General features: G+C 39.8%; 1 long non-coding RNA gene across 1 annotated transcript; it reads left to right on the top strand.

Moving 5' to 3' along the window:
- The first annotated feature begins 13,533 nt into the window (after positions 1-13,533).
- LOC118501855 lies at positions 13,534-33,431 on the top strand. The gene is made up of 3 exons (XR_004904517.1): positions 13,534-13,605; positions 19,550-19,554; positions 33,420-33,431. It is a non-coding gene; the product is annotated as an uncharacterized LOC118501855 (long non-coding RNA).
- Positions 33,432-72,089: the final 38,658 nt, after the last annotated feature.

Here is a 72,089-nt window from a genome sequence, read left to right on the forward strand (position 1 = left end):
TCTCTCTCTCTCTCTCTCTCTCCCCCTTCCCTCTCTAAAAATAAATAAATAAAATCTTTTAAAAAAGAGTAAAAATTGCCAGAGAAGGTTCTAATTATTCGGGGAGGCCTTCTGTGGCGAGGTGGCATGATGAGGTGGTGCGGCGAGGTGTGGGAAGAGAAGGCTGCTGGAGGACCAGAGGAGGCAGTCCTTAGTGTTGCATGCTGGAGGATGCACCAGCTTCTAGATGGACTTGATCTTAAAGTTCAGAGGTTTCCAATCAGTGCACCACTAAAGGTTTTAGAATCCACTCTGTGAGTCTGTGAGCCATTGAGGAGGACATCATGTTACTGTCTGCCAATACCTCTTTCTCCATCACAGACCTGCTTCTCTGCTATACTATTCCCACCAGGTGATTCTGATGAGACTCTCAGTCACAAGACTTCACCTGCCCCTGGTCCCTAAATTTGGCACATGATCAGGTCTAGTCCTTTAGAACCTCACTAGATTTTCATCTGAGTTATTTTCCCCCCTCGAGATTATGAGCAATAAGTGTTAAGTAAACTTGGGGTTGCAGGTAGCCCATGTACAGCCACATGGAGAGAAACTGTGTGAGAATAAATCCAGGCAGTGACAAGTAGAACCAAAATATAAAGAATAATTAAAGCAGAACCCTTGTGACATTGTCTATACCCGAATCCAGCAAGATTGTCCTTTTGGAATAGTCCAGTTACATTAAACAATAAATCCCCTTTGTTCAATGCCCCAGGTTCTCACCTGTAAATGATGATAATAATACTACCCTACCTCATAGCATGTAGCAAAGATCATATTAAAAAAACGTATGTAATGTACTTAAAGCAGTGCCTGGAACATATCAGTTAACTTTTGCTACATAACAAACTGCTGTAAAGTTTGTGACTTAAAATAACCATCAATTAAGCTCACAGTTCGGTAGGTTGGCCATTTGGGCTGGGTTATGCTCGGTGGTTATATATCGATCTCAGCTCTGCTCACTCCCTCAATTGTGGTCAGTATCTGAGATAGCTCCATGCATTTCCATGTGGCCCCACATTCTCCAGCAGGCTTGCCCATACCTCTTTCCCCCATGGTGGCTGGGCAGAGTGCCAAGAGGAAGAGTGGAACTATGCAAGGCCCCTTGAGATGTAGGCTTGGAACCAGTCCACTGTCTCTCTTGTTGCATTCTATTGAGCAAAGCACGTGAGGCCAGCCCAGATCTATGAAGTGGAGAAGCTGACTCTACTTCGTCATGGGGAGAGCTGCAGTCACACTGCAGAGTCAGAATAGAAGGAGCACTGTAAATTATTATGGCCACATTTTCAATCTACTAGAACAAATGTTTAATAAATGTCACCATATGTTGCTCTATTTTTATTAGTATTGTTATGATAATGTGTACTAGATTCTTGTAAAGATTATTAATAATAATTTGGCCATCACCTAAATTTCTTTCTCACAGTTGTCATTGAAACATAGATGCAATTTACTTCTAGAAATATATAGTTTGCCATCGAGAAACATCCCAAATGACACTGCTTGTCATCAGCGGAGTGCTACGAAAGTGAAGGACTGTAATCCCTTGGGTTGTAATATTTTATCTGCTCAGCAAGACCTTGGAAATTACTAGGCTTTAATCACCTACTTTACACAATCCATTATTTGTTTGTGAGCTTCTCCTCAATGATTTTCATTTTGTAATTATTTATAATTCTTCTTGGGTGGTTCATCTTTAATTGCTTTAGAGTTGAGGGGGAAAATATTGAGATCATACAATTGTTCTTAGGAGGCCATAATATTTATCCTTTTCAGGAATAAATACATTGTAGATTTTCATATTTATTAATTTTTGATTGTAGGGAATATCATATTATGCAAGGTGTGCAGTGAATATATTTAAATTCATTACTTAAGCAAATTCCATCAAGAGCATTAGTACTGATTTGATGATTTTCATTATTATGTCTCTAAAGGTATTGCCAAATTTTAGTTTCTTCTGTTTCTAAATCTGGCTAAAGATCAGCATAAGATTTTGCCTCTATTATTATAAAGACAAGCAATGTAAAAAGGATGTGGATTTTTTTGGTATAGAGGTGGTGGTTTTATTCCAGTTATAGGGGTCTATATTATGCTTGTTATATCAATATATTGAGAGCAAATGTAAGCATTGCAATTGCCTTCTGTAACTAAACAGAAATCAACATCATTATCAGCTGTGGTAAAAATATAACACTGTGTGTTTATAAGGCATGACACTATTATCATTCACTCTAAGTAGAATTCCTCACCCCAACTTTTTTTTAAAAACCAGTCTACCTTTTGGTTATACTGGGTTGAATATCAATGTTAATAGTAACATTGCAGTTATAGTTGATAATTGAGTACCACCTCTGCATTTGGCCTATGTGTTAACTTGCTAAACACTGGATTACAAACTATTATAACATTCAGTGGCTTAAAAAATAATAATTTGTTATCTCTTACAACATATGTGAATCAGGTGTTTTGGGTGGCACATGTAAGACCTACATATATGTTAGCTATTATTAAAGAGCTATACGTATGTTAACTCTGATAAAAGTTACTAGAACATTGATTTTGAGAGCTGGAGAATTGGAGTAATTATTAAACAACCAATAATTATTCACTTCTGGCAACTTAACAATATATTTTCATATACTATTTGATTTCATTATGACTACTCTGTGAGGAAGACATCACCATCATTTCTTATACACTTTTTATTTTGAAGTAAGTATAGACTCACAGGAAGTTGCAAAAATAGTACCAGAGAGGCCCCATGTACCTTTCACTCAGCTTATAATGGCATCTTATTATAGTACAATATCAAAACCAGGGATGTGGCATTGATGCAATGCTGTCAACTAGACTTACAGGCATTATTCATGTCTGCTCATTAATAACTTGATTTTGCAGATGAGAGAACTGAGGCTTGTTTCTGTTGGGGACCACTTGGTGTGGTATCAGAGACTTTAGCCCCATGCAAGCTAGGCTTTGAAAGAGGCCTGTAAGACTTGACTAGAAAACTGGGGATGCAGGAGGCAGGCACCACCGAGGTAAGCACTGAGGGTTCCCAATGGGAAATCAGGCCTAAAAAGTGCATTATACCCCTTGAGGCTTGCTTTGCTTTGTACAGCCCTGCTAATATAAACCAGTTGTTTAAGTTCAAAGCATAAGGAGTACACTCATCTCATGAACCACGCTTTAACTACCATCTGGCGTCAGCATGTCTAACAGGCCATAACCTGAGGCAGATCTCTGTGTTTCTTCAATTGTTATCTATAGATAATGTCTGTTTTCTGTCACTGTGGCCTTTGGACATTGATTGATAAGCTATGCATGCATGCTGTATACCCCTACACATATTGATACCAATAAAAGCCCTTTTGGAGAAGGGATGGGGGCATTCTCCACCAGAGAGAATGGCCAGCCCCTTTCCACCCTCCCCAGACAGATTGTGTCCAGGCCAGCTCATTTCATCTGAGACCGGGAAGACTCCATGGGATGTGGTTCCCCTCATGTTTCAAGTGCTGCTTTCAAGCTCCCCTTGAAAGTTGTGGTCAAATTATATGGATTTATATTATGAATGATTTGTTTTTATTGCCTGTTTGTACCCAGTGGCAGAGTAGAAAAAATGTAGCATTTATTACATAATCATCCTAACCCATTAAAATTCAACTTTATGTTTAATTACGAAGTTTTATTTTTGATTAGAAACTTTTATTTTTCTACAGGAGAAGAAAGCTGACATTGCAGACTTGGACTGAAGGCCAGTTGACAAGTGTCAATGTGACCACAGCACTGCAGGCGTGGGCACAACTGTGCTATCCCCGCCACCCCCCCCCCCCAACCCCCATGGCTCTAAAGACCTGAGAAATAGTCCCAACTTTTCTTTCAGTTACCACCACAGGCCAAGGATCTCACATGAAAAAATGTCAAAGCAAACCTAGAAACCAGCAGCCCGAGGAAACTTAGGTAATTTGGCTTGGACCTTCACTGTTAAAGAGTGAAAGTTTTCAAGATTTTAGTGGATTATTCACAGGGAAAATTGCTTGCTCTTGTTTGCCTCCAGGGATTTCATTCCCACACTTTTTTTTGTGTGCTTCTTTGTGTAATTGGATACAAAACTTGGGTTCCATGAAAACTGTAGTAGCCTAATGTCTTTGCATAACTTTTATAGAAGGTTTTGGAGAGAGCAGGGAGGTTTACGTTCCACACCTGCACACGAAACAACGTTGATCTTGGATACTAGAGTTTCTCTTCCCTAAAATTCTCTGGAGCCCACTTTCTGCCAGGTGGCTCTCTTGGCACGCCTCTGTATGCTCCCACTCCCTATTTTCTCCCTAGTCTCACAGCTCCCACTCCCTATTTTCTCTTCTTCTCACTCATTTGTCTTGCCCTTTGGAGAAAAATTACTTCTTCCCTTTTCTTTTGCCCTTCTCAGACATCCTGCACCACCTACTCAAGTCCTTATAAATCATTCCTCCAACCATTTTAATTTTCTCCCCAAGGTGATGTCTGGTAACAGCTGTTTAGATGAAATGTCAGTTTGCTATTAATTACTACTTTATTATATATTAATTATTCATTTAACTTTCTAACACTTTTTGTTATTGTGAATTCTCTGAAGCTCCTGGATGTTCTTTATTACTTTTCCTTTTTTCTTAGTTTTTTTTCTTTTACCAGAATATTCTAGATCAGGGTTATTGCAGACCATGTACCTTCCATTAATGAATGAACCAATTCTTGATGCATTTTAAAGATCTCTGTATATAGCTAAGAGCTGCTTCTACTTTGCTCCTCAGGAAAGACAGAGTATAAATCTGGTACATCCTTTCACTAATGTTACAAGCCCATTTTGGAACCACAAAATTAAAGGGATCACCACTGAAAAAGTTGCTAAGGAAGGATTTATCTGAGAATTCATCAGCTTCAATTTTAGATGCCAATTTGCCCTCACAATCCTGTCTTCCCTTCTACCTGTTGATCATGCTATGCCTCCAATGCCTAACACAGTGTTTTTTACAGGGTGGGCACTCAACAAATACTGAGTTATACTGGTTAAATATATTCATGGAATAAAATGTGCATTGTAGCAACAGGCTGGATAGATAATGCTTTTGAGAAGCCATAAAATAGATATCTTTCTATCTACTATAGCTCCAGCATTGACTCCTATGTGATGATGTGAGTAACTGATCAGCTGGTCCCTTGGGAAGCAAGGCTGTAATGTGAACTGGGTATTTTTCCTAGTATTTGTTATTTCAGTGACTAAACAGTAGGGGTTCAGCTGACTGAAGAGAAACACTACCTCTCATAATACTGTGTGGATCACAGTGCTATCTAGAGAGCCACTTGCACCTGCCTTTTCATCCCAACCGCAAATTCTGGGAAACGACCTCTCTGTTCTCTTAACATGCTTTTTAGCTAAATCTCGTGTGTCACCAAGAGTGAGTGGTATGCGTATGCTAGTGTGTCTTGTGTCACTTCTTATCAGGACAACGTTGTCAGGTTTGATGGGGAGCTGAGGACCGGGTGGGCATAGCTTCACTGCTGCTGTTGACTGAAGTGACAAATAGTCGAATGTGATTAGCGTTTGAGCACTGGAGATTGTTCCATGTCTAAAGAGATAAAAAAAGAGATGTAACTTTAAGACCAAATCTGGAGAAAGAAACTGGATTGTACTCAGGCCCAGAAAGGCCAGCTTCCCCTGTGTGTGGTGGGAGGGTAAACTCAGTCTCAAGAGTTTACCACAGGTAGTCACTGGGCACTTCCATATTGGTGGTAGGACTAGCTGGAGTGGCTATTAGGTGGTCTGTAAGTGACGTTTTTCTTCCCTTTCCACCTTCCATATATGAGGAATTCATTCCTCACTCCTTGATTCATTCATCTAGTAACCATTTCTACCCTGCCCTGCACCATGCACAGCACTAGGCACTGAGTTGCAATGCTGACAGGCACAGGAGTGGTTTCTGTCCTCTTTTTACCTCTTGTCACATGTAGTCAAGACTGGAAGGCAGATTCAGTCTCTGGAGAGCCAGATTCAGAGATGGAGAGCCATAAAGCAGGATGTAAGTGCAAGGACAGAGACAATGTTTAGTACCTTATGGGGCTTCTGGGGAGAGCATGTAGCACAGCCTGTGGAGACTCCCTAGAGTTGCTGAGTTTTAAAAGCCAAGGAGTCAAGCAGGAGAATTGGAGGAGGTTGGTTGGAAGAAGGGAAGTTTGGAGAAAGGGTCTTCCAGGTGGAGGGCACAATGTGAGCAGAGTCTCAGGGAAAAGGGATATCATAGTGTGCTTAGAGTTTCCAGCAATGTGGAGTTGCTATAAGAGGCAGAGTGTAAGAGATGACATTCCAGCCAGTGGAGGACACAGGCCCAGGTGGGCTTTGTACGCAACTCTCCGAAGTGTGGAGTTTATCTCAAAGGCTGTGTGGAGTCACTAAAGTGGCTTCCAGTGCTCATTCCCTAACATGCCTCTCAGATCTTAACCCAGCTGGCTCACTCCAACCACCCTGGTGCAAGAAATGTTTCATTGGTTGAAGGCTGCTAACATCATCTGTTGCTCATGAATTTCAATCTTGCTGTATTAAATGCCTTGGAGAGCCAGGCCAGTGGGCTTGCTGCTGCTTCTCTTCTCATTTCAAAGCTGGACTTTGAGAGCCTGCTTTACTTAGCGTCACCTATAGAACTCTAGGGAGAGTTCTGCAGGGTATAAGTTCCAGTTATTATTCTAGGAAAACAACATACTTATCTTTTATATCTCTCAGGGATTTTGCCCCTAGGATAGCATCTGTACATTAAGACATGCCAAGGGTTCCAGTCCCTATACCAGGGGTGTCAAACTCATTTTCACTGGCCACATCAGCCTCACAGTTGCCCTCAAAGGGCCAGAATAATTTTAGGATTGTATAAATGTAACTACTCCTTACCTGTTAAGGAGCTGAAATTACAATTGGCCCTTTGAAGTCAATTGTGAGGCTGATGTAGCCTCCAGAGAAAATGAGTTTGACACCCCTGCCCTATACCCTAGCCTCTTAACTTTTGTTAAAAAATATAGGAACTTTTAACATCATTTTAGCAATGTATGATAACCCTTTAGTTTATACCAACTTTCTCTGCCAACATTTTTGGGAACAAAAGTCAATATATAGAAAAATGTTTTGCGTATATCCCTTTGTATTTTTATCATTGCTCTTAATCACATTTGTAAGTATGGAATATGTCATGGAGTCCATATTCCTTCTACAATAAATACAACATGATAGAGAAAGAAAATAAAATTAAAACTAGGAGTGAGTTCTCTTTGTCTCTGGGGATGTATTGATTCTTTCCATGCTGGAAAGTAAAAAAGAACCCATGTTCATTAAGGATGTACTATGTGCCAGGCATCATGCTGGGTGATTTCATATGTTATCTTATTTAATCCTCCCAATCACACTGTGAGGAAGTTCCATTTTTTCCCATTTTTATACATAATTCAACAGAGGATCAACAAGGTCAGGTGAGGTCTCCAAGGACCGATAGCCAGTGAGTGATGAAGATGGGGTGAACCCAGGTCAGCCTCACTTTTTGAGCAGATTACAGGGAGAGCCTGTGGGTGGGGTAGGAGATGGGAGCTGGTAGGGTATCCTCAAGGAGTTATTAGCAGAAAAATCAATACAGCATATAGTATGTGAATGACAAATTGTTTTGTCTTTATTATTAACCTTGGCTAACTAGTAGTGGCCATCTGGAGAACTTGGTTAAGAAACAGTGCTGAGATTGATTAGCTAGATGTGACATGATGAAGACAGAGTGTCTACTCAAATACCATCATGAATTTGGCATCTTAGTTTATTGACGGGAAGAGATAGGAGGGCATGATCACAGTTGTACTGGGGGGACGTGGTGAGAGCTAGGGACTGTTGTCAGAAGACCTGGCTGGATTCTCCCTGCAGAGTGAAGGGGCTAGGAGAGCTGCCTTTCAGGGTTGCACCTGCCAAGTCCTCAAAACCTATTGATGCATCAAGGGGCAAAATGCTTACAAATTACCCAGAAAGTATCTTCATATGGACGTTTTTGTAGAGAACATATTTTAAGAAAACATATGCCTTTTGATGTTCTGTGCTTGACGGAATTAGGTAATAAGCATTCAGCCAAATCAGGAATACTGTAGAAAGCATAATAGTAAATCTGAATGTATAACACCCCCCAATCCTATAAGCTGTCACCATTTGAGAGCTCCACTGTTATTATCTACTGAACACCTTTTTTTCTTCTTTCTAAAAGTGTGTTTGGGGAAGAGAATTATACAAACATTACAGGCTTGGAAAGCACAGTCAGAATGCTAATAGAGCCATCAAACCCAGCTACTGCCTTCTTGAAATCTGAGCAAGGTGAGCCATGCGGCTTACACCTTGTACCTCCTCCTACATGATTGCAATTAACATTTTATCTCCTATGTGTCTTGAGTCAAAGCTTTGGCACTGTTCCCTGGGGGGAGGGGTGAGGAAGGACCTTAATTACAGGACAGACACACTTACTGCCACCTGCTATATTCTGATGTCACCACCTCTGAGCTCCAGAGAGAGGTCAGATGAATCCTAGGATATCATGTGTCTCAAATCGAATATTTTAATTTGGAGACTCAGTAAGTTGTTCTATCAATTATTACTGGCTACATTTGCAGCTAACTTTCTGGGGCACAGCCAGGAGCTTTGATTCATTTCACTTCTTACTGACCTCATCACATGGTGAAGGGACAGCCAACATTTCAGTGGATGGTGGAGAGTGGCCAGAAGTAAAAGGAAGACTAATGATTGAGGAAGATTTTAAAGGGTAGGATTGGCATCTGAAATGACAGCATATATGTCATGCTGGCTAAATGATGGTGTCTACTAGGGGTCCTGGGTAAAAAAGGGGTTGGATATTTTATATGTTGTTAGCAACTAAACAATTCCCCATCTCAGCCAATTATCACAGGACAGGTTTGCTTTTTGCTCTCGTAAATTTCAGTACAAGTAAGTGAAAGTTCTTGTCCATTTTGTTTCTCAGGGGTGCAGGCTATTCCCACCTCGTATGACACTATTAGTTGACTGTGGTCTCCAGGATGAAGAGGGCAAAGAGGAAGGGGCTATCATCCAGAAGACAAGGTTTAGGCCCACTCTTTCCTCCTTTCATCCTCAGGGCAGAATTAATTCCAGAACCCAGGATGGGGTTGAGAGCCTGCCGGAGTACACATGTTGGGAGGAGGGCTGACAGAAGGAGATGGAAGGGATGATGTTGGTAAAAACATGGGCACAGATATGGACTGTGAGAGTCAGGCAGCATCCAAATCTCTCTCCCCCAAAGTCACAGGACCCTGCCCTTGACCAAGAAGCAATGAGGTTATAAACACTTCTTCCATGTTCCGAAGTGTAAAAACCTTGCATTTCAAAAGGTGCCCAGTCCATGGTGGCAGCTAATATGGGGGCTGTGGGGACAGTTTTTACTGGCAAGGTGAGCATCCTGAAGGCTTCAGACAGCAGTTCTGGGCTTTAACTACAGGTAGGTCTTTGGAATCAATATCACACAATCAGCTCTTTTCACAGGGGGCAGAGGCTAATGACTCATTCCCTGTGTTATTGGTGTCAGATGAAACATAATTTAGGATAAAGCATTGTTTTAGCAGTGACACCATAGCTACTTAAAATATGTAGTGGGCTCATTTACATTTGCCTCCAGGTTATTATCTTGCTTATTTACAAAGAAAGTGGCTGTCACCCTGGCTTTCTTCCATAGTAAACCATGAATAATTTCTGTTAAAGTATGTACCTTGAATTTAAACATAATTGAGCCATAATGGCTGGCTGTCCCCAGAAACACACATAAGATTTGCATGTTTAGATGAGCAAATCAGAGGCACAAACAATGGGCCACACGGCAGTCTGTTACTCTGCCTCCCCTCCACCTCGCAGGGACTGCCAGGGACATCGATTACAACGAAATGTCTAATGGGAGCTTAGGGGAGGATAATATACAGCTGCCAGACTGAAGTTTGATAATGGAATTTAAATCTTGTCTCTGGCTAGGGACCCTGCAGTTGGAAATGCAAATTGTTCTTTTTAACACTCACTTGCCAATGGAAGGAACAATTTGATTCCTGAGTTAATAGAAACAATGGGAATTTCCCCTTCCTGCTGGTCATTTGAGGAGCACAGTGACTCCTCTCTTTTCGCCGTCACCATCCCCAGCAAAGAAGCTATGTTTGGAATCCATCACGTTCTTAAACTTATACCCTGCGTTAACTTTGAATGGTTCTAGTAGAGCGTGTCACTGGCTATGACAGGATTATAAATGATCCTGACTCAATTAGAAGAGCACTGGGTCTTCTTGTCCTGGTGGGAGGAAACTGAATGGACAGCCTGGCCCCTCGGGGACACACGTTGTTTATTGTGCCTTTATCCTAGACACTTTCTTCAGGGATCTAACAACACACCCTGTAGGGAACTGTGGTTTGGCAGGGTCATCTGCTGTGGGCATTGGCTATGGGCATGTATGCATTTGTCAGCATTCACTCCCAAGTGGTCCATTTTGACACTGCCCTGGATACATGCTTAGGGTATCTACAAAGCAGGGCAGTGCCTCCAAAATCTTCACTGAAAAAGTTTTAATATGCAAAAGAAAGCATTTAATTGGCCATTTTAGGGGAACTAAGAACTGTCTTGGATGCTGACATGCCCTTTTCTGGTTCAGTATTTGGACTGTTTTTGGTCTAAAGTATGTATGATAACCTTGGCATTGCTGAAGCTCCAAATATCTTACTCAGATCTTGCCAATGGTCCTGTTCCATAGTGTGGACCAGTGGTGAGGGAAGGTAGGAGTGACCCACTGATGAAGAACTCTGAGCCAGAGCCCAGAAGCTGAGCTGTGTGGCTCCTGTGCCACACCCACCCCATCCTCGGCATGGTTGAGGGTAAAGGGCCTCAATCAAGGAGTTAGGGGTCTCATTTCTGTCTCTGTCTGACATAAGACCTCAGACTATTCATGATAGTCCTATTAAATACTGAGCCTTCCTTATTTGCAACTTGTCCCATTTCCCTTCTTGGGTGGTGGTGAGGATCTATTGAGGGGAAAACTGTAAAAGCACTTTGAAAAGTAAAGAATGTTTGACAGCATAGGTAATAAACCTTCTGAGAAGCACAAGCTAGGCCCTCTGAATCCAAATCCTTCATTGCAACAAGGCTTTCGTTCTTAGGCATTTATTGAAAAAAATATTTTAATTTCCCTGTAATATACAGATGAGTATGACATCAGAATTGCAATATGTCAAAGAAATTTCTTCTGAATTGATTTAAAGATGGGGATCAGATAGAGAGTAGACTATACCTTTTTTTTGTTGGATTTTTTTCTTTTTTGATAGTAGATTGTCTCAAAAGCTAATTGCAATAATTGGGAATTGATCTCTTCCCTATTTAACCTACTGATGTATATAATAGAACAAGTACAAACTTGGGCAGTAACATGGTCACTAAGAGAAATAAATGATTTCAAGCCAGCAGCATGACAAATGGTCAGAACAAGTCTGCACACTCTTGTTAGAACAACCCTTATTATGCTAAATCATTAAGCAATTCAGTGTTTCATATAATGCAGAAGTTGTTAATCCACCAGAAACAGGTGGAATGCTGGGTCTTCAACTCTAAAAATGAAAATGGGGATTAGTTAGGCAGCCTTTTGGTTATGACCTGAGTAACTTGTTTTCCTCCTTCTTGATATATATTGAAAACAAACTACAGGGTGGTCCCAGATATAGAGGTACCTTAGAGAAAACATTTTCTTCTCTTTACATAGGTAAGGATTCCATGGCTCTCTAAAATAAGGGAAGCTGGAAACCTGAAGAGATCTTGACCTGAACAGCTAAACAAGTATCTGCCACATAGTAGATGTTCAATAAATACTTAAATACTAAGTCACAGGGACAATGGACTTTCATAACAACATTATCTAATGGGAGAATAAGACTTGGCAACAACTTGTAGGAGGTCAAGAGTTCTCAGTTCTAGACCCAATTTTATCATAAATAGCTTATTCAAAGTGTGTCATTTGCTCCATGTTTCCTCTATTTCCATTGTAAATAATATTTCCTTTTTTAGCTACCCTAGATCAATACTTTAAAGTAAGTAAGAAAAAAAGTATAAATGCACTTTGGAAAATATCAACTAGTCTGTAGCTGGTAAGCTTTGTAGATGAACTAGCAAGATTAGACCAAACTATCTTTATGGTAAGACCTAGGAAGCAGCAGAAAACAGCAAAGTGAGACATTGCACTGATGGTTGAAGTGGATGATTGTTATTTATTTCCCCTCAAATTCCCTGCTATAAAGGTGAACTTACTAGTCTAGGTCAGAGCAGTGGAATGGAAATCTGCCTGAGGTATTGTGATCATTATGGCATATTTCTTATGAACCTTTTAAGATAGAATGCTAGGCTAAAGGACAGTTTTAATTTACTAGGAGTTCAGAATTTAAGACACTCAGAATATAACACTGCTTGGAGCAGAGGGCAACAATAATGAACCCAGCAAAGAGAGGAATAATATGTTGTATTCAAAGAGCTCTTAGTTTTTAAAAAAGTCCTTATGCATTTTTTTTGTCTCCTTTCCTTTCTGACTCTCTTCAGAAGTCAGAAAGTCAAGCTCTATTATATAGAAATCCAAATGACACAAAACTGGGGTTAATTGAGGGATGAATATTCATATTTTGCCATAAAATTCAGCCAAATAACCAACTATCCTAGAGTATTTAGGAATATGAACATGTGAATTAACGTGGTACTGACTTTTAATAATTTAACAGTGACATACCTCTCTGTCTCTGTTGTACGGGTGTGAAAGTCCCATACAATTAAATATGTTTTTTCTCTTGAAACAAGTCAGGTAGCCACAGGTTTCCTTAAAGCAATTAGAGTAGAAATAAAATAGTTACAATGTTAGACCATACTCTATGATTGATAATAGAGTGAAAATAGTATCTTCTTTTTCTTGCCTTATGATATTCTCCTTATTTCAGTTGGTCATATCATGATCATAACAAGATGCCCTAGTTTAGAATTCAGCCCCATCTCCACAGATAACTCCTTTACATAGAAAGGAAAACTGTCCACTTGGCCACTGTATGTGTGAATGCTTTCTACTGGGAATAGTTTTTTGAAGACCAATATGATTCCCAAAGTCCCATTCATTTCCATCACCATTTTATCAGACCAAGCATCTCATGGACACCCACCATAATTCATTGTAAACGATTCCCAGTTTTTCCTGATAAACCAGAGGTGACCCAAATGTCAGGACTGATAATTTAATCATTATTCTATATATTAACTTTATGTTTTTTAATGAAAGCAAATGTTTGTCTTTCTTCCTCCAAGTCTGGAAGAAGTAGATATTATCTGAACTTTCCAAGTATGCATTTTTCCAAGGAGGAAGAATAGATTCCTTAGGCCGGTGGTTGCCAGATTGAGGTTCAAGAATTCTCTGTAGGATGACAATTGTGGGCAGAGGTGAGAGGGTGGAAGGATCAAGCGAAAAGGAAAAAGGACTCATGGACATGGACAACAGTGTGGTGATTGTGGAGGTGATGGCACATAAGGGGATTAATTAGTAATGGAAGAAATACAATAAAATTTTTTAAAAAAATAATTCCCTCTAGTAAAAATGCAGATTCTTGGATTCTACCTCAGACATATGGAATTAGAATCATTGGGATTGAGGCTCAGGGGCTAAATGCATAACAGGCTTCCCAGTAATTTTTATGCATGTTGATGTTTGAAAGCCATGGCTATTGGCTTTGATAGAGTCCCATGTTTATAGAGCTCCATGTTGCAGAGAAAATTGATGTTGGGGAGGGAGAGAACATGCTCTGATGATCTAGAAGAGGATGCCAGGGGAGGTTGCTGTGCTTCTTCCCCTCTCTCTAGAAAGTTCTCTTTGGTTTCCTGGCCACCTGTAATTCTCCCATTTAGGCAGCCACCATCCTGATTAGATGGATTATCCCAATGCTGCAGGTGCCTAAGGGGTGTGTGTGAGTGTGTGTGTGTGAAGAAATGGGTACAAGAATACCAGCATTCACCTTCCCTCTGGTTTCAACAGAGCATCACATTTGCCAAGAATTATTCTTCTCTTAATCTCATTGAGGCTTTATAATGGAACATTTTCCTCTTGTTTGAAGACACAGCAAATGTGGGTGAGTGTGGGCTGCCTAATATGCTAAAATCCTCCATTAGCTTTGTTACACTACTTTTGACTCTCCCACCCAGCATAGATCCATCAAAACCTATTCTTTTCCATCATCCATCATCCCATAGAGAGCTAGGAAAGAATTTTCCCCACCTTAGTAATGTTTTGAAGCTTTCTTATTCCCAACCCAGAAAATGTGCTGCTTGAATACTCTGGTTGTCATGGCTACAGGTCTATTTCCCTCCAGATATGTCTTTTGATGTCACATGTCCCCTATGTGTTTGATCTGTAAAGGAGCTTGTCAGAAATTCATCTACTCAGTGTCATAAAGAAATAAGACATTAGGACATCAAAGTGGGCCATTCGTAAGCTTAGTTTCAGAGAATAATCACTGGAATTCCTGATGGTATATTTACAAAAAAAAACCCCTCAAAAAATCCATCTCCCTAAATTCTCCCCTTGGTTCTATACGTATACTTTTCTTCCTTCTCTGCCTGTATATTTTCAGGTTTTTCCTATAGCCTTTATGGTCAACTGCTATCTCATAGATATTAGTAACTTTCTTAAATATTTCCCAAAGCATCTCATTTCCACTGGCAGGTAAACTATCTTCATTTTGAATTTTCCTCTCTGCTGAGATTTTATTTTTAATGTGAGAATGCAGATTGTCTTTGCAGTAGTTAGTGATGTCCACTGCTGACAAATATTACCTATTGCTTAAATTTAGTCTCTACTCACTGGGGCCAAAGCTGTTTGGAAGATTCCCCAGAAATTCAGTTAGAAACAGTGATTGTTCTGTGTTCTCCTTTTATATTTTATGCAATATTGCCCTAATATGTTGCTTCAAAAACATCTCAAGGGCCTAAGAGGATTTTTGCCTTGCAGAGTTTCAACGTACTCAGCAAATCAAATTTCAGAACACAAAATGAGCTTCACACTGCACACACCAACCTTTCCACAAAGCAAAGAGTTCTCAGTGATTTAGCTCTTTATCTGTTTTGCAAAATTTCTGCCCTTATTTTTGTCCCTCTTTTGGTGGATCATTTTAAGGAAATCATCCACAGATTTGAAAAGACATGGCAAACTAAATGGCAAATTTATGGGTAATTTGAGTTTGGTGTATTCTGGAGAGAGGATGTGTTGCTATGCTAGCCAGAATGGACATGTGATTCTGGAGTTAAGAAAAAGATGTTTCAGCAAAAGTACAATTGGAATGATTAGTGCAGTCATTTAAAAACAGCTAAGACTTATTTTTTAGCCTTTTTGCTTATAGATTTACCTATTCATGCACGTGAGTAGAGCCAGGCCAACACTTGTCAAACTATAAAAGGCATGTGGTGTAAGGCTTATTAATGCTTGAGGAAACATGAATCCAAGTAGAACAGTATGAATAAATTCACTCTTGGGATGTGTAAATACATGCATTAAATTCCTTCAACATTAATTTATATGTCCCTAATAATATTTGTTGACATGGATTATAATAAAGCATAATGACTTTTAACCTCCTAGATGGGAATAATCCCTAGATGCTGTCATTAATATGGAAATTTTAGGAAAAGGTTGGGTTTCTGTGGCTAATAATAATAATAATAATAATATGTGATTCTGCTTGAATAGTGTTTGATGGATACTACAACCTTCTCTTGAAAAAAAACCAAACAAACAGTATTTGTATACTCCTCAAGTGCTGTGGTACTTTTTCACTTTGTGAAATATCTTTTGCCCATTGTATCATTTTGTCAATTTTTTAGCATCAGAATGTTAATTTAATTTTTATTTTTATATTTTTAAATCCTCACCAGAGGACATGTTTATTGATTTTAGAGAGCAAGGCAGGGGGAGAGAGAGAGACGGAGAGAAACATCAGTGTGAAAGAGATACATTAGTCGGTTGCCTCCCATCCGTGCCCCAGTGGGGATACAATTTACAGCCCACGCATGTGCCCTGAGCAGAAATCGAACCCCCAACCTTTTGGTGTATGGGGCAATGCTCCAACCAACTGAGCCACCTGGCCAGGGTAGAATGTTAATTTTAAAGGCAATCACAGACATGTAACAAAAGAACTGTATTTGAGAAAATATCTGAAAATTGCAACATACTAGAAAGCACCAAATGAGGCTCTGAATTAATTGATCCAACAACAAAGCAAATTGTCTTCCAAATCTGATTTCTTAGTTGATTTTGTAACAACTCTAAGAAATTTAGCAGTAGTAGAAGACCTTAGAACTGTCAACATAGAAAAGACATAACTGTGGTTGCAGAAACCAGTAACTGTGTTTTCCCTGTATCAACATAACTTTCTAGCTGAAAAGTGTGTTATATTTGAATTAAAACTGGGAGAGATGCAGATCCTCCATCGCTCTCAATGGCAGCATGAAGGCCCAGTGTAGTTCACTTCCCAAGGTTCCTGGGTACAGGGCTTTTGTAAAAACTTGGTCTCAGGGGGTAAACAAAACAAGGATAAAGGAAAAATTTGGCTTGTTGTATTTCTCCAAGATCCTCCCATGGCCTGAAGCACTCTGAATCACCAGAGAAAGTAAATTACCTTGAGCGTATTTCTTTGAAAATTGGACATTTGGATAGGGGATAAATCTCTAGTTAATCCAAACATTGGTTAATTAGAAGACCTGCCTTTAGACTGTGATGAATGCTTTTGTTGTTTTTCCCCAGTATTTGCTTCCAGCAGGGACTTCCTTGAATTTTTTCATTTACTAACATTTACAGTGTTTTTCAGTTGTTTTGCTGGAGGGCTTCTCTTTTTTTCTCTTTTCAATGTGAGGAATTGTTGACCTTTTGAGTACAGAGCATTTAATGAGGTTTCTCTGCTGCTAAATGAACTGAGATTCAAATGCTGGTCATTCAGGTGATTGGGAAGAGAGCAGTGCAGTGGGCTGTGTGACTTAGGCGCCAGAGAAATGTGTCCTCTGAAAGAACCAGAATGAGTTCTGTGTAACTTGCAATGTCCTTAAATCTGGGCCTCCATTCTGCATTGTGTTGAGGAATACTCTCTCTTAATAGTCCCTGAGATGATAGAGATGATTATATCTTACAGCAATTCTTTGTAGTTATTTGGGAAGGTACATCTAAATAGAGGCGGGGGAACCCTATTTACTTTGTGGTCTTTAAAATCCATACCCAGGAAACAGTCTTTGAAATCTATATTATTTTATTTCAGTATCAAAAGTTTAGCTGTGTCTCACATTACTCTGAAAGTTCAAACCTATTGTAATGTTATATGTTATCACAAGGGCTCAGATGTACTCTGGGTCAAATTACAGAAGCTAAAACTACCTCCACAGGAAATTCTTGGTTATTAACTTAGAAAGAATTTGTTCTTTTTCTTAGTTTCAGAATTAGAACTGGATTCCATTGTGCCTTATTGGGAAGAAAGAAGGCTCTGTTTTACAAACAGAACACTACTTACATTTTATAATTAAAAAAAAAACAGGTGGGTGTAGTGATTTCAGAGCTTCATACCTTTCCTGGAAGCATGAGACTAAATTGTGCCTGTCCCTTCTAGGCCATTTACTTTTCGTTGAATGTTCCAACCAGGCTGCCATTTTGGATATTAAATACACCAAAGACCCTCAGCTGATTAAAGGCAAACTACTCTTAATTCATTCAATAAACATTTACTGAGATCCAAGTGTCTGCCAATTTCTGAACCATAAAAGCAGAATCCAAGAAAGCATAGTTCCTTTCCTTAAAGAGCATAGAATGGAGATAAAATCAGCCAATGGTGACAGTAAAGTGTGATGCATGATGGTGGGAAGCACATGGGCCATAAAGAAGGGACATCATACTCTCTTGGTGAGTGGAGAAGAAAGATCAGCTAAGGTTTCCTGGAGGAAATGACACTTACGTTGGATAGCAAAGAGCATACAGTGAGTGGTTAACAGAAGAGTGGAGCATGGGGAGGTTTTATGCCAAGGACCACCTGCCAGAGAATATAGAGAAAAATACAGTGGTTCAGCAAAACTAGAGGGGGACTTGATTGAAGGGGAACAGGAAAAGTAAGCAGGGGTCACATCTTGATGACATTATTTCCTTTGCTACAGAATTTGGATTCCATTGTTTGGGCAATGGGAAGCTCCTGACAGGGGTTCAGGTGACAATCAAACTTGCATCTTAGAAAGATTACACTGGTTAGAATGGATTGAAAGGGTTCAGGATTAGATGCAGGAGACTGTTTGGAGGCAAGACGTAATGGTGGCTTACAGTGGAATAAGAACAGGTTGGATGTGAGGAGGAGGGTGGGAGGGTTCCTAGGTGTTGACTAGGAAGGACATCTGGGTAAGTAGCAGGACCAGAATCAGTTCAGAAAGATGATGGTTGTCATGGGTTTTGAGTTTGAAGTTTGAATTTTGATTTTGAAGATATTGTATGATTTTCTTTGAGGAGAGGGAACTAATGAAAATTCTGTTTCCTGATTAAATGATGCTTGAGTGTGTGTGTGTGTACGTGTCTGTGAGTCTTAGTCACAGATTATAACCCCAGAACACATATATTGCAGACAGAATAAAAGGGATCACAGATCCAAAATATAGATGGTGACAGAACCATCTAGGAGGAATTAGTGGAAGCCAAGGACCAGACTTTGAAGATGAGGGCAGAGCACACTGCAGTGAGGACTGGGCTGATGCTCAGGGAGGCTTATGCATTCAGCTCCTTTGGTGACATTTCCTAGGCAGAAGAGCAAAGGAGAGGCCAGTCAGGGTCCATAATCTTAGCCCAAGGATAGAAATGCCAGGGACATATGTATTGCCATTAATTGGTAATGTAATATAGCCCACATTAAGCACTCATGCATACTGATTAGTTGTGTTAGAGTGTCACTAATATTTCCTGAATAGAATGACACCTAAGCAGGGTCTGGAGTATAGGAGCAGAGGTGGCTAACAATGGGGGAAGGAGCTGTTCCAAGTAGAAGAACATTTGCAAGGAACCACTTTCTTCATCTTTTTTTAACTTTAAGAAAAAAGAGAAATATTTTGGGGGGAGTCAGGTAGATGTCTATATTAGTTTCATTGAGATTTGGCCACATATCATTTTATTTTTATTTTATTCAGTTTTATTTTGTATTGTTTAGAGGTGTACAACTTGGCTAGACAGTAATGTATTTGATAGTATATTCTGCTCAATATTGCCAGTACTCCAACTGTCAACATACATAGTTATGGCAATATTATTGACACTATTCCTTATGCTTTATTTATACCCCCATGACTATTTTATACCTATTAATTTGTGCTTCTTAATCCCTTCACCTCTTTCACCCAGTCCCCTGTCCTTTCTCCTCTGGCAACTACCAATTTGCTCTCTGTGTCTGTGAGTCTGTGTCAATCTTGTTTATTTTGTTATTTAGGTTCCACATATAAGTGAAATAATGTGGTATTTGTCTTTCTCTGACTAGCTTATATCCCTGAGTATAATACCCTCTAGGTCCATCCATGCTGTCACAAATGGTAAGATTTTATTGTTTTTTTTTATGGCCGAGTAATACTCCGTTATAGAAACATACCGATGCTTTTTAATCTACTTGTTTATTGATGGACACTTAGGTTGTTCCATATCTCGGCTATCGTAAATAACAGTGCAATGAACATAGGGTTTCATATTATATTCTCTCAAAGTAGTGTTTTGGGTTTCTTCAATAAATTTCTAAAGTGGAATTGCTGGATCATGAAACAGTTTCACTTTTAATTTTTTGAGGAACATGAATACCATTTCCCATTCTCAGCAACACTACACAAGGGTTCCTTTCCCCCCACATTTTTGTTAACACTTGTCATTTGTGAATTTATTGATGAAAACTATTATGAGAGGTGTGAGGTGATACCTCATTGTGGCTTTAATGTGTATTTCTCTGATGATTAGAGACATTGAGCATCTTTTCATATGTCTATTGGCCATCTGTATGTCCTCTTTGGAGAAGTGCCTATTCAGGTTCACTGTCCATTTTTAAATGGGATGGTTTGGGTTTTTTAGTATTGAGTTTTGTAAATTCTTTATAAATTTTGGGTATTAATCCTTTGTCAGATGTATCATTGGTGAACATGTTCTCCCATTCAGTAGGTTGTCTCTTCATTTTGTTGATGGTTTCCTTTGCTGTGCAAAACCTTTTTAGTTTGATGTAATCTCATTTGTTTTATTTTGTTTCCCTTGCCTAAGGAGATATAACAGAAAAAATGTAGTACTAAGAGAAATGTCAGAGATTATACTGCCTATATTTTCTTTCAGGATTTTTATGGTTTCCAGTCTTACATTTAAGTCTTTAAATCATTTTGAATTTGTTCTTCTATATGGTGTAAGAAAGTGGTCTAGTTTCATTCTTTGACAGATTTATGCAAATCTGTGCATAAATCTTATTTATTGATTAGACCATCTTTACTCCATTCTTGCCTCCATTGTCAAATATTAATAGAAGAAGGTGTCACTTAATTGACAAAGGCAACAAAGACATGGGTATATTTCTGGGCTTTCTATTTTGTTCATTGATCTATATGCCTGTTTTTATGCTAATGCTATGCTGTTTTGATTACTAGAGCCTTGTAGCATAGTTTGGTAGCCCCATACTTCCAACTTTTTCTTCTTTGTCAATATTGCCAAGGCTATTTGGGGATTTTTGTGGTTCTATATAAATTTTTGGATTATTTGAAGAACCACTTTCTTTTTTTCTTTTTCATTGAATTTATTGGGGTGACATTGGTTAATAAAATTATATAGGTTTCAGGTGTACAGTTCTATAATAAATCATCTGTTATTGCATTGTGTATTCACCACACCAAGTCAAGTCTCCTTCCATCACCATTTATTCCCCCATACTCTCTTCTACCTCCCCAAAGAACCACTTTTTTAATGGTAAAAAATTCTACCTATGTTTCTAGAAGTTGTTTAAAAATAGATTGATACATCACAAAGAATTAGAGCCATCAGAATTTTTTTCAAAAGCTGTAAAACATTTTCAATAAATTTGGAAAGGATCATTTCCATTATCTAACTCAGTGGTTCCCAGGAAGAGCCACATACAGTAATAAGCAGCATCTGAAGATGGACTGGCCAGGGTGGGACCCCGGCTTCATGCTATGTGCCCTCAGACAGGTTTCTCAAAACATCTTGGTCTCAATTTCCTCAGCTAGGAAAGAAAGGTAACAACACCTGGCTCATAGTGCCATTGTATGAAGTGCTTAGCAACTGATCCATACACATTAGTTATTATTATGTTTTTATTTTTCATAAACATTCATCCATAGAGAGGTTTTGGGAAATATAGTTCCTTGATTTCCCATCCCCAGGATTTTGGGTTCATTCAATCAGATTTAAAATACAGATGCATGAAGTTTCAAAAAATACAAACCAGTCTGGGATCTAGTGCATGTTACGAATGAAGAAACTTGACCCAGAGATGTTAAGTTACTGATTACCCAAGGTGAAATAGAAAATGGAGCCCTGGCTGGTGTGGCTTAGTGGATTGAGTGCCAGCCTGGTAACCAAAGGGTCGCCAGTTCAATTCCCAATCAGGACACATGCCTGGGTTGCAGTCCAGGCCCCCAGTAGGGGGCATGTGAAAGGCAACCACACATTGATGTTTCTCTCTCTCTCTTCCTCCCTTCCCCTCTCTCTAAAAAGAAATAAAATAATAAAAAAAAAGAAAGCAAAGGTGGGTGCAGGTCCAGGGACAAGGTCTGTGCACTTTTAGTTCTGAAATTCCCACATCCTTGTCCACCCCAATCTATCTAAGCTATGTGAAGCATTTTAAGTTAAACAAAATTAAAGCAGTCATCATAAACAAGAAATTAATTTACACCCCTCAGAAAAAATATGAAGCTAGAAGTAATTTAATCCCAGGTGGCAAAAACACAGGTATAAGTAAAATAGAACACTATCAGAAATAACTCCTAAAGTGCATAATAAGTCTAAACAGACTGGATAAATGTGAGCCATAATGCTAAGTGAGGTATGGAAAGGACATATTGCTTTCTGATAATACTCAATTTGAAGGTGCTTTTCAATTAAAAATGCCTAAATGGAAATTGAAAGACTAACCATGTCTGTTACAATATTTATTTTAAACAGCATTTGCAAAGACAGTATGTTTTTGGCTTAAATTTCCTATATATGCATATATGCCAAAGTTAAACAGAATATCCAGGATTTTTTTTTCTCCTTTGGGGGTGGGGAGTTCTTTGCTTTCAAAGGATATCTGATTTCAAAGGATGCTTTTGACAAAGTTTCTGTCAACAATCCTTTGAATAAAATAGTACATATATGTTAGTGCCACTATTATCCAGTGCATATGAAACTATTTGAACAGCTCTTCCCAAGAGATATTTCTGTTTTAGAAGGGGTATCCAGCTTCTGGAACACGATGGGAACTTATTGAATGGTGTTTGGACAAGAGGGTAAACAAATTAATAATTCAATGGGTAAACAAGTGAACAGTGCCATGGCTTTTTGTCATCATTGACCTTTTCTTAAACAGTGTAATCTGTGGCTTATTTGATAACTGTATTATCTTGAGTTCTTTATTTTTTAAGAAACAGAAACTGACAGAGGCTAAAGAGATTTATTGAAGGGGAAATATAAGGGCTAAGAAGGAGGATTGGAGATGGTATCGCTGAGGAACTAGGTTGAGGCACCAGTGGAAAGTCAGCCCCTGGCTCCTCTCCTGAGAGGCATCAGCTCCTCCCAGGCCACATCTCTGTGCTCAGGGCTCACATTTCTAGCAGAGAGCCCCTGATGCCTTACCCCATGGAAGTCACCTTGAATAACAGTCCCATAAAGTCCACTTTTTTATGGGGGAATGACTCTCCAAAACACAGTTGGAGTGCTTTACTAGAAGAAGGGGATTGGGTGCAGGTTAGGCAAAAACTATAGAGATCCAATACATCAATGAGTATAAAGTCCTGATGTTAAGCTCAAAGAATAATTGAATTACCAAATAAAGGTAGAAATAAATATTGCTTTTGCTATAGGCAATTTTCAATCATATTTGGAAACTTACTTTGTACACACATGATTAGGAAGGGAATTATTTATGTTTTCTGAAACCCAAAATCTGATGGGGTGGAGATTCTCACACATACAACAAACAATTCTCTGGACACCATTAGGGTGTCTAAGAAATTAACTTAATTCTGACACTTACCAGGAGATAGCTTCAGGTTAAGGGTTCAATCCAACAAGACTGCTCCCCCTATACACACTTCAGGTGCCAGTCTTAAGCCATGGTTGTTACCTGTGCTTCTGACCAACTGGCTACATATTGGAGGTTTCAGCAACCCCTCAAGATGTAAGATGCCAAATGGAAGTCCAGGTTATTACCTGTACCTCTGACTGACTGGTTCTGATGACCCCCTTCATGGGTTTGATTAATTTGCTAGAGTGGCTTACAGAACTCAGAGAAACATTTTTCTTACTAGATCATTGGTTTATTATGAAAGAATATAACTAAGGAACAGCCAGATGGAAGAAATGCATGGAGCAAAATATGGGGAAAGTGCTTGGAGCTTCTGTGCCCTCTCCAGGTGTGCCACTCTCCCCAAATCTCCCTGTGTTTACCAACTGGGAAGCTCTTTATACCCTGTTCTTGTGTCCTTGTGGGTCTTTTTAAAAGATTTTTTCATTTGTTTATTTTTACAGAGGGAAAGGGAAGGAAAGAGAGGGAGAGAAACATCAATGTGTGGCTGCCTCTTGTATGCCCCCTACTAGGGACTTGGCCTTCTACCCAGGCATGTGCCCTAGACTGGGAATTGAACTGGTGATCCTTTGGCTCATAGGCTGGCACTCTATCTACTGAGCCACACTGGTCAGGGTCCTTGTGGGTTTTTATGGAGTTTTCATTATGTAGGCATGGTTGATTAAATCACTGACCATTGGTGATCTAACCCCTCTCTCCTCCTGGAGGTCAGGGCAGTGAGACCAAAAGTTTTAACCCCCTGAATCATAGTTAGTTCTTCTGGCAACCAGCCCTGATCCAGGGGTGAGGTCCAAAAGTCAGCTAATTAACATAGCAAATTATGCCAATAACTCTTATTGTTCTCAATACTTAGGAAATTCCAATGGTTTTAGGAGCTCTGTGCCAGAAACTTGAGACCAGGATGAAGACCAAATATATATTTCATATTATAAGTCACAAAATCACAGAAAGGCTGACTAAAAGTTAGTATAAAAACAATAGAAGTGATAGTCCTAGAGTCCCCTTGGTGGTCACATTATATCTGCTCTGTTCAGGATACATGCAGAGTTCTAAGATGAACATGGTGACTTAGAGAACATCAGGGTGGGAGGGGGGAATGTTCATTCCAAGAGTGAAGTGCTTAGAAGATCTATCACTTGAGAATGCTTTAAAGACACCACAGGAGAAGGACACATTAACCCCTGGGTGAGAGAAGGAAGTGATCTGTCCAGGCAGTTGATCACAGATCAGTGCATCAAAGTTAAAAGGATTCAAGCAGAGTCTGGAAGTGTCCCACTGTCAGACACCTCAAACAGAGATGGATGAATCTGAGGAGGGCTGAATTTAATCTGCAGTGAAGAAATAGGGAAGTGATTAAAAAACACAACATAGTGGCAAAGTTTTTGGTAGTAAGAATGTATTATTTGGAAAAGGTCTGTGGGACATGGTCCAGGACAGGAAAAGAAGTGCCTTCTGCAATACCCTGCATATATTATGTTTACTGATAATTCTAGGAACAATAGGAACCAAGCAAAGAATGTCAAGATTTCATCTGGTTAACTAATGCCTAACGATTAATAAGCATGCAATGAGAAGAGTAGTTAATGAGGGAAGTAATGAATAATTGTGAATTTTTCAAATACTTTTTGGTGACATTTATTGTACAAAGTATACGTGATATGTGTTAATTATTGTTTCTACACCTTTCCTCTGATTATGGATGATACCAAGGCCCCATTGGAGTCTGAGGGGCTCAACTTCATGGGCAGATGAGGGCTGAATAGCAGTCCTGCCCTGGACCTACACTAGATAGTTGTCGTTCATGTTACTCAGTGTGTGTTGATGTTGAAACCCTCATTTCTCCACTACCATGGGTCCCTGGAACTGAAGTTAAGGAGTATCTTTATTTTTTCTGGCTGCTTTTGCTTTATTATGAAACACTTTAAATGTTCAGAAAATTGCAGGGAGTGATAAACTCCCATGTATTCATCACCTAGATTTAACATTTAATTATATTTACATTATTTCTCCCTCTTTTATTTCTTTAAATGAGTAAGAAGTTACAGGTAGAGTTGTGGCCCACTTGGATGAGCACTTGTTGGCAACCAGAAATGAGAAGCAAAGCACAGTGAAACGTGTAGCTTTTTCCATGTCTATTTCAATTTCAGTGGAAGAAAGAGAAAACACGTTTAGAGCACCTTCTATAGATTTAATACTAGGCCAATTTCTTTCACATATCTTCAGCAGCATGCTGCTAAAATGGCTCTCAGAGGAAAAAGAAAAAAACAAAAGCCTGATCTGCAGTGTTAGTTCATTTTGTAGCGTGTAAAGACACCCACCCTGGCTGGCTTTGAGCTATCAACAGTTTAACAACTGGCTTGCAAAATTCCTGAAAATTTAACAGTCTGCACTTGTGAGCCAGAACAAGCTGGCTCCAGCACCCAACTGTATGCATTCATTCACTCAATAGATATTTATGGGGACCTTTTATGTGCTGTAAATACTGTGAAAATAGCAGCCTTTCTCAAAAAGCAGTCTTTATACTAGATTCTAGTTCTAAGATATTTAGGTATTATTCTCATTCCACATCCTTTTATGGATGTGGAAACAGGCCCTGAGAAGTTAAATAATACAGAGGCTGCTATTGATAAGATACCCATATCCACTTGGCATTTACCTTATCCAGGTTTGCAGCCTATTCCACATCTGCCTGTACCTGCAGCTCTTCTGTAGCTCTTTCTGACCACCTGAGCTGTCTTTGCATAAAACAGGGCAGGTAAGAATGTCTGGGGAATTAATATTCCCTGGGAGCCACCTTGTTCAATGACTGATGGGACTTGCTGGGCAAATACCCCATCTCTTCACCCCTGTAGTGCATGTTCCCTACTGGGTTCTCCAGTAGGTTTAAGCTCACAGGAGTTAGTTCTCCTTAATGATAACAGACTTGAAAATATACCCTTTATTGTCTACCCTCCTTTTCTCACATCTTCATGTCCCTACCTATGTTTCCTGCAGTCACCTCTTAGACACACTATTTTCACTGGAATCTCTGTCTGAGGCTCTGCTTCTGGGGGTGGTCAGGCTCCAGAGCTCTGCTTGCTTTTTCACCCACTATTCTGCTTCCTAGACTCATTCTTTGCTTAGTAGTTGTGCTTCATGCTGAAATGTGACGGTCTCAGTGAGGTCCAACAGCGCTGAGAGAGCTGACCTCCTTCTTTCACTGGGGCTCCTACTGTGTCTTCCTGCAGAAGAACCAGATTCTCTGGAGACAGAGACCACAGGGCACTGCAGCCAATGCTAGATTTATTCCTGGTCCGCACATACATCCTTAATCAGGTCTTCTCATCTGCTGGACTGAGCAGACCTGGAAAAACAAGAAGGGTGATGAGAGATATCATTTATTTCCCACCTGTAGACATAGAACCCAGAGTAACCATGAGGGGCTAGGCATATATCCACAGTAACCATCCCCTGCCCTTTTCCACTGCTCCCTGCCAGCCCCACTCAAAAATTGAGGGCAGAAAGCAGCTTCTAAACAAAAGACTTCTGAAGTGGATAATCCTTCTCTGAGTTTTCCTGTTTCAAAGTGACTTTACCTATCTTTTGCTCTTGAAGCAGCAGCTACCTCTCCCCTATGGCTCTTATTATTGTTTCAATTTTATATTATTTCTGTGCTCAATAAGTATCTGTGTCTCCCCAACAGATTGAAAGCCCACAAAGGAGGATCTCTGTCTGTTTTAGTTTTCCAGGGACCTTCAACATCTAACATTTGTCAGGTACATAGCAATTGCTTGATAAACACTTATGAATCAATACATAGAAAGAGGAAAAAAGTGAAGAGTAACTTTTCTTGTTCTGGGTTCAGGGCAAACCCAGATACAGACTTCACCCATATCCTTGATCTTCATGTCTCCCTGGGACATCCTGCTCTTGGATCATTTGAGTATTAAAGATCATCAGCCTAGCATGATGCATTAGAGCAGGGGCTCTGGAGTCAGATGCCAAGGTTCCAATCCTGGCTAAGCTACTTATGAGCTGTGTGACATTTGGTGACTTAATGGACCTCTCTGTTTTGCAACTTTCTCATTTACAAAATGAGGAAAAACAGTATCTAGCTTTAAGAGTTGTTTTGAGGAGAAAAAGCTCTAAAGTAAATAATGTATACACAATACTTATAATAGTTTTTGGCACATAGTAATAACATAGACAAAGTGCTCAATAGCAAAACTCAGTTAACATTTAGCTACTATTATCTTTTAAAAATAAAAAAAGTGAGTCATGCATTTCATAAAGGAAGAAACTCTTACATGCTTTAGGATACATTTCAAGCTTTGATCCTGGGGACATGAACTGACCCTACCAGCCTCTTGGTTTCTATCTGTCTCACCTCTGCTATGTGAGCTCCAGGCTCCCTGGTTGCTTTCCTTTTCCTCAGACTCAGTATAGTGTCTCCTGTTTCGGAGCCTTTGGCCACACTGACCCCTCTGCCCAGAGTGTTCTTGACTTTGCTTCTGTGAAATTGTTCTTTTAGGAGCCACCTCGTCCATGGGGCCTTCACTGATGTAAAGAAGCCTAGTCCCAGCTGCTCTGTCTCAAAGCATTATTATGTGTAACTATTGAATTTAGTTGTTAAATTTCTTTTTCCCACCAGAGTATCGTCCCTATGGATAAACTGCAACCCTGAAGCCAGGGCCAAGTGTTAATGCAAATGTTGAATTAGTGAGCCGTGAGGCACTGCATTGAGTTGCAGATTCCAAGACTTGCCCCTAAACCTCCATGCTGCCCCAACATGGCCCCTCAGCCTTTCCCCACCTGGCCTTGACCTCAGGCTCTCAAGCTGGGATCCTACCTTGCAGCACTGGCCATGTGCTCTGGCTGCTGCTCTCAATGCCTAGCCTCCAGGCCCAGTTGAAATCCCATTAGTCTCCTCCTTAAAACCCTCCACTGACTTCTCACCACAGTTATCTCAAAATGACAAGGTCTTTTTATTGTCACTTGTCTTTTTCTACTTCTCTCTTGCTCATTGTGCTTTAATCAGCCAACATTTTTTTGTACCTCAAGCATGCCAAGCCTGTTCCCTCCTCGGGGTCTTTGCACTTGCTGCTCCCGCCTGTAATGCACATCTCTTACCTCATACCCCAGCAGGCTGTTTCTCTTATCTTTCAGCTCAGTGAAACCTTCCCTTGCCTGCCCACCCCCTTCTCATGTTATATGGTATTCCAGTGTATCTAAATATATTATCTATGTTACCTGTTTTATTTTCTTCATAGCTCTTAATGCTGTTTGAAAGCATCTGTTTGGAAAAAATCTATCCATCTACATAACTGTTGTACAAGAACATACATTTGTTAAAGCAGGCAACTTGGCCGGTTCTCTTATTTATTACTATGTACCAGTGCCTGGTACTGTGCCTGGCACAAAACAGGTGCTTAATGAATATATGTTGAATGAATAAATGAATGAATGAATAACAAAATGAATGAACCAATCTGCTTGTCCTCTCCTTCTTAGAGACACACTGGCTATCCTCATTATCCCTATTCATTGAGTGGAGTCTGGACCCATGGACCCTGATACTCCTGATAAGGCAATGGCCATCATGTAATTGGCTCAGCATCTTCACTGGGCTTTGATTCCCTCCCTTTTTCTCTTTGCCTGGATAGTGTCCTGCCATCTGAATCTCTTTCTCATACTCTAAGCCAACAATTTTAGAAGGCAGCCCAGTATGGCTTTAGACACTGGCAAATTTCTAGGTTCAAATCCAGTCTCTTTTATTTAGGAACTCTGGCCTGACCAAGTCGCCTTACCTCTTTGAACTTGAGCCTTCTAAACTATGAATAGATGCTGTAGAAAGAAACAGCAGAGTATCATAGTCTCACAGGGTCACTGGGAAGATTAAATGAAATAATACATCAAAAGAGTTTGGCACAAGAGTAAAGGCACTGTAACAGTTTGACACCTTGACAGTTGGCTACATTTTTGATTTGGCTTATTTTCAAATCCCTGCATCTTTTCTGCTCCATGAATTTTCACCCTCCCTGACACTAGCCTGGTCCCAGCCAACCCCCCATGCTTGGAATGACCAATGAATTAATGGCCATGCATCATTTTGAATGACAGCCTTGCAGTTCTGCAGAGACTGTAAATGTGACCCAAACAAAACAGCAGCTGGATCACAGGGCTTAGAGTTATAGCTCTGAGAGTTGTCTCATCAAAGCACCAGCTTCAGAATTCCCTCTTGTGGCCTCCCTGATGGGGAGGGCATCAGGTGGTGGCCCACCGAGCTCAGAAATAGCTGACGCCTCATAGCACAAGCCCCACCTCTGGTGATGCACGTGGAATTTTTATAGAAATGTTCTGGTGATATTATAATATTTGCCTTCTGCAAACTCATAAGGAAAAAATCCTAATAACAAGGTCAAATAGCAAATATGGATCTATTTACTTAGCACACAGGCCACAAAGAAGATGAGACTTTTTTTAAATCCTCACCTGAGGGCATTTTCATTTCCTTTTTTAGAGAGAGAGAGAGGAAGGGAGAGAGGGAGGGAGAAACATTGATGTGAGGGAAGCATTGATTGGTTGCTTTCACAGACCGGGGTTCCGAGCCAGGACCAGGAATACCACACGTTGCTCTGGGAGTCGCATGTGACCAAACCCTGGCTGGGGATGAACACACAACCTAGGTATGTACCCTGATGGGGTATTGAACCCACAATCTTTCTGTTACGGGATGATGCTCCAACCACTTAGCCACACTGGCCGAGACACAGAAACTCTTTTTAACACTTAGTTCAGTTCTTTCTAGAAGTGAATGTTGAGACCACTTGCCCAGACCACTGGGTCGTGCTTGCTCCCTGAGAGTTGTATTAATGAATATTGAGTCCCTGATTCTCCTACCCTCTCTGTCTTGATGTAAGTAAAGCAAAGTATTTAACAATTCCAGGTTCTTGCCTTTTTAAGATAAATAGCTGTAATTTAGCCCTCATACCATTCAAAGTGAATTTCTCATCACTCACTTTTCTAGCAAGACCTTAAATATAAGTTAGAAAGCGCTCTCAGAAGATGGAAGTAAATACAGGAAAACAAAGTAATAAAATGCCCAGACACTGAGATGTAGTCATTGGGATTTGTGGAGAACAGTAAGTGGTTATTGCTTAGTGCATCTCTCTCAATTTATTAAATTGGAATAAAAACCAGTGATGTTAAGTAAGCTGTTGTTTAGGAATCAACCATCACTCACCTTCCTTGCAGGCTAAAATCTCTGGAGGAGCCCGAGAGTATTTAGTAAAGCCATTTACCTGTCACTGGCTTCTTTTTAATTCCTTGGCTATGAAATTATGTTTCCAAACATCCCATGAAATTAGAAGGAGGCAAAGATGCTTTGTGTTAAGAAATAAGTCAGTGACCAGAGGGAAGAAAAGAGGGAATTTCAGGGGAGAATGGGAAGGGTTTACAGGAACAAATTTAAAGGACACATGGACAAAAACTAGGGGGAGGGTGGTAATGGGAGGGAAGTGGGGAGGATTGGGTGGGTGGGCTGGAATGGGAGTAAAAGGGAGAAAACTGTACTTGAACAATGATTAAAATAAAATAAAAAAAATAAGAAGTCATATATATTTTGGAAACACAACTATACTGAGGCTATCAGGGCTCCATGCTAATTACTTTACTATGGGTAAAAAGCTTTATGATTGAAAAATAGGACAGTCCTAAGTCATCATTGAATGCAAGAGTCTACTTCTGCTTCTAATGATTTAAAAAAACATTCCTAGAATGATAGAAATTCTTGTTTGTTGGAAGCCCTTTAGCCCAATGCATCATCTAGCTAGGAAGTGTATAAGTTTCAAGTTTGAAAAAATTGATTATTGCAAAAATTTGATTCTGATTGCTTAGGGATAAGCTTGGTAGAAAGCCCTTCTTCAACACACTGGCCTCCATAGTCTCATTGGCTATTTCCTCGTGGATTTTGTATACCCTAGAGATGTGTACCTGTAGGAGCTGTTGCTGCATTATCTACTGGCATTTATCAAACCTATACTCCTAATTAATCCATGAAACTAAACCTACATAATCCACATTTACTATCTCACAGCTTCTGCAGATAAGAAATCTGGGCGTGACTGTTAGTCCTCTGGTTCCTAATAAGGCTTTAATCAGATGTCTTCATCTTTTTTTTATGCTTACCCAAGGACATATTGATTTTAGAGAGAGAGGAAAGGAGGGGGAGAGAAATATTAATGCAAGAGAGAAACATCTATTGGTTGCCTGTCATACACTCCTGAACCAGGGACTGAACCTGCAACCCAGGCTTGTGCCCTGAATAGGTATCAAACCCGTGACCTTTCAGCTCATAGGACAATGCTTCAACCAACTAAGCCACACTGGCTAGGGCTGCTGTTTTCATCTTAAGGTTTGACTGGGGTGGACCTGCTTCCAACCTCATTTAAGTGATTGTTGTCAAGATTCCATTCCCCGTAGTCTGCTGGACTGAAGGCCTCAGTTCCTCGCTGGCTGTTGGCCAGAGGATTTTCTTCGTTCTCTGTCCATGTGCCTCTTCAAGGGCTAGCTTGCAATATCAGAGAGAGCAAGAAAGATGGAAGACACAGTATTTTGTTTCCTAAGCTTGGCAGTGATATTGTATCACTTTTGCCACATATTATTTGTTACAAGAAGTCCTAAGTCCATATACGCACAAAAGGAAGGGACTTCCCAAGAGCACAAATACCCAGATCCAGGGCTCATGAGAGGGCCATCTTAGAGACTGACTGCCATAAATGTCGAGGACAAAAATAAAAAATTACTATGAATCTCTAGACACAGTAACACTGAATCAAATAGTGAAAAACAATACATTATGGTGTTTTTATACATAGGCTTAGATAACACACTGAGGTTAAAATTCTAACTCTGCAATGCCCTAATTGTAAGAATTTGGGCAAGGTATTCAATCTCTATTGATAAAATGGAGAAAATTCCTACCTCACAGGGTATGAGGTATAAATTTTCCAGCACATTGCTCACTACATAGTAAATAGTTAATAGTCATAGTTATAGGGTTTTGTGTGACTTATGTAGATCAAATTCTGATTTTTCCATTGACTTGTTAGTTATATGAGCTAGGAGAAGTCACCTAATTTCACTGTGTCTGTTGTGTCTGGAATGCATTTTTCTACAAGTAAGAGAAAAATACAATGGTTCGAAAAAAAAAAAGCGTTCTTTATTCCAAACAACAAGACATCTGGGGAAAACAGGCTAGAGTTGGTAGGGTAGGTTAACAATGGTATAGGGGACCAGAGTTTTCTCTTTCTTTTCAATTTGCTTTCCTTAGCATGTTAGCCTTTGTGCTGTACTGGTTGTTTCATGGTTTTAGAATTGCCGCTTTATTGACATTCTCATCTCCATATTTCAGCAGAAAGATGGAAGAAGGGAATCCCCAAGATAATTGTAAGGTGAAGTGTTATAGTGACAGGTAGGCCTAGAAAGCAACTAACCCACATTTAAGGAGGACAGAAAGAAGGCTCTAGGATTTTTCCAAGAAAATAATGAAAACTGACAGGCTACCTGATATGATTAAAATACATTGCAAGGAGTCCTGGGTGGGTAGCTAAGTTGGTTACAGCATCATCCCAATATGCCTAGATTGAGAGTTCAAGCCCCAGTCAGGACACATACATGAATCAATCAGTGCATGCATGGATGAGCAGAATGGCAAGTCAATGTTTCTCTCTCACTCTTTCAAATCAATGAATAATTTTTTTTTAAAAAAAGTACATTGAGAGGAGATTTATGGTTATTTTTTTAAAGATCAAGCAATGACTTATTAACAGAAAGGTCAAATGCTAGATGTGCAACAAAAACAAAAAGTGAGTAAATGGCTATTTCTAGGGAAAGCAGAGAGTCATATAGGGAAGGTAATGTAGAGAATACTAAACGGATTAATTGTGAACACTATTTACATGGCCAAAACACTGAATATTGTTTTAATATATAAGAAATGCAATGTAATTATTTCAGAATGACAGGGGGAGAGGAAAAAATGCATGTGTGTGTTTGGGAGTTATGTAAAAGAGTCAAGTCTTCATTTTTTAAAAATATGAAGGGAGTCAAATATATAGTGGCAGATGATTTGGCTTTGGGTAGTGGACACACAATGCAACATATAGATTATGTGTCATAGAAATGCACACTTGAAACCTACATAAGGTAAGAAAGGTTGAGCAGAGAATGATTAGCCATCTTAGCTGCATCCCTACTGCAAGTCAAGAAGAGCACACTAACCTTGGTACAAACAGATATGGCAAGGAGATAGAATTGAAAATTTAACTATGCTTTTTTTTGGTATTCTTATCAAGAAAGAATGAGAACAATGTTTCTTTACTTTTTCCCAAGGGCTTCCCAGGAGAAAGTTAAATTAAGTATTCATTTGCCTGAGAAAGGAGGAGCTAAAAAAAGTTTGGCCTCATTTTGAGTGGAGATTTAGTTTCTAAACTAGGGCAGGAAAGTAAAGGTGGCTAGTCCTGAAATTGACATAGCCTGGTGTTCCTCTCCCATGCAGCACCCAAGTACAGTGTAGGACCTCTAAAGTGGGGACCACTCATAAACTATGCAGCATCAAAAGTTCAGTAACTACTCTGAAGAAAAAAGCTCAGAATGCTGGGGAATTTGAGACCTAAAACTTTAAATGAACCAAGTGGCCTTGTCTGGTCAATACTTTAGAGAAGACAAAAAATCCCTTCCTGAAAATTTTTTTATACTGAATTTGCCTCTTTGGGATTCCTATACCAAAAATGAGAGGGAGGGAACCCCTCTGATGATTGGTATTGGATCTTTTGTCAATCTTAGCAAGGGGTGTTCCAAACTGGGTTTAATTTTTTGAAGATATCCTTAATGTGAAGTTTCTTGTTGTGGATAAAATTTCATTTGACCGTGTAATCTGAGAGAAGCACACATCAAACCAAAGGTAAGTACGTGAGAAGAAGACAGAAACAGAACTAGAATGCTAGCTTTACATTGAATAGGGACCATATATATGGTCCAGTAAATAAGTTTTCAGTAAATGAAAACTTATTTGAGACATTGAGTCTCAAGGAACTCTTCATGCAGCTAAATAAAACACTACCTATATTAATAGGGTTAAAAAGATACTAAATGCCACTAGAATAAATGTTGTCCAAAGTTAGAGAATCAGTGAATTCAGAGTGGTTTAGAGGTAAGCTCAGGACTGAGGCTGCTTTCTGCCCATCACAGATTTTTTGGCCTTCTTGTACTCCCTTACCTGCTAGCATATACATACAGAACTACTTTTATCTGGCACGTCAAAAGACTGAAATTGGACTTATTTCTGAAGCTTTTTTCACTCCACCCTTGTCTAGCCTCATTCAAAAACAAAACAAAACAAAACAAACCCAAAACAAGCTACTTCTCACTATGGGAATCTGGTAGACCATTAGTGAAAAGTAATACAAGAGTTACCACCTAGTGGAAGATGATGAGCTACAATGTGTCAGCTTCAAATGCAGTTTAAAAATTTGTGTAAAATAACATCTACTCTGTCAAAGTGTAGTGAAAGCTTGAGCAATTTTCTAGTGCATTCTGTTATTCCTCTTGGTCAGCAAGGGTTATTAAAGTCAATTAGCTGTTTCTTGTGAGTAATATAGATAGGATAGTTAAGAGCAGAGCTCTGAAATAAACAGCTTTTAGATCTGAAATGGACCACAAATGATCTCTATGACCTTGGGCATATCACTAAAGTTCTCTGAGACTCAGTTTCTATATCTGTGAAATAGAGATGAAATGGTAAGAAAAACACTAAGCACCCCTTGAAATGTGCTAAACTCACAATCAATATTTATACTATTAGTATTCCTCTTCGCAGAACCTTTGTCTTGGTTCTTCACCTGTCAATAGTTGAGTGTTTGCTCAGCCCTTCTTTTTACATTGTCATTGAAGGTAAAAAGCCCAACTTTAAGAAATGAAACATTTGTACAAAAGTTGAGTGTAATAAAAAAGAAAAAGAAAAAAAACAATATGTAAAGGCATACATTATTGGCTAAATGGAAAGAAAATAGAATGTTTCCAAAATCTTCTTTCATTTAAATGTGATTCCATCTGAACCTCTAGACGCACAACTCCCCACAGTTTGTGCTCACGACTCTTGGCTCTGATGGGCTATTGACTTCAGCTTAATTTGGCTTCTAGGATATGTTTTGTGTGTGTGATGTACAGTCTGCAAGAAACATAGGGCTAGTTTTGTTTTAGGAAATGAAGATTAATAATCAGCAGCTGGCCCATTAATAATGTTGGGTGTATAGTGGGACAAAAACAAATTTTTAGATAAATTTGTAATCCATAAATATTGATGAAGCAGTAAAACTTTTGGTTCTAAATTAGTTAAGTTTCTAAGGCCATAAAACACTTTTTACCGCTCCCTTCCCTTTCTAAAATATTTGGCTGAGAACTTCAAAGAATAACATCTACCATCTTCATTTAAACCAGTCTTATTCTTAAAGCATTTGTAGAAGATAGATTTATATTAATACCCTACTCTTTTCATTGGAAGTATCAGCATAAATTGGAGGCTACAGAAGTGGCACCAACGTTTATACAACATATTTGTGTCATGTCCTTACCCGTTTTCAAGTCTGGGTGATCTCTTGAGGTAGAATTTTCCACTTTGCATTTTCAATATGATTTTCTCCTCTCTGTTCAGATGTACTTTTAGTCTTGGAAAGTTGCCTTTTCTGTACTCAGGAATAAAAAATAATTGCTTTCACCTAGCATGCTTTATAGTTTACAAATCATTTTCCTATTTTTTGTTTTTTTGCCCTGAAACCACTCTTTGTTATAGGTATTGTTATCCACTGATGAGGGAAAAAAAAAGATTTAAAGGTGTTGGATCACTTGCTGAAAATTAACATTGACAGGGAATGTTAGAGCTGTGAGATCTCAGAGTTCCAAATCTCATGTTGTTTTCATTATGCTAGAGAAGGGAGGGCTTTGGGTAGCAAAGGTGAACTCTAAGCCTTAACAATTGTGTTCTGAGCTATTCCTTGCAGAGAATGGCTCCAGTATCTCTCCTCCCTGTGCTTTGTATCCTTTCATGGGCACACTCAGTATCCTCTCTCCCCTTCCTCTGACTGCCCTCTAGAAATAATTTTCTATCAATCATTGTCTAAGTTTGAGTTCCCTAGAAACAGACCCTAAAGATTGCTTTGCATAGAAGTTGCTTATTTGGGAGATGATCCCAAGTAGCACAGTAAAGAAATGAGGAGGCAAGACAGGAAGGGAAGAAAATAAAGGGTTCAAAAGCCAATTCAGAATGGTCCCATTCTTCATTGGCTGAAGTTTGCTTCTGAGGCCACTAACTTCCATTTGGCCATGTAAATGGGCTGACCATGCTCCTGTGGCCAGACAACTGAGAAAGGAAGTCATTAGCATGTATGACTTTTCTCCAGTGAGACTGTTTTACCTCTGCCTGGGTGGACAGAGGGTTATTGCAGGGGGGCCAGTACCAGCTGTGTTTGTTATAGCCATTTATTACTTAGTGTGAATCTTAGTCACTTGGTAACCCTTTTTTTAAAGCATTTGGTATGTTCTGTCATGTTTCTTGGTTGTGGCAGAAAACAACCTAAACTGGCTTTCATCCCCAAATAAATGTATTGGATCATGTAGAAGAAAAGTCCAGAGGAACGTCTGTTTTAAGTGCTAAATAATCTAGGGACTCCTGCACCAGTTGTTTCCATTTCCTCTGTGTGGCTGCTGTTTTCAGAAAGGCTTTTTCCTTATAGTCGTAAGTGGCTGATTGCAGCATCTGGTTCTATATCCCTGTAGGTTCAAATTCATAGGAAGGGTGAATATTTTATTTAGAATGCCCATCAAAAGTTCTAAACTTTATTCTTACTGGACTACTTGCAATTATACTCCTACCCTTGAACCAATCACTAGGGGATGTGACACATCCATAGTCTTAGATCTACATCATATGTCACACCCTGAGTCCAGATTCTCTGGGCTCAAGTTGGGGAGAAGTGGATCCGCAATGAAAGTTGTGTCTGTTTCTTGCAGAAAGGATAAGAGATGTTGAAAATACAAAGAATAAGCATCCAGTACAATCACCCAGGAGAATTACATGCCAATGTTTATCTCTAAATATCATTTCTTGAATGTGTTTTAGATGTAAGGGAGCAGGAGTTAGACAGGAATGTAGAGAATGATTCTAATAGCCCAAAGGTTGATGGATCTTGCTCCCTGCTTGAGTTTCCTGCCTTTCTGGGCCAGTCTGTGTCTCCTGATACATGAGTTCAGGAGACCCCAAGTCAGTCTGCACCAATGCAATTCAGACATAATTCAGAGGGAATTCCCTGAATACAAAGTATGTACAAGATTTATGTCCTCTGTCAGTGGTTCCTCCCACTGGCAACTGCTGTGTCTCTAAGTTTCTTTCCCTTTATTCTCTGTTATGGGCAAATCAGAGCATGCCCTGTAGTTTTTATTGGCCCTAATGTTACAGAATAGACCCAGGTGGGGGCTGGTGAATGATATACTATTCCTGAATGGATCCACCCTTGTGCTCCACGGGTTCCCCCCCCCCCCCCACCATACTAGATTCACCTTGCCCACTGCCAGGGAAATAAGTTTCTCAATGCCAGAGGTTGGTGAAAAGGAAAGGGATTATTTATTTAAAAAGTTATACAGACTTAGAGAAATGACTTAATGTCTTCATTAAAAATACTAACGTCCTTTAGGCGTCGGAGTAGGAAGGAGCAGATTGGCTTTCCTCTGCTCAGGGGAGAGAGTCCTGACCGATCTTTGGAGTGGAAAGGCAAGCAACCAACATATTTCAGCATTTTTGAGAACGGAGGACCAAGGATTGTGGCAGAACCGAAAGAACAAAGAACAGATCGCTGCATCAAGAAGAACCAGCCTCAACACAACCTGCCCTCACCAGCACAACAAAATATAGAAGGTGGTGGACAGAGTGACCCCATTTAACCAGCTGGAGGGAAGGAACCATCAAAGAAAGACTCAACAACAATCAGAACCCAAAGGCAAACACAAAGCCAACTTAAACAACAGCCCAAGACCAGCGAGCTTGGGGGGTCAAGGAAACAGTACCACTGAAACTCACTGCTACTCTACTAAAGTTCACATCATAAACCGAGGAAGCCAGAACAGATCAATATAAGAAGCTGAGGTGAACAAGAAGAGTCTCACAAACAATGGGAAGACAAAGAATACTCCCCAAATGAAAGGAAAGAGGAAGCCTCAAAAAGAATGCTAAATGAAACAGAGGCAATTCAACTATCAGATATTGAATTCAAAGCAGTGATTGTCAGGAAGCTCAATGAGCTCACAATGAGCTACGAGAAACTACAGGGAAGCTACAATGAACTCAATGAAAACTACATCAGCATAAAAAAGGAAATAGAAATTCTCAACAAGGGCCAAGAGGAAATGAAGAATACAATCTCTGAAATGAAGAACACAGTAGAAGGAATGAAAAGCAGGATCGATGAAGCAGAAGATCGGATCAGCGAGCTAGAGGACAAAAAGAAGAAAACACCCAGAAAGAGCAAGAAAGGGAAAAGAGGCTCAGAAAGAATGAAGAGGATTAAGAGAAATGCAAGACAATATGAAACGTAATAATATCCGTATAATAGGGATACCAGAAGGAGAAGAAGAAGAACAAGGGATAGAAAACCTAGTTGAACAAGTGATGATGGAAAACTTCCCTAATTTGATGAGACAAAAAGTCACACAAATACAGGAAACACAGAGAGTCCCAATCAAGAGGAACCCAAGGAGGCCCACCTCAAGACACATCATAATTAAAATGGCAAAATTTCAAGACAAAGAGAGAATCTTAAAGGCAGCAAGGGAGAAGAAGGAAGTAACATACAAGGGGGCCCCAATAAGGCTAACAGCTGACTTCTCAACGGAAACACTCCAAGCTAGAAGAGAATGGCAAGAAATAATCCAAGTAATGAGAACCAGAGGCCTGCAACCACGACTACTTTACCCAGCAAGGCTCTCAATTAAGATAGAAGGCCAAATAAGAAGCTTCTCAGACAAAAGAAGTCTAAAAGAATACACCTCCACTAAACCAGCTCTGCAAGAGATGCTGAAGGGACTGCTTTAAGGAAAGAAAGGAAAAGAGAGAGTGAGAGAGGATCACACGTACATAAAAGGCAATGAATAAGTACCTATCAATAATAACCTTAAACGTAAATGGACTAAACGCTCCAATCAAAAGACATAGAATAGCTGATTGGATAAGAAAACATGACCCACATATGCTGTCTACAAGAGACCACCTCAGGATAAAATCTGCACAGGTTGAAAGTGAAGGGCTGGAAACAAATTTTCCAAGCAAATGGACAGGAGAAAAAAGCCGGGGTAGCAATACTCATATCTGACAAAATAGACTTCCAAAGAAGATCCATAAAGAGAGACCCAGAAGGTCATTTCATAATACTCAAGGGAAGAATTCACCAAGAAGACATGAACATAGTAAATATATATGCACCCAACATAGGAGCACCTAAATACATAAAGAAAATCTTAGAGGACTTCAAGAAAGATATGGACAGCAACACAATTATTGTGGGGGACTTTAACACCCCACTATCAAAAATGGACAGATCTTCCAAACAAAACATCAACAAAGATATTGTGGCATTGAACAATACCCTAGACGAGCTGGGCTTTACTGATATTTACAGAACCCTCCATCCCAAAGAAGCTAAATACACATTTTTTTCAAATGTACATGGAACATTTTCAAAGATTGACCACATGATAGGACACAAAACAAGCCTCAACAATTTCAAAAAAATTGAAATCATACCAAGCAATTTCTCGGATCACAAGGGACTGAAACTAGAAACCAACCACAAGGAAAAAAAACCAAACACTCAAATTCGTGGAGATTAAACAGCATGCTATTAAACAATGAATGGGTCAAGAATGATATTAGGGAAGAAATCAAACGGTTTTTGGAAACAAATGAAAACGAACTCACAACAACCCAAAACTTATGGGACACAGCCAAGGCAGTCCTGAGAGGGAAGATCATAGCGATACAGGCCCACCTAAAAAAGTTAGAAACATTTCAAACAAACAACCTAACCCTACGTCTACAAGAACTCGAGGAACAACAACAAAGACAGCCCGAGCAAGCAGAAGGAAGGAAATAACCAAGATCAGAGCAGAATTAAATGACACAGAGGCTAAAAGCACAATTCTAAAGATCAATGAATCCAAGAGTTGGTTCTTTGAAAAGATAAACAAAATTGACAAGCCTTTAAGCAGACTCATCAAGAAAAAAAGAGAGAAGACCCAATACACAATCAGAAATGAAAGAGGAGAGATTACAACAGATACCACAGAAATACAAGGATTGTAACAAATTACTACAAAGAGCTGTATGCCAAGAAATTTGAAAACCTAGATGAAATGGACAAATTTCTAGAAAATATAACCTTCCAAACTCAATAAAATGGAAGCAGAAAGCCTCAACAAACCAATAACAGCAAAAGAAATCGAAGCAGTAATCCAAAAACTCCCAACACACAAAAGCCCTGGACCAGATGGTTTCACAGAGAATTCTACAAAGCATTTAAGGAAGAATTAACACCTATCCTTCACAGACTATTTCAAAAAATCCAAAAAGATGGAAGACTACCAAACTCTTTTTATGAGGCCAACATCATCTTAATCCCAAACCAGATAAAGACACAACAAAGAAAGAAAACTACAGGCCAATATCGCTGATGAACATTGACGCTAAAATCCTCAACAAGATACTGGCAAACCGCATCCACAGTACATTAAGAAGATCATACACCATGACCAAGTGGGATTCATTCCAGGTATGCAAGGATGGTACAATATACGCAAATCAGTAAATGTAATACATCACATAAACAAAAGCAAAGACAAAAACCACATGATCATATCGATAGATGCAGAAAAAGCATTTGATAAGGTACAGCACCCATTTATGATAAAAACACTCAGTAAAGTGGGAATAGAGGAGCATTCCTCAACATAATAAAGGCCATATATGAGAAACCTACAGCCAACATTATACTCAATGGGCAAAAATTAAAATCTTTTCCACTAAGAACAGGAAAAGACAAGGATGTCCACTTTCACCACTTCTATTCAATATAGTACTGGAGGTTCTAGCCACAGCAATCAGACAAGAAAAGAAATAAAAGGAATCCAAATCGGAAAGGAGGAAACAAAACTGTCACTGTTTGCAGATGACATGATAGTGTACATAGAAAATCCTATAGACTCCACCAAAAAACTGCTTGACCTAATAAATGAATTTGGTAAAACAGCGGGATACAAAGTCAATATCCAGAAATCAAAGGCATTTCTGTACACCAACAATGAAACAGCAGAAGCAGAAATCAAGAAAAAATCCCATTTGAAATAGCAAAAAGAAAAATAAAATACCTAGGAATAAACCTAACCAAAGAGGTAAAAGACCTGTATTCAGAAAACTACATAACACTGAGGAGAGAAATCAAGGAGGACACAAACAAATGGAAACATATACCGTGTTCATGGATTGGAAGAATTAACATCATTAAAATGTCCATACTACCAAAGCAATCTACACATTCAATGCAATACCGATTAAAGTACCAATGGCATATTTCACAGACATAGAACAAACACTTCAACAATTTATATGGAACCATAAACGACCCCGAATAGCTGCTGCAATTTTGAGAAAGAAGAGTAAAGTAGGAGGAATCACAATACCTGACATTAAACTATACTACAAGGCCACTGTAATCAAAACAGCCTGGTACTGGTATAAAAACAGGCACATGGACCAATGGAACAGAACAGAGAGCCCAGAAATAAACCCAAGCCTCTACAGTCAATTAATTTGACAAAGGAAGCAGCAACATAAAATGGAATAAAAATAGCCTCTTCAACAAATGGTGTTGGGAGAACTGGACAGCTACGTGCAAAAAAATGAAACTCGAGCACCAACTTACACCTTATACAAAAATAGATTCAAGGTGGATAAAAGACTTAAATATAAAGCGTGACACCATTAAAGTCCTAGAAGAGAACGTAGGTAGGAAAATCTCAGATATTTCACGCAGAAACTTTTTTACTGACTTGTCTCCTAGAGCAAGGGACATAAAGGAAAGAATAACAAATGGGACCTCATCAAAATTAAAAGCTTTTGCACAGCTAAGGAAAACAGTATCAAAATAAAAAGAGAACCAACTGTATGGGAAAACATATTTGCTAATGATACCTCAGACAAGGGTTTAATCTCCAAAATATATAAAGAACTTACGCGACTCCACTCTAAGAAGACAAGTAACCCAATTAAAAAATGGGCAAAGGACTTGAACAGACAATTCTCCAAGGAGGACATACAGAAAATCCAAAGACACATGAAGCGATGTTCAATATCGCTAGCCATCAGAGAGATGCAGATTAAAACCACAATGAGATACCACTTCACACCAGTCAGAATGGCCATCATAAACAAAGCAACAAATAACAAGTGTTGGAGAGGATGTGGAGAAAGGGGGTCCCTAGTGCACTGTTGGTGGGACTGCAGACTGGTACAACCATTATGGAAAGCAGTTTGGAACTTCCTCAGAAAACTAAAATGGATCTGCCTTTTGACCCAGCAATTCCATTGCTGGGACTCTATCCTAAGAACACTAAAACCCAATACAAAGAACCTTTGCACCCCAATGTTCATAGCAGCACAATTTACAATAGCTAGGTGCTGGAAGCAACCTAGATGCCCATCAGTAAATGAATGGATCAAAAAACTATGGCACATTTACACAATGGAATTCTATACAGCAGAAAGAAAGAAGGAGCTCATACCCTTTGCAACAGCATGGATGGAGCTGGAAAGCATTATGCTAAGTGAAACAAGCCAGGCAATGAAAGACAAATACCACATGATATCACCTTTAACAGGAATCTAAACAACAAAACAAAACAAAACAAAAAACTAGCAAAATATAACCAAAGACACTGAAATAGGGGATAGTCTGACAGTGGCCAGAGGGGAGAGAAGAGGGAATTTCAGGGGGAATGGGTAGGGATTACAGGAACAAATTTGGAGGACACATAGACAAAAATTAAGGGTGGGGGGTAATGGGGGAAGGGGGGAGGGTTGGGTGGAGGGGCTGAAACGGGAATAGGGGGCAGAAAACTGTACTTGAACAATGATTGAAATTAAAAAAAAAAAAAAAAAGAAAAAAAAAATACTAACGTCCTTTAAAATACCCACAAATGCACAGTCCTTCCTTCTCCCCTTTGCCCAGTCTGGGCTACCATATCTCAAAAAAAAGTAGAAGTCCAAGGTTTCAGGCAGCCCTGGGTTCTGGCACCAATCAGCTGTGTTGCCACTACAATCTCCAGTAATCCAAAACCCTGTGGCACCTTCTCATGACCCATAAGCAAGCATCCTTCACCCCTTTTCTTCCAGGTAAGTTTCTCCTGCTTCCTAAGCCACATGGCAAAAGGGTACACTCTAAAGCTGCACGTCCCAACTTTCACCAAAGTCACATTGGTCCCAAAAGCCCCCATATGGCTGCCATGCCTGGGTTTTAAATCCCCGTGCAATCTTCCTGTGCATCACCACTTTCCAATTCCTCCCACAATCAGTTACACTGCCAGCATTCCCATATTCTTCCCAGCTTTAGTGGGCTACCATAGTAAGTCTGGGCAGGTATGGCCCCATGGCATGGACCCAATCATCTCCATCTGTCATACAGGTGCTGTAACCAGGGGGCGTTGCCTCCCAGTTACATCCTGGGTGGAAGTAGTAACTCCCATCCTTCTGGATCAAAGCATGGTCACACCTATTTACATATCCATGAAACCTGTTTAAAACTTATAGATATGTTAAATGACCATGCTAGAGGTTAGCTGAAAAGCTGTTGCTATGCAAAAATGCTCCAGTGGCCCTGCTCCATGGTGTCCCATTCCCCAGCTCAGACTTGTGGGGATGAGGACATCCTATATATATTTTTTTCTTTTTCTTTTTTTAAAATTATTTATTTATTTATTTTTAGAGAGGGAAGGGTGGGAGATAGGAGAGCGAGAGAGAGAGAAACATCAAGTGTGGTTGCTGAGGGTTTATGGCCTGCAACCAGGAATGTACCCTGGCTAGGAATTGAACCTGGGACCACTTTGGTTCCCAGCCCGCGCTCAATTCACTGAGCTATGCCAGCCAGGGCTATATATATATTTTCTAATTATTTCCCTGGACCACCCTGAGTTCGGGACCCCATTATAAATCCCTATTTGGGGCCTCCTTTGGCTGCACCCTGTTACATGAAGAGAATATTAGCATTAGTTGGGAGGTGTCCCTGCCTGGTTTCGGGGACTACAGTCTCACTAATGGACAAGAGTCCCATGACTAGGACTGAGTGAAAAGGCCTTGGGGCCATGAAGCCACTAAGGAGACAGAACCTATCCTCCCAGTAGGAGCACAGCCCTGCCTCCCTCACTTCACCCTACTTGGCCCTGAAAGATGTCTGGTTAGTCAATGACGGGTAAGATCTCTCAAGGGAGGGACAACCTAAGCCAGGCACAGCTGACAAAGAGGCCATTAGGGAAGGACTTAAGAGAATATAGAGAAGGGGCAGAAAGACCCCCGTCCCTCAGCTTTGTCATATCCTGAGTCCTCATTCTATCTGTGAGAAGGCTCCCTAATCTCTTGGCTGCTTTGCTTCCCCTGACTGACTCAGCCTGAAAACAATGCCAGAGGCAGCCACAGCCTTGTACTGGAACAGGCATCTCCTGGGGGCAAATCAGGCCCTGAGACAGAATGTACATCATTTTTTTTGAGGCTTGCTCTGATAGCTGACAACCCTGTGGTATGAACCAGACATTTGAGCTCAAAGCATAGGGAGTGAAACTCCTACTTCATGATACATGCCTCAACAACCTTCTGGCATCAGCATATCCCACAGACCTGACCAGAGACAACCCTGTGTTTCTTCAATTATTATCTGTAGATGATGTCAGTTTTCATGACTGTAGCTTTTGGACATTGATTGATGAGTTTTTATGTGCATACTATGTATCTCTGTGTGAGCTCTGAACTCAATAAAAGCCTATTGAGAAATAGGCTTGAGGCTCTTCTCCTCTGAGAGACTACCCAGCCTTTTCTCCCAAGCAAAATCTTGTCTTAGAAGTCTCATTATCTGCTATGGCCAGGAGGACTCACCAGATGGAGACTCCATAAGCATAGAATTCAATGTTTTCATTTCTGTAATCATCCCTCAATTCTTCAGTCAAGCCAGCCATTCAGTCATCATTGACTAGTGCCCACAAAGGAGCAGAGACTCCTCAGGACAAATGCGTTTGACTCCAAGGGGCTGAAAATATAGAAGAGAATATTTTAGAGGAAATAAGGACACAAATGTTTACAAAACTATTTCTAATGTAAGGCAGACAACTGACCAGTGTCATTAGTCATAAATATATAAATCCCCACCTGTTTCAGAAAAGGAAATGACCTCTGATGTCTGGGGTGGAATCAAGATGGAATCTGATGGAAGAAGGTGAATACTTAAAACTAAATTAGTGTTTGCATTTTAGAATGCTTGAAATGCTTGGCATGATCAAACTGATCATTTCAACAAGTTCAATACATTTATTTTGAAATGGTGACTTTTATAATTCATATTATTCCAGATTATGGTTTATGTTTAATTCTGTTCTCTAGAAATGTACTACTTCTGTTTTACCAAAGTGAATGTATCACATTTAGTTCACATTTTGCCCCATGCAATCCCAGTAGGCGAATGTCAGTATTTATTTTCTAGCAAGGCTTGACATGTGCATGAGCCAGAGGAACACCCATAGGACTGCTGCCCTCATGTTTCATTCTGGAATAACTTAACCACGAAATTGAGGGTGGACATGAGATTAGATTTTAGGACAAAGACTTAAGAGCCAGAAAGTTGAATATTTAGAACAAATGAATCATGGACTGTATATATACTCTTCTGCAGCACAGATGGTGGCTTATTCCTTTAGGTACCTGTCCCAACTTTGGGTTTCAAGGTCTAACTAGCACTTAGTAGGTATTCAGTAAAAGTACCTCAAATTATCCCTTGGCTATTTTGGGGGACACCACCATTAATAAGGAATCATTTGTGCTGCCCACAGTCCCCACCCATCTATATATTCCTAGAAGGCAGGGATGCTCTGTTCCTCATTGTACCTGTGTGCAACTCGGCACACATAGAGGGTACATGTTCTTTGTTTGTGAGATTGATGTACCAACATATCTTTCAACGTTTCCTAATTATGAACTAAGGGGTCTCAAAGAGCTCCTCAAGGCTTGGTGATTTGGGGTATTAACATTTCCGATTCTGTCTCCCAAAGGAATACTCTTCAAGTGGGCCTGTTTTCTTGAACCATCAAGTTAAAAGGGTGGGAAGAAGAAAGACAATATCTACTGATTTCATAGGACCATTGTAAGGGTAGTACAGCTGCAATGTGGATGTAACTAGCAGAGGGCTTGGCATATAGTAGGAGTTCAATAAATGTCAGGCAAATCTATTTTCAGGTCTAGCTTTTGCCTGTAAATGACATTATGAATAATACATAGCTCTGACTTTTAAACTCATTTCCAGTTTCTCTGACTTAAGCTGCTGCGGCTTTGCAGTGGATGGCTTTGAGTATACTAGTGGAGTCTGATTCCACACATGGAGTCAGTGTGAGAGAGATCTGGGTCATGTCATATGTTTATGAGTCACAAAGGTGATTATAGGATCTGCTATTGGTTCCCATCCAGATCTTCTTTGCTCAGAGGGGCATCCATCTCCCACTGCAGGGAGGGTTGTCTGCTGGCAGCTCACAAGTATGCCCTTCACTGTGGAGAAGTGCCCTTGACAGAACGAGCTGTTGCACCTGGAAATGCTTGCGACCTTGTATCTCTGCCACCTCCCTGATGGCTGGCGACAGCACCCTTGCCTCAATGAAGATGACTCGGTGATAACATTCACTTCAGAGCCCCTCATGGGATCAAGCTGAGGCTAGACTGTGGCCAAACCTCATCCCCTCTGGGTTTCTCCTTCTGCTCTAGGCTGTTTTTCCTCCCCAAATAAGCATCTGGGTTCAGACTTTGCTACTAGGGATTCTAGCCTAAGTCTAGGATAAAAAGAAGGCACAGTAAAGAGATGTGATGCCTTGTGTGTGGTGTTAATAAAGAGCTATGTTTTCTTATGGAAGCTGATTATATATGTCATAGTTTGTCTAGCGTTTTTCACCTGCTGACTTCCCCTCAAAATAGTTCCACTGGGGGCTTGTATTATTCTCTCCAGTTTTACAGTGAGGTAAACCAGACCCAGGCTGGTTAAAAAAACCTGAATAAGTTCATGAACCCAGGTCCTCTGGCTGCAAGTTTTTTATTCTTTATACTGGTCAGTCTCCTGAAATCCTTGTTCCGTGAATGCAGAATCACTGACATTGCTTTGCCAATCACTTCTAAACACTAAAGCCATACCAAGATCACCTTGGATTCTTTTAGACCAAAACCCCAAAATGAAACAACCAATCTCAATATTTGAGATATTTAACTCCATTTAAATGTCAGAATTTTATTGCTTTGGACACAAATCATTGCAGAACTTCCAGGCCAAAAAGAAACAGTTTCAATGCATTCTGCAGGAAAGGTTATGATATTTCATACAAAACTGAATTAAAGAAAGTCTCTGTGTATACATATAAACAACTTCTCATAATTTATTTTTTTAAAGAGGATCATGCAAAAAGAAACATGAAATTGCTTCCATGTTTGTGTCAAAGAAAAAGTAACATTTAAAACTACTAATTAGTGCTTGTTAATATTACCACTGACAAATTATTAATTTGGCTCTAAATATTCAGGCCTTGGAAATAATAGTTTACTGACAGAGAAGAATATAGTATGTAGCTTAAGAGTATATGTCTATCAAAATAACTTTGTTTACACTATCAATGATTGCTAGATAAGACTGCCTTCACAAAATCATAGCAAATTGCACTATGTCTCTTGTGTAACAAATCCGACATGGGGGTCAAGTCACTGAAAAATAGACATAAAAATTTAGGATTTTGTTTTAAATCATAACACATCTTAAGAGAGAACAAGACTGAGAGATCAACTGATTTTTTAAAGAGATGGGTAAAGATTCTTGCACTTAGTGGGTACTTATTTATTTTTATTTTTTATTTTGTCTGTAATGATTCATTGCACCAGAATAAGACAATTAGTCTGGCATTAGTGTATTGGTTGTGAAATGTTATCTGTTACATTGTGTAGCAGGATAATGATTTGATATGATAGTATTTTGATATATTGTTTGATATAGGTATGTTGTTATTCTCAGTAAATATTTGTTTAAATCCATTGCCCTGCTATGTAAATTGAAGCATTCACTGATTCAGATTATGGCAATTCTGGCACATCTCAGGTAACACAAAAGTCAGATCTTGACTTTGCACTTTAAAGCAGACTTTCCAAATACAAAGATGATAGAGAAATTTTAGAGGAGAGTCTTTTCAGTTGCAAGATCATGACCTTTTGAACTTCACATCCAGAGAACTCAGGGCCTGGATTTCAAACAACTAGGAATAGAAGAATACATGACTATGAAGAACCAGTTTTCCTGCTTTCTAAGACTAGATAAGGAGCCTTAAGAGACATCTGGTTTGAGCATGGTGGCAGAAGGTCAGCCACAGAGACAGGAACACAAGTTCCCCCTTCCATGGGGGGAGGAGATTGCTGGAATCCCATACCCTGAGGTAGGCAGGAAGGCAGACCAAAAAACAGACGTTGAACAAAAGAAGTTAAGAAACTACAGATCTCATGAAAGCCTGGAAAGGATGATTATTGAAGCAAACTAAATGTACTGTGAAAAATTAATTCCTTGGGAGCAGGGTTAGGAATGGAACATGGGCTGACAGATGGAGTTGCCCTGGATTCAATTTCAATCTCAGAAATTAAGGAGGTGGGTCTGAGTGACCATCGCAAGGAGCAGCCCCTTGTAGACAGCAGCTTGCCAGTGAGGAAGCAGAAGAAAAGTGAGAGTTCACAATATGAATAGTCCTCAGACTCATTCCTTTGTTTCATTGGTTGGAGAGAGGTAAAGACTGAACAACCTCCATGCACTCTTGGGTCAAAAAAAGTTTCTGCATACCTGCAACATACCCTTGATCTCTTCTTCAAGCTGGTTCAGGAAAACTTCTTTTTTCGAGGGTGACTTATTAAGAAGGAACAAGCATAAATTATAAAAAGATCCAACAAGGCAAAAAAACAGGAGCACCATGTGCAAAAAAATACAGGATGGGGCAAATGACAGTTGAAGATGGTAGAGAGAGGCAGGTGCCTGAGAGGAAGTTTAGAGTGTTTTGCTTCTATGGCTCCTGGCAGAGAGCCTGACTCTCGCCTCCCTTTCTAACCCTCTCAATCCCCACCAAGTTGTGGCAAGGGGCAGGGGTGATGGGGACAGAATTTTAGGGACTCCAAAAGAACATCCTGGGTTGAGGCAGGCAAGAAGCAAATTTCATAGAATTCTTTGTCTCAGTATGGCACAGCAGTTGTACTGTAGAAACTGCTGTCATGTACACCCAGGTGGAGAAGGCCACAAACATCTCACAGAGACCTTTCTGGTCCCAGAGACACGTGAGAGAACAGCCTGGTGTTTTTCATCTGTCCCACAGGGACACAGAGTATCTGAGTGACAGCTAGACCCGGAAAGACCTTGTCATGTTATCATCCATGGCTAAGTGTGGTCAGAAGCTAAAGGGATCAGGGATGTGTCCAAGGATTCCTCAGCAAATAGATGACGATCATTGTTAGGGTTCTCCAGGAGAAAAGAACTAATGAGAAAGAAGGAAAGAGAGAGAGAAGCAGGAAAGTAAAATTCTGCAGGGTAGGCGGGAGGGAAAAAGGAAGTGTAGATGGTACAGCTGCAGCAGTCTGGAGGCAGAATTCTCTCATCCTCTGGGGAGTTGGGTCTTTTTTTTTCTCTTAATGAGCTCCATGTTATTAAGGGTAATCTGCTTAATCTGCTTACTCAAAATTCTATTGATTTCACTGTTAATTTCATTTAGAAATTATTTTTGTCTTATTGTGTAGACTAGTTTGACTAAGTATCTGGGTACTATATTCTACAAGATTAGACATAAAATTAACCATCAGGAACCCAAACCAGAAAACCAGATGCTTGCTCTTCCCCTCTTCTCTCTGGAGCTTCTGCAAAGCCCTGGGATAAGAGGAAAGGGGCGACCTAAATCGATCGTCTGCCACCCAGTGAATGGGGTCAAAGTAAAAATTAAATTCAACTGTTGGAGAAATAGTCACATGTCTAGAATACCCAGGTGTATGAATGACATTGTCTCAAGTGACCCTTTGTGCTTGTGCTGAAGCTGGGGCCAAGGCCTAAAATACTGTCTCCATCATCTCTGCAGGGCAAGGCTCCCCTTGACCATCGCGTTCTCTGGACCACCTCCTGAAGCTCTCTCTGGCAGACTTGGTTTCACTGTCCTCTTTGCTGCTGGTTCACAACATGCTTCCACTGCCCATACCCCCATACATTTCCTTTCCCATGACTCCATCTCCCAGAATTCCCAGCAGGGCTGAGTTGCTTGTTAAGGCTGCTTTTATGGGTTTCTCCCCTCCCCTGTCTCATCTCCTCATTCTCTACTATTGCTTCTAGGTATCACCTCCCAAAGAAATTATATGCCCTCCAATCCTTTTCTCAGAGTTGCTCTGAGTAAACTCAGACCAAAACAGTATCCCCTCCCTGCCAGCATTCTTCTTCTTTAAAAAAAGTTCATGTAGTAGGTGCTTGGTGAACAGTCAATATGAGAGACTTAAGTTGGTCAATCAGAATTAACAACCTTAGGTTATAAAATGGTCAATTTCAAGGGTTGCATACAGATTGAGACCTATCTTCTCCTTGCCTTTATTTTCCTTATTGACAGTGGGCAGTCACTGCTAACATTTGAACTTGAAATTTCACTGACCATCAGTTCTTTCTGCCAATGTCAGAGGCCTGCACTCACTGCTCTACAGCAGAAGAGGCCAGGATCCAAGATTCTTACAGTGGAATGAGCCATCACCTACTCACTGCATGATCTTAGATTCTTTATAAGAATTCTTTTAAATAAGGTGTACAAAAAAAACCCCTAAACACATGCCTGTTACTCACTCCATTGGCTCAACAAATATTGAGTGTTGTCAGAGCTGGAGATCAGCAGTAAATCAAAGAAGCAAATTTTTGTGTGAAAGAGCACACTGTCAAGGTGACATTTCAACAAAGACCTAAAAGAGGCCTAAGGGTTGGCATGCATCAATCTGGGAGAAAGCTCCAGCAAAGGGAACAGCAAATGCAAAGGCCCTGCACACACTTATACACATGTGGTGATTTCAGAAAGTAGAAAGGAGGCCAGGGAGGCTGGAGCAGGATGAATGGGGAGGGGATAGCAGATGAGGTCTTCGAGGTGAGTAGGGGAGGGAGTAGATCACCTGGGGCCCAGGAGTGATTTTGCTTTTTTTTTATGGCCATGGAAAGCTACTGGAAGATTTTGAGCAAAGCAGTGACATGATCTGACATCTGGTTTCAAAGGATCATTCTGGCTGCTGTGTATGGTTGAGAAAATGCAAAGATAGAAGGTGGGATGCTTCGGGCACCATTGCAGGTAAAAGAGTTGGTTATTAATCTATGACATCAGTTAGATAGAAAACAAACCTTAGGACAATAAGCCAACAGATTCTCCACAGGGGGAGAAATAGGCCACTTGAGTATACTATCATATAACTTTTTTCTCAACCAAAAAGGAGCATAATTGCACGTGGCAGCTGAAGACCATTGTTAATCAAATGGCCAAACAATTGCAATCACGAGAGAGAACGCTTCATCCAATGACAGGGTCAAGCTCTGACAGGGAATTTCCTTGGAAGCCAGGCTGGCTGCTCTGCTTTTTCAGAGCTGTCTTATGTTGTGTGTGAAACAGAGTTTGTTTCCTACCAGCATGTGGAAATTGAAGGACCTCCAGCTGGGAATTCAGAGACGTGGGTTCTCAGCGTGCCTGTGTCAGTTTTATCAGGTGATCTCAGAACACATCATGCAGCTGCCTGCAGGACATGGGAGCAGGATTGCCCTGCTGCCTGTTTCAGCAGCATGTTTGAGGGCGTCCTGAGATAGGACCTCTGCAAGTGCCAGCAGTGGAGAAAGCAGGCTAATCAGGGACATTATCATTGGCTCTTTCCCCAAAACTAAAGGAGCAGTGGGTGTCATGGTAGGGAGAAGTGACAAACTGACACATGGAAAAAAGAGAGTGATAGCTGTCACATACCTTGTTCTGTACAGCAGTGGCAAGTATTGCCTTCTTATTGAGGTATAGAAACATCATGTAATACTCATAAATGTTCTAATAAAAAGCACCAATCACCAAGGCTTGAGATGTTTCCAGCCACAGCACGAATGCACGGTGGAGGGACAGGGACTGGTGAGGATGCTAAGTTGGGTGAGTCTCTCCAGCACTCCCTGAGGTGGGCTCTTTGGAAGCCTCACTTGAGATGGGACCTGAGTGGTGGGAGGAAGTCATGTTAGAATCTTAGGGAGGGACACTGAGGGCAGGAGCCATGTCATTGATGCAAATGTGCAAAGCAGCTGTGAGATAACAGTTATAGCATATTAATAGAGATTAATAGAGCAATCAAGATTTAGTGAGGCAGATGAAGTGGACACTGGCCCATATCCCTTTGGCCTATTTCTCAGTTACCTATAGAGAAGGTGGTCAGTCTTCCTAACGTGCTGAAAGCTTCTCACCTCAGCTGCCCACATCTGTCTGCTTCTCTTCCTGTGGGGTTAGTTCTTCAACACCAGAAAGAGGCATTACTCAGGGCAATTGGAAGGGAGGGAGGGTTCCTGCTCCTGAGGACAGCCCTTAGCCATGGGCTGTCCCAGACATATGCCCTAGCCACCCCATTCTCTGGTGGCATGGTTCTGAGGTCCGGTTCCTGCAGTGCCTCAGTGAGTCCCCAGCAGGACTGAGCCCCACAGTGGGAGTCTCCTCATTCACACACCTGATATTAGTTTCCTGAAGCTTCCATAACAAAGGACCACAGACTGGGTGTTTGGAGCAGCAGAAATTCAGAGTTCTGGAGGCTGGAAGTCAGAGATCAAGGTGTCAGTAGTGTTGGTTTCTCCTGAGACCTCTCTCCTTGCCTTGCAGGTAACCTTCTTTTTGCTGTGTCTTCACATGGTCTTTTTCAAGTGTATCTTTTCTAATCTCTTCTTATAAGGACACCAGTCTTGTTGGATGAGGGGAGACTCATTTTACCTTAATTACTTTCTAAATGACCCTCTTTCCAAATACAGTCACATTCTGAGGTACTGGGGGCTGGGATTCCAACATGCATTTGAGGGAGGACAAAATTAGGCCTATAATACACCCTTTCTTGACATTTCCCTCTTTTTTGTCTCAGTCTCCCCACTCCCTCCTTAGATCATCCCCTAAAACAGAGGTGTCAAACTCACTTTCATTGGGGGCCACACAAGCCTCATGGTTGCCTTCAAAGGGCCAAATGTAATTGCAACTCCTTAACAGTTAGGGAGTAGTTACATTTATACAGTTCTAAAATTATTTCAGACCTTTGAAGGCAACTGTGAGGCTGATATGGCCCCCACTGAAAATGAGTTTGACACCCCTGCCCTAAATCAATTACCTGGGTCCAAGTCCTTGTCTTGGGTCATCTTTGGAGTGGGGTAGAGTTAGGGAGAAAGCAAATTAAAATAATAGAAATTGGTTAAAAAACCGAGGATAACAGGAGAGTGTAAGTCCACCTAAAAGCATTTAAATTCACTTCAGAAAAATAGCAAATAAACGAGCAAAAAAACCCTGACTGGGCCGTGCAGAGCCTTCCTACAGTGCTGATCTTGCCCGTTTGTCTGTTTGCAATCTGTGGGCCAGATGCTTTTCAGGTCCAGCTATTACTCTCTGTGGTGTGTGTTTGTGTGTGTGTAAGGAGGCAGTCCCTGAAATGTAGGGCACTCACATGATTTAAAATAAAAGGGGGTAAAATTATCAGTATCCTGAGGCTTTAATAGGGGCTTTTCACGTCTTAATCTGAGAACATCACCCAATGTTGCAATAATGCATATTGCTGATTTATGCTCCCAGGGGGTTGGAATTTATGCCTAGTGATTGCTCCTAAAGAAGGGCTGTGAGTGAGATCCCTTCCCTCAGCACAGCTTTTCAGGGCACGGTGCCAGCTTTTCCCACTAGAGGGCGTTGCAGCTACAGAAAAAAAGAAAAGGACTTTACGGCCCAAAACTATTGAATTAGGCAAATTGCTGCACAGGGATTGTATTTCCGGTTGGGATCAAAGACTCCCCTTTTGCACTTCAGTGTGAATTATACCCATCGTGGCCACGTGCAGGATGCTGGAACTGATGACTAAACTTACAACTGGTTCCCACTGGGTGGAAAATGTGATTTTCAGACAATAGGCAGGTTACATTGTAAATAATGTCTAAGTGCCAGTCTCTGCCTCAGTTAAAGCTGGCTATAATGAGGTGGGAAGCAGAGTGGTCATCAAGGCTGAATATGAGAGTTTGAATTTTGGCTCTGACCCTTTCTGACACCTTGAGTTTAAACAACTGGTTTTTCATTTCTTTGGATTGAATTGCCTCTTTTTTTATGAGCATACTCTCCTGGGATGACACATTCACAGTAAGCAGTTATTAATCATCAACATTTGGTGTGTTAGTTTTGGGGATTGGTGCTTTTGGCTGAGAGCAAGGGCTCTCACACATGTTGATTTGGGGAAAAACAGTAGACATTTTACTAGGGAACAGTGGTTCTCTGCTGGGAGAGAGAGTATCAGCCCTCGAAGGAAAATTGGGTCTGTCAGCCTGGGTCCTGGAACCAGGGCAATGTGGGGCAGAGCCACTGCCCCTCTGTGTGCCTGTGGACACTTGTTCTGAGTCATGGAGCCTGGGGGTTGCTGTCACTTCAGCATAAAATAGTCTACCCTGACCACTACAGAGAAAGTACCAGGAGAAGGGAGACACGGGGTCCAGAAAACAGTGAGTCCAGCACAGAAACAGTGTAAAGGCAAATCCCAAATGTGCAGTAAACATTTCAATTCAGGGCAGCAGTTGGCAAGCCCAAGAAGTCAACAGAAACATCTGATGTACAGAGAGTCTGAGGGAAAAATAGACATGTGATAAAGGCAAGTAGAAATGAATAAAGATAATGAGAACTCCAGGAAAAAAAAATTAAAAAAACACAATAGTACAACAACAGTATAGAAATGATCTTCATGGTGGATAATTTTTCCAACACACCAAAAAATATAAACATGGATTATTGATATGCAGTTTTAAGATCAGCCTTTAGATACAGCAAGGAAAAGTAAATATTAAAGTCATTTAATTAATTGTCCTAAAGTGCAAGCATAGACGGCAAAGGCTGAGGGTGGGAAAAAGAGAAGGAGAGTTGAAGGAAAGAGGGGGAATGTTTATATTTTCATCTGGTAAATCATGGAGTGTCCACGAGAAACTATCAATAGTCACTAATCCTAGGATTTTATTAAAATTAAAAGGTAATTGATAAGAACTGGGGGTGGGTAGAAATGGGAGGGAGGAGGGAAGGGCTGGGTGGGTGGGTTGGGATGGGAGAAAAAGATAGAAAATTGTACTGCAACAACAATTAAAATAAAAGTATTTAAAAATTAAAAATAAATAAAATAAAATATAGTACAAATATTAAAAAAGGTAATTGATGGATAGTCTAAAACTGCTGATTCATCTAAATAGGGAGTGGTATATGTTACTTAGATCTTATCCTATTACACTGGCAGATATTAGTAATACCAAAATTTGATTATGACGATCAAGTTCAAGCCTTATGAAGATAACTACCAGGAAAAACAAGAAAAAGTTGGAAATGGGGTTGTAAAGGGCAAGCCAGAGACATTGCTTCTAAGCAATGTATTACTTTGATTTTACAACTTTTAAATTAACGAACCTTGAGGAAATTTTTACCTAGGAGGTCGCTAATTGATTTCAGCTTAAGTTTTAGTGAAATGAGTTCCCCAAAGATGTTTTACTTCCCAAATCTCTATTCATAGACAATCCAGAATGGTTCATTCTTTTTTCTTTCTCACAGGACAAAGAGTAAAATACTTAGATTGTAAGAGACCTTTACCACTTACTCAACTTAGGCTCTTGAGTCAAATCACCTGGACTTCAATCTTAACTCTTTCATGTCATAACTGTGTGACATTGGACAAATCACTTCACTTCGCTGTGCCTTGGTTTCCTTTTTGTTAACATGGGAATGAAAATTAATTGTAATATTACTCTCATGTATATTATGATTATTTAAATAATTCATTTAAAATGATCAGTATAGTGCCTGAAATATAGTGAGCACTCAAAAAATACCAGCTGTCATTATCATCATCATCATTATCAACAATGTGCAGTAAACATTTCATTATCATCATCATCATCATCATCACCATGCACAAAGCATTTTTCTGGGCCTTGGAACCTGAAAGATAAATAAGAATCATTTGATCACAATTCTCCCAGAAGTCATAATCTAGTGTAGGAAAAAGAGCCAATATAAAACAGGAAGATAACTTTGTAAAGGATATTGCCCAGATTGCTGATGGGTGTCAACCCTTTGTCATGCACTGAATATTCCTATCATCCTTCTACCTCAGGTTCATGGTTACATGACCATCTTTGGCACTCACTGAAACAAACTATTTCTTTAGCAACCTTCCATCAAGCATGTGCAGTACCAGTAAGATCTGCCTATCCCCTTATGTGTATAACCTCACATTTCCTGAATCTCCCAGGCCTTGTGAATTATATTTCTGATGTTCCTCCAGACATGCACTGTTAAAAGTATTTGGAATTTCAAAATCAAGGACAAGTCATGGTGTGGCCTCTGTTGGAAGAAGTGATAAGCACTTTCTGGATCTTTCATTACATCGCATTTCAGAATGAGTATATTTTCCAAGCCAAAAGCCACTTGCTTTGCATTTACTTCAAATCTGTGCACTTTCAAAAATACCATGACATTTCACTTCTGAGACAAAAGTCAAATGCCAAAAAAAAAAAACACCTCTACAAATCTGAGTATTAAAAACTTAATTTATAAATGCAAACAAGATCAGCTAGGAAGATACCAATACAGTCAGTCACTTAGTTTCCAGACTTGGAGACTGTGGGCAATATCTCTTATGTGTGCTTGACACCTGTGTGTTTGCTGTCTTATAAGGATTGAAAGAGCTGTTCCAGAAAAAAAGGCTCCACTGGCATCCTTTCCTGGCTGACTGCTTAAATGCAGCTGGTGAGCTTGAGGTTACAGCTCTGGAATTTATTAACAGGGAAAGCAGGAAGCAAGATGGTGTTTGGTGTATTTGTTGTTCTGTGTGCTCAACACAGGGGAAAGCTCAACATTTAGAGCCTGTCCCTCTTTATTCCTGATGTCTGAATGTAACCGTCAATCATAGTGTGCTTTCCCCACTATGGCCTCTTGGGGTGCGTATCTGGTTCTGATTGCTCCAGACACCATACCCCTTCCTCCTGGAGATAGCACAGGTAGATACAGATACACATACGGATACAGATACGCACCCCAAGAGGCCATAGATATGAATACATACAGATACACATGCAGATACTATACTAGAGGAGCTTTAAAAATCATAAGAGCTCAATAAGTACTTACAAGATGGATAAAAGTATTAATTAGTCAAAAGACCATTTGTGAATTTGTATAAAGGTGTTGAGAGAAAAAAGCATCCTTATTCTCAAAGGAGTTGTTAAGCCAGTGAGAGGTAAAGTTAGAGCATCGGGAGCCATCTTCCTCTCCTGGAAAAGACCATCTGAAGAATATGAGGGGGTAGATACAGGCAAGGCTGGAAGGAGAGGCAAAGCCCTTCTCTATCACCTGAATCTTAGTCCTGCCTAAAGGTGGTGTCACACCTGCACTTCCCACTTGCTTAAACCAATAAATTTCCTTTTTACTTAAGGTGGTTTGAAATAGGTTTCTGTCACTTATATGTGTGTGTATGAGGGGGGACACCCCCAAAAAACCAATTATCTTCTGAAAGGTAGGTGCCTTGTATTACAGGCTTCCCCAGCTAGGTGAATGTTCTGGGAACCCATCTGTATCACTGTACCAGCTGGTGGTGTTGTGAGAGGCTGCATTTGGCTTCAGTGAATTTTTTTTTTTCAATTCTTTTTCAATGCACTTGCCTATTTCTTTTTTATTGTTTATTCTGTTAGAGTTACAATTTTTCACCCTTTGCTTTCCTCTACCCAACCCATGCCCCACTCCCACAGTCAAACCCTAAGACTGTTGTCTATATCCTTGGGTCATTCATTCATCCATGTCTTTGACTAATCCCTTTACCTTCTTTCCACCATTCTCCCCCTCCCTGCTCCCCACGGGCAGCTGTCCGTCTGTTCCATGTTTCCATCATCATGGGTGATTTATGAGTGCACCTACCCCACACTGTGCTGAGTATTCAGCAGTTTTTAACCAAAAACAGCATGACCCCCATGCCCCACCCTCCCTATTCACCCAATCTTACTGTGTAACTTTTCTTTTGTTTCTTTGGATAAAAAAAGGCCTCAAAGGGAAAGATTTGCCCATGTGGAAAAGGTGAAACAAAAACAGCAGAAGCACTAAAAGGCATCCAAACTGATGAGTTCAAAAACTGTTTTGAGCAGTGAAAAAACACTTTCAATAGGTGTATTGCATCAAATAGTATTTTGAAGGTGACTGAAGTTTAAACAAATAGGAATAAATACACACTTTTTTTAATAAATAAATTCTAAGTTTTTTGCCCCCCCCCCCCGCCCCACAAGTATATTTGCTCTGTTCTTTTAATTCCTATCACATCCACCAACCAGACCCTTTCAGTGAAGTGGGAGGAAGGAGCAGGGCCAAAATGTGCATGTGCCAGTTGAGAAAAATAACAGATAAGTAAACATTTTCTTTGCAGAGATGCTGGGCTAAGCTCAGACTTCCAAATGTACTCTGCTACTCATGGTCAGTCCTCTGGATTGTGCACCCTGGCTCAATTTAAACACATCTGACTCCTGTATGATTTTCCCTTTGTTTTTAATGTTAAATATAGGGTGTCTTTACTTATTCAATGGCTGTGAAACATTATAATTATCATAGAATTACCTTGAACTCTAAACCTAATAAAGTTTCTATTTTTGTCTTAGAGTTCACTGGAAGAATTATTAAAATAAGCTAACCTAACTGATAGACCATTACTTTGACACCTAAGGTATAAAAGCTGCCCTCTATGTTCAGATGTCCCATGGAATTTCAATGACTCTTTATGTCCATCACTGACCTGCCCCAGTGGTCCGCTAAAAATGTACTTAATTTCATGGTCGGCTGAAGCTAGGGCAGCTAGGGCTCTGTGGACAGAAGGGGAGGATCCCTGAGCCACCTGATGGCATCATAAAATACAACAGGATAATCAAGTTTCTGGAGAGGGCATCACCTTTTAGAACCTGTAGTATTGTCTGAAGTTGTGTAGCTAGATAAATCTGATTTATTTTGCAGAAAATACATCAATTCTTAATTATATATCAGTGTTAAAAAATCAGGCATGAGGAAGTATTTACAAATTGTGACAGAGTTGAACAAACACTTTTTTACTTGGTTTGATTTTTGTGAACTCCACTTTTTGCATTTTATGAAATTGTCTTTCTTGTCAGTAAGGCAGAGTGAAAAAGATCCATCTAGTTTCAATCATAGTGCCAGGTTTGCTGGCTGTGTCACCTTGGGGGTGCAGTGCCCCCCACCCCTTGTTGCTTACCATGAAGGTTGCACTCCAGTCCTTGAGGATGATAATACTTACCTTGAAGGACTGAGCTAAAGATTAATGAAAAATCCTAAGCACTCAAGTGATAAACAAATGTTAGTAACTTTAATCCCTGTCCTTTTCTCCTCAAGTTCCTCCTCATCCCTAGGGTTTCCTGGGGATACATAGCAGTCCCTTTCTCCCCGGGCTCTGGTCCCATCCTGGGGATGAAGGCAGACTTCCTGTGGTCCCCTTTCTGAAGGACACATTTATCCAGTCAGGGAAATGCAGCTTTCTGGCAATTCAGTAGCAAAAATAAGATAGAAGCAACTAGTTAGGAGGCTGCTGGGAGGACTCCAAAACCAAATGGGATTGGAGACACCCCAGAATTTAACAACTGCAGGAAGCCATTGTCAACCTGCAGCTTGAAGAACAAATAGGGGGAGTGATGTCCCCAGAGCCCCAGAGCCAGGGCTGCCCAGGGAAAACTGTCAGCAAAGTGGAGACACAGATATACTGCTCACCAGAGAGAGATACTGCCCATCGCACAGAGAGAGGGAGACAAATGCCTTGGCTTCTCCCACCAGAGCCTCAGGCTGGCTGAACCAAACTGGAAGCCACTTGGCAGGGAATCTTGAGAGGTATAGTCGAGAGTCAGCTCCACACAGTAGACAGAAGAGCAGGGAAGAGTGAGGAAATGGATGAGAAGGCAAATAGGCAAAAACTGGCAGACTACCAAGTGGAGGAGTTTGCGGCTTTATTTGTAGCTCCAGTTTCTGCCTTTGTGTCAGGGTTTTAAAAAACACAATCAGAAAATTTTTCCCCAAATCATCACCCTTTGTGAGACTCTTCCTAAGACATTTTTTCATCACAGGTGTGTTAATGCTGGGTGCTGCCTACAAGCAGGAGGACACAAACTAACTAACAGGTGTTACTACCGGGGAGCAAATGCTGGGACCTTCAAGGATTGGGATGCAAGATGGATTGTATTTGAGGGCGGGGAGCTGGTAGGCACTGCAGGAGCTGCAGGAAGAGTACTGTCTGTCCACAGCCTTCTGAAGTGGATAGGTAGCCCAGAAACACATATCATCCATTTCCTTATTCAATTCAGAACAAGTCCTGGCTGTACAGGATAATTAAAAAAGGGAAAAAGAAGTGCCCATCACTGATTTAATTTATGTATTCTTGATTTAAGTCCATTCATCCACTGTTAGTTGAGGCCCTACTCTATGTTCTCAAGTGTCCCGCATATTGAAATCAGCAACTCTGTCCTAGAGCTCTTGTTGTTGTTGTTAATGATAAGTTATTATAATTAATTACATATAATTAATTATAGTTAATTATAAGTGTACAATGAGGTCATAGAGAAAGGGCATTCACCTTCACGTGGGTATGGTCACTAATGGCTTCTGATGGTTCTGAGTCTTAAAGCTGGACAGGAATTGACCAGGCAGCATTGCACAAAGCCCTCCACACAGGGACAACAGCAGAAACACCTTGGAGATTTTGTGAAAAAGATTTAAAACTTGCCAAAACTATTCCTGCATCCCAATAACTTTGGAGCTCATTAGTGCTCTGATTTTATGAAACCATAGAAGTGTTGTCATGGTAGGTAAATAAAATCCAAGGTACCCAGTTAAAGTCGATATTCAGATGAACAACAAATGATGTTCTAGTGTAAGCATGGTGCGTGATATATTTGGGACATACTGATACTAAAAAGTTATTTTTGATTGTCATAAATTGAAATTTAATTGGGCGTGCTGTATTTTTTCTGGCAACCCTAATCCATAGAACTGATCATAGACTACCTTATGCAGACCCAACATCTTAAGAAGAAGAAAATTATGATTCTTAGCTTCAGATACTTTTGCAAAAATAGCTCAACCAGATGGAATCTTTACAAGAGTAATTGACAAACTTTTTATGTAAAGGGCCAGATAATGAATATTTCAGTCTTCGTGGGCCACATGTCCTCAATGGCAATCACTCAAACTCTGCCTTTGTAGTTGGAAGGCAGACGAAGATAATGCACTGAATCGTGAGTGTGGCTGTGTTGTGATCAAAGTTTATTTTAATGATTAGAAGAGAACCCATTGTCACAGTTTGCCTACCCCTATTTTAGGAGTAGATTCCAAATACAGCATGCAGAATATAGGCAGTAATATTGTATTAATTATGTGTGTGCTAGCCTGGTACTAGATTTATTGAAGGTATCACTTCATAAATTATATAAATGTCTAACCATGATGCTATACACTTGAAGCTAATATGAAATAATATTGAATATCAACTATAATTGAAAAAAGAAGTGAGTTCAAAAAGAAATTTTTCTTTGTTGTAAAAAGCTGTTTGCAAATCAACAACAAAAACAAGCAACTTAGTTAAATAGGTGAAGGACTTGAATGTAGCTATTACTCCTAAAAACATATGCAAATGACCAATAAGGACATGTAAAGACACTCCACATCACTAATGGTCAGGGAAATGCAAATCAGAACCACAATGAGATTCCACCTCACACCCATCAGACTGGTTACTACCCCCAAAATGCAAAAAAAAAAAAATCAAAACGGCAACAACAATTGTTGACAATGGTTTGTGGAGAGTTGGAACCCAGTGCATTGCTGGTCAGAATGAAAGGGGGCAGACACTGTGGAAAAGTCCATGGTGGTTCCTCAAAAAACCAAACCAAACCAAACAAAACATTGAATTACCATATGACCCAGAAATTTTACTTCTAAGTATATATATCCAAAAGATCTGAAAGCAAGGACTAGGACAGATATTTGTATAGCAGTGTTCATAATAGCATTATTAACAATAGTCAAATGTGAACACAGCCTTAATATCTACTAGTTAATGAATGGATAAAGAAGATGTGGTACCCTTCCACACAGATATCATTCAACCTTAAAAGAGAATGACATTCTGATACATGTTACAATATAGATAAACCTTGAAAACAGGATGCTAGGTGAAATAAGTCAGACAAAAAGGACAAAAATGGTGTGATTCAACTTACATGAGGTGCCTAGAGAAGTAAAAATCATGGGCAAAGAAAGTAGAATGGTAGTTGCCAGTGTGGTTCCTGCTGAGGTGGGAGGCAGGGAGAGTTAGTATTTAATGCACATGAGTGTCCGTTTGGGATGATGAAAAAGTTATGGCGACAGATGGTGGTGATGACTTCACACAATGGATATATTCAGTTCCACTGGAGGTGGTAAATTTTATGTTATGTATATTTTGCCACTATAAAAAAACTGCTTGCAGAAGTTTACCTGAATACTGATAAACTACTCTAAGACAACCAGTCAGACAATATACTTTTTCTTATCTAAAAACAATGGCACAGATTATAGCTATTTATAAAATTTCAGTAAATCAAAATCTAAATGATGTGATGAAACAAAGTACAAAATGCTATTTTCCCAGTGAATAGACAAATTATGTCACAAAGTCTTGCTATAGAACTTTTTCTCTCAAATCCTATGGGAGGAGATATTGACTTAGTACACCGATTGTTGATGAACCTGGACGGTTAATTCCTACCTCTGTATTGAGGTGAGAAACAGTGTCTATCCATCCTGGATCAAGGACCACAGTGGGTGCCAAAGATTGTGAAGGGCATAATTAAGCCCCATCCCTTGTTCTCAAGAGTTTCTGATATTGTGTAGAAAAACATGCAAATGAATGCTTTTTTGAGAGATTGCTACAAGCAATTGTCAACTCATTACAGTGCTCTGTCACCACTTCGCCTCCTCCTCCCGAAGCACTACTTCTCACTTGCTTTCTAGCCTTTATCAATACTCAGAAACTTTTGTTGTTTTATTTTTAGCCTCTGCCTCTTTCCACAAGAGCATGATATAATGGAAATAAAAAATCAAGGTAAAAAAAGAGAAACTGCAAGGTTCAGTGGCATCACATAACCCCATCCCAAAGCAACTTACGTATTTCCCCAAATTTGTATTCAGTTTTTTAACTTCTTTTTATTGTTGTTCAAGTGCAGTTGTCTCCATTTTCCCCCACCACTACCCCACAACCCAGCTTTTTTTTTCAAAATGTAAGCAGTGTGAAAGCTTCCCCGAGTTATAGTGAGATTGGTTTTCCAGAGGGTAGAAATTATTCAGCATCATTGCTTTTGGCTCTTGTCTATGGATGAAGCATTGTAGATGGAATTTGGAGATATCATTATGTGAAAATGAATTTCACTTGCAGTAAATTGTCAAATAAAATAATCTGCTTTTGAGATATGCTAGATGCTTGAGCCATTGACAGAGTTTTATGTGGACAGAGAAAGGCTATTTTGGACTTATTGATGTGTTTGACCAAAGTGCTTCCTATTATGTGATAATTGATCTAGATATATATTACTGATGCCAGAAACACAAACAGTGAACATGCACACATACACATGCATGCCTACTCCATATTTTCTTTTTCATGTCTATGCACAGTTATGTAATGGATAGTTATCAAGCTGTGTTCACTTGATTTACCATTACCTTGAAAATAAAAGCTTTTCTTTCTAAGAGACATAATAAAAGCTTTAATTTATTTTCAATAGTGGGAAATAAAGATTTCCCCATGCTTTGCTCAGTTACTTCTCTACCCACTTTTGCTTCCTTAACCACCTTCTTTAATATCATTACTGTGTCTTAGTGAGCTACCCCAGCCTGTCTCCCCTGCAGACATCCTCCCTGCATGCAGTTTCACACCACCTCCAATGGAGCTGACAATGGAGTGACCATTATAAAATTCTCTTCTACTCCTGCCACCCTCTGGCTCAATAATCTGCAAGAACTCCCTGATGCTTGCAGAACTAAGTGCTGAGTAATTGGCTGGTCAGGATTTGACCTTAGCTTAGCTTTCCAGGCTACTCTCTCTTCACCTTCCTACACATGCACTTTTTCTCCATGCAGAATACTCACATTCATCTTCTTAAATGTTCCACACTCTCTCTTGCTCCATGCCTTTGCTCACGCTATTCCATTTTCCTGGAATTCTTTTCCTTTTTCTGTTTACCTAGTTAAATTCTAGGAGTATAGTGTTGTAGAAAGAGATCAGACTTTGGATCTGGCTACAGTAGCTGAACTATTTTCCTTGTTGCCTAATGTTATATGCCTTTGATTCTTTCATCTGCTAAAGGACCTAAAACTACCTGCCTAATTGGGTTCCCATGGTAATTAATAAAATAATGTGATAAAAAGCACTTGGGACTTAGGAGTAGGTACTCCATAAATAATTGCTTATATTGTTCATAATGTTGCTATTATTCATAATGTTAACATTATTATTATTGATTACACTACTCTTGTGTCATTTTTCTTGAAAGCATTTTCTGACATTTCACAACAGAATTAGTTCTCTCTTTTTGTACTTGTACTGTGACTTGAAAACCCCTTCTCTGTTCCAGCCATCATCTTGTTGTATTGGAATTGTTGGTTCACTTGTCTCTTTCCTTGCTGGGTGGTGAATACACTGAGGGTGAAGACTGTGTCTATTTACTTCCACAAGTAAATCTATTGGTGAGTGAGTGATGAAAGAATGCCTCAGGTTCTACTGGCTTTTCCAGAGCATCATCCAAAATGACTAGAAATTACTAGCTCAGAAATAATCTCAAAGCCAGTGAAATATAAGTTTAAAGATTTTTATCAAATTGGGGAAAAAGTATATGAGATGGTGAAGGAATTAGCTGGAGATGGCAGAAGGAGATGATGGCATCGTTATCCATCAGCTTCTAGTCTTCTCTCTTCTAGTTCATGTTCCCTTTTGTCTGTGCACTAGGAAAACAACATTTTGGATTTTGTTACATCACACCTTATTTCTTTCTAGTTAACTGTTATAAATCAATGATACATCTGACTTTGTCAATCCCCTGCTTTAAACATGTCAAGGACTTCTTAATACACTTGGAATAAAAATCATATGCTACTGGCATCTCAGCTCATCACCCTCTACTCCTTCTCAATATGTCAGCCACACTGAGCTTCTTCCAGGTCCTTAAATCACCTGTCCTTTCTACACAGCATTTCTTCTTCTGGATGTTTTCTCACCACCTCACTGGCTCCCATCCTCTTTACTCTCTGGTCTTAGGTAAAACATCACCTCCTCTAGAAGGTTTTTCTGATGTGTAGGGATAGATTTGGATACTGTCCCCTGACCCCATGGGCTACCCCTACGGTATTTTGTATACACTTTTCCAGTCATCATAGTCACTGTGCTTTATGGTATCTAAATTGCTGAATGCTTATTTTCTTGGCTTTACTGTAATCTCATGAGGACAGATATCAAGTCTGTCTGGTTTACCATTGGATTTCCTCAACTAGTAGTATATATCAAACCATAAATGTTTGGCGAATAATAATAATAAATATGATGATTTAGAAAGCAGTTGCACTAAAATGCACCTCCAAATCTTGATAAATTTAGTTTGGAGATAAGAGTACATTTCCAAACTGAGAGAGTCAGCATATCTTTCCTCTCATCACTCAAACCAGGACCTTTGAGGGAATCTTCATTTACTTTTATATATGTCTAGTTCCCTGGAGAATAGAGTTAAGTTTTCTGTCCAATCAGTGAGAGAGGCTTTTGACCTAGTGTAGATGTCATGTGAATATGAGGATGGTACAACTCTTTAACTACCTGAAGTCTGGTAATACGTTCTGTAGCACATCAACAGATCTTAATTTACCTTTCTTCTATTTGCATTTTCTGTAGCCCTTTCTATATTCATACACATGTCTATCAGTAGGTGTTTAAGGCAAATCAATTAAACTAAACCACTTTTTAATTTTACCTTTTGTGTGTGTGTGTGTGTGTGTGTGTGTGAGAGAGAGAGAGAGAGAGAGAGAGAGAGAGAGAGAGAGAGAGAGAGAGATATCCTGGCATTACAATGCTTTATTTCAATTATTATATAGTTTATTTATTTTTACTATTCTTTATTCCCAAAGATTTAATATGCTTACATTAACACTGCTCTGCTTCATTACCACGGATAACTGAAAAATACTGTAATGATATCTTCATGTGGTTGTTTAGAATTATGAAGACACTCTAAATGGTAGAACTATTTTCCTTTCAATTTTCAGTTTGATGTTAGTACTTATTGTTTTCTCTCAACTAATATTTCATTCATCTAAGACATCACATTTCTTAGAAAATCACATTTTCATCACATTTCATTCAGAAAATCAAGGCTCTTTATACTTAGATGATTCTTCCTCCTTGATGTCCATTGGTACCAGGATAATCTTCCTAATTCATGCAGAAGCCACTTAATAAATTCAAGGCCTTTGGGCTCTCAAATATGTTGAGGATGAAGGCCAAATCCCTTAGTCTAGAATTTAGGATTCTTTCGCTATATAATCCCAACCTCCTTCATTGATTTCTATTTCCTTTCACATATACTAGCTAAGTGTCAGCTGTATGCAAGGCTGTGTGCTAGGGTGCTGCAGAGGATACAATGATGAGCATGACCATGGGTCTAAGCAGCTTACACATTTAAAATGGGAGACAAAAACTGTATCAAATAGATATTATCCAAGGTAGAAGAGGGAGAGGTCATTTCTGATATGTATGTGGGGTATGCTAATCAGAGAACACAGTGCCCAGCACACAGTGGGTGCTTACTTAATGTAATAGATGCATGAATGAAAGATGCATGACCTGAGTTAGTCTCTTTGGAGGTTAATAAAATAGAAGGAATTACAGTGGGTTCAGGCTGGAAATAAGGAAATAAAATATAGTTAATCAAAGGAGATGCAGGGAGGTGTGAACCTTGGGTGCCATGAAGGATTGTCAGTGAGAATAGGACACCAGTAACAGAGGAACTGGTAACAGAGGAGCTGGTGGAGAATCATCATGATTGTCTAAGAGGAGAAGGAAGTTAAACTGCAAATACAGTTACCAATCTAGCATGAAGTTGCTCCCAATATCAGAAAAAGGATTACCAAGAAGAGAAGAGCTTTATATGACTTGACTTTGAGGACCCAGAGGGATATTCCAAGGAATATGTTCAGTGTTGAATGGGGCATAGTGTAAAAATTTATGGAGTGGCATTTAAGTGACAAGTGGGAGTCTTTGTTATAGAAGGTATGGTTGAGCCATAGGTGGAACTGAGATTGCTCAAGGAGAGAGTGAAGAAAAATAATCCTTTTCTGCCTACCTTCTGATGCCCTGCTCCAGCCATCTGTGTTCCAGAGCTGCCAGAAGCTGCCACCTCTGCTTTGCTTTTGCTGTCTACCCAACTGCGGTGTTTTTACTTGACTAAGTGAACCTTAGTTTGTTGAGTTCTTCAAGTGTTTCTTTATTATCAACTACAAACTTAGCTAGATGCTACAGGTTATAAAAAAGGAGCTTGCACCCTCCAGGGAGGTGTCTTTAAGATCTCTTCCAAGTCCCAGCCCACACTGACCTTTCCTTTTTGTGAATCTTTGGAGCACATCCTGCTGCATGACCGACATTTAGCACAATGAGTTCTGGTATTTGTATTTATCTTGTTAGAACACCATGGCCTCTCTGCATATATACAATGGATTCCTTGTGAATAGATACTGCCACAGTCCAGTTTGAGTTTCCTAAATGCCTAACACAATGTTTTACACACAGTAAGTATTGTTTTGAACTCTATGTGACTCTACATTTATTTACTAGTATTCTTCTCTCCAACCTTTAATACTTATTGTCACCAAATCTTTCAATCTTAAGTTTCTAGTGTGATGACTCAAAAGTCTAAATAAAAACATGACTTGTTATGACTCACAAATTATAGAGACAGTTTTAATAGAGACATGCTTCTGCTCAGCTTGTCAATCAAAAGAGCTAAAGTGCTTTCTGCATGCTGAATATACAAAAATGCTGTAACCCTGCAGTGAAGAATGAAGTGATAATTAATACTTAAGTAATTAATCACCCAGTTCAGTCCATGATGGGTAGTTTGGTGCAGTTGCTGTGTTAAAACAATGTCCTCTTGTTACAGTAACAACACTTTAAGAGGAAACTAATTTATTTTAAATATTTCCATTGATTTGGGACCATGGAGTCCTAAACTTCGGAGCTTAGAGGGAAGCATGTATTTGTCTTGTAGAGTAAATGGTTTGTTTTTAAGGGCTAACTGTAACTGGTAGAACATCTAAGACACTGTTTTTTAAAAATTGAAGTTATTGAGGTTACATTGGTAATAGAATTATATTGGTTTTAACTGTACAGTTCTGAAATACATCATTGCACATTGCATTGTGTGTTCACCATCCAAAGTCTAGTCTCCCTGTGGCACAATTTTTCTCCCATTTACCCTCTTCCACCTGCCTCCACCCTCCTTTCCCTCTGGCAATCACCATATTGTTGTCCATGAGTTTTTTTTTTTTTGCTTGCTACCTTCACCTGTTTCATCCAGCCCCCCATACCCTCTTCCCTCTGATATCTTTCAGTCTGTTCTCTGCATGTATGAGCCTGTTTCCATTTTGTTTGTATTGTTCACTATATTACACATACAAGTGAAATAATATGGCATTTGTCTTTTTCTGACTGGCTTATTTCTCTTAGCATAATACTCTTGAGGTACATTTATGCTGTCATCAAAGGTAAGGTCTCCTTTTTATAGGGCTGAGCAGTATTCCATTGTGTAAATGCACCACAGCTTTTTAAATTCACTCATCTACTAATGGGCACTTGGCCTGCTTCCAAATCTTGGCTATTGTAAATAGTGATGCCATGAACATAAGGGTGCATATATTCTTTCAAATCAGTCTTTCAGTTTCTTTGGATGCATTCCCAACAGAGGAATCACTGGGTCATAAGGAAACCTTATTGCTGGGTCAAAATTTTTTGAGGAAACTCCTTAATATTATCCACAGTGCTATACCAATGTGCATTTCCACCAACAATGCACAAGCATTCCCTTTTCTGCACATCCTCACCAGTACTTATCATTTTTGGATTTATTGATGATAGCCATTCTGACAAGTGTGAGGTGATATCTCATTGTGGTTTTAATTTGCATTTCTCTGATGATTAGTGACACTGAGCACCTTTTAACATGTCTTTCGGCCATCTGTATGTCCTCTTTGGAGAAGTGTCTCTTGAGATTCTTTGCCCATTTTTTAATTGGATTGTTTGGGGTGTTGAGTTCTTTATAAATTTTGGATATTAACTCCTTATTGGGTATATTATTGATGAATTATACTTTTCCAACTCAGGTTGTCTTTTCATTGTGTTGATGGTTGTTTTTTGCTGTGAAAAAAACCTTTTTTTTGGCAAAAACTTTTTCAAAAATGGGTCTCAGGTAGAGTCTTGGATCAGTGGAAAAGTATCACAGTGGAAATAGTCCATTCCAGCGGAAGGTGGTAAAGACACATGCTTGCCTTCTTGGGCCACATCCTTATTCTAATGGTGAAGAAACTGAGTCTTGTAAGATGAACCTTTCAAAAATGAACAATTATTGAGCCCTACTATGCACTAGACAATTTTCCATATAACCTAAGCTTCCCCAACACTTACATGTTGCATTAAGAAGAAGGAGCACTGCTTCAAAGTCCCTTGGTACAGTGCATATGGTATAAAGTGCATTTACATTTCTCTATATTTCCCTATGCACTAGAAGGAGGAAAAACACACTCATGCCTTTATTTTTAGTTTACCCACTCAGCAGACAAATTGAATGTTGACTTCTTAACCTACCAATCTAAATGTAGAACTCTTCACACATTTTAATTTTCACGAGTCTTGCATCCTTTCCCAGGAATAATTTCATTCACACTTTCAAATAAGAATGTGTCTGACCTGGACAGAAGTCCCAAACCTAGATGACTAATACTGAGTCTTTTGAATTTCAGAATAAGCAGAGGCTAATTCATGAATTTGTCCAATTTTCTTTCTCAGCTACAAAGCATTCAGTAGGCAATATGTCTTCAGTTATCTCACACTTTCACATCCCCAGAGTGTTTTCAGTCTGGATATTAAATAGCACGATGCAGATGGTAGAAGAATTCTGGCTTTAAGTTTAAATTTTAGATACTTTAATACACATGACCTAAGTTGATAGCAATGTGATTAATGGAGCATCTGGAATTATCCATTATGTTCATGAAATTTAGGTGGGTCTGTTTGTTTGGATCAATGCTTAGTTATACCCAAGGGATAGAACTGTGCAGAAGCCCCAAATTCGAGGCTAAGCTCTGTTTTTTAGCTACTGTGTGACTTTCAGAAGGTTGTATTTAGTTTCTGTTTCTTTACTTAGAAAATAGGGGCCATAATGAAGCATACCTTTTAGAGATTGTATGAAAATTAATTAAATATTGTTATGGAGATCATATCCAATGGTTTCTCATCTATTTTGGTTATCTATTGCCATGTAACAAATTATCCTTATAATTTCATAAAGGAAGACAATACTGTGTGATTATCTTTCATGATTCTGTGGGTTCACTGGGCTTGACTAAGAGGTTTTTCTCCCTGCTATGTTGAATGGGGTCATCTAGGGGCTCTATTGGTGTGGCACATCCATGATGACTCCTCACTAGGCTGGTAATTAATGCTTCTGTGAGCTTGAAGCTCTGTTGGGGCTATTGACAAGCCATCTGAATTTTCCATGTGTCCTCTCCATGTGATATGGCAGCTGGCTTCTGAGAAAGAGTGTTCCAAGTGCTCAAAGAGGGAGGAAGCAAAAACAGCTAGTCATTTTGAGGCCTGGACTTGAAGTCCCAAATGTCACTTCACCATATTCTGTTGGTCAAAGCTCTTGCATGGCCAGCACAGACACAGGGCATAGGAAATAGCTCCATCTCTTAATGCAAGGAGTGACATATGTGAACAAGGAGGGGAAGGA

The sequence above is a fragment of the Phyllostomus discolor genome, chromosome 7 (assembly GCF_004126475.2).
Source record: "Phyllostomus discolor isolate MPI-MPIP mPhyDis1 chromosome 7, mPhyDis1.pri.v3, whole genome shotgun sequence".
NCBI lineage: Eukaryota > Metazoa > Chordata > Mammalia > Chiroptera > Phyllostomidae > Phyllostomus > Phyllostomus discolor.